The sequence below is a fragment of the Eurosta solidaginis genome, unplaced genomic scaffold, assembly GCF_040869045.1.
Source record: "Eurosta solidaginis isolate ZX-2024a unplaced genomic scaffold, ASM4086904v1 ctg00001045.1, whole genome shotgun sequence".
In the NCBI taxonomy this organism is placed as follows: domain Eukaryota; kingdom Metazoa; phylum Arthropoda; class Insecta; order Diptera; family Tephritidae; genus Eurosta; species Eurosta solidaginis.
The window spans coordinates 1123916-1196004 of NW_027136887.1; positions in this window are offsets into that span (position 1 = coordinate 1123916).

Below are 72089 nucleotides of genomic sequence, written 5' to 3' on the forward strand. Positions count from 1 at the left end.
ACTTTAACTTTAGCTTTAACTTTAACTTTAACTTTAACTTTAACTTTAACTTTAACTTTAACTTTAACTTTCGCTTTAACTTTAACATTCACTTTAACTTTAACTTTAACTTTAGCTTTAACTTTGACTTTGACTTTAACTTTAACTTTAACTTTAACTTTAACTTTAACTTTAACTTAAATTTTAACTTTAACTTTAGCTTTAACTTTGACTTTAACTTTAACTTTAACATTCACTTTATCTTTAACTTTAACTCTAACTTTAACTTTAACTTTAACTTTAACTTTAACTTTAACTTTAACTTTAACTTTAACTTTAACTTTACTTTAATTTTAACTTTAACTTTAACTTTAACTTTAACTTTAACTTTAACTTTAACTTTAACTTTAACTTTAACTTTAACTTTAACTTTAACTTTAACTTTAACTTTAACTTTAACTATAACTATAACTTTAACTTTAACTTTAAATTTAACTTTAACTTTATCTTTAACTTTCACTTTCACTTTAACTTTAACTTTAACTTTCGCTTTCGCTTTAACTTTAACTTTAACTTTCGCTTTAACTTTAACTTTAACTTTAACTTTAACTTTAACTTTAACTTTAACTTTAACTTTAACTTTAACTTTAACTTTAATTTTAACTTTAACTTTAGCTTTAACTTTGACTTTAACTTTAACTTTAACATTCACTTTATCTTTAACTTTAACTTTAACTTTAACTTTAACTTTAACTCTAACTTTAACTTTAACTTTAACTTTACTTTAATTTTAACTTTAACTTTAACTTTAACTTTAACTCTAACTTTAACTTTAACTTTAACTTTAACTTTAACTTTAACTTTACTTTAATTTTAACTTTAACTTTAACTTTAACTGTAACTTTAACTTTAACTTTAACTTTAACTTTACCTCTAACTTTAACTTTAACTTTAACTTTCGCTTTAACTTTAACATTCACTTTAACTTTAACTTTAACCTTAACTTTAACTTTAACTTTAACTCTAACTTTAACTTTAACTTTAACTTTAACTTTAACTTTAACTTTAACTTTAACTTTAAATTTAACTTTAACTTTAACTTTCGCTTTCGCTTTAACTTTAACTTTAGCTTTAACTTTAACTTTAACTTTAACTTTAACTTTCGCTTTAACTTTAACATTCACTTTAACTTTAACTTTAGCTTTAACTTTGACTTTAACTTTAACTTTAACTTTAACTTTAACTTTAACTTTAACTTTAACTTTAACTTTAACTTTAACTTTAACTTTAACTTTAACTTTAACTTTAACTTTAACTTTAACTTTAACTTTAACTTTAACTTTAACTTTAACTTTAACTTTAACTTTAACTTTAACTTTAACTTTAACTTTAACTTTAACTTTAACTTTAACTTTAACTTTAACTTTAACTTTAACTTTAACTTTAAATTTAACTTTAACTTTAACTTTAACTTTAACTTTAACTTTAACTTTAGCTTTAACTTTGACTTTAATTTTAACTTTAACATTCACTTTATCTTTAACTTTAACTTTAACTTTAACTTTAACTCTAACTTTAACTTTAACTTTAACTTTAACTTTAACTTTAACTGTAACTTTAACTTTAACTTTAACTTTCGCTTTAACTTTAACATTCACTTTAACTTTAATTTTAACTTTAATTTTAACTTTAACTTTAACTTTAACTTTAACTTTAACTTTAACTTTAACTTTAACTTTAACTTTAACTTTAACTTTAACTTTAACTTTAACTTTAACTTTAACTTTAACTTTAACTTTAACTTTAACTTTAACTCTAACTTTAAATTTTAACTTTAAATTTAACTGTAACTTTAACTTTAACCTAAACTTTAACTTTAACTCTAACTTTAACTTTAACTTTAACTTTAACTTTCGCTTTCGCTTTAACTTTAACTTTAACTTTAGCTTTAACTTTAACTTTAAATTTAACTTTAACTTTAACTTTAACTTTAACTTTAACTTTAACTTTAACTTTAACTTTCGCTTTAACTTTAACATTCACTTTAACTTTAACTTTAACTTTAATTTTAACTTTAACTTTAACTTTAGCTTTAACTTTAACTTTAACTTTAACTTTAACTTTAAATTTAACTTTAACTTTAACTTTCACTTTCACTTTAACTTTAACTTTAACTTTAACTTTCGCTTTAACTTTAACATTCACTTTAACTTTAACTTTAACTTTAATTTTAACTTTAACTTTAACTTTAACTTTAACTTTAATTTTAACTTTAACTTTAACTTTAACTTTAAGTTTAACTTTAACTTTAACTTTAACTTTAACTTTAACTTTAACTTTAACTTTAACTTTAACTTTAACTTTAACTTTAACTTTAAATTTAACTTTAACTTTAACTTTAACTTTCACTTTCACTTTAACTTTCACTTTAACTTTAACTTTAAATTTCGCTTTCGCTTTAACTTTAACTTTAACTGTAACTTTAACTTTAACTTTAACTTTAACTTTAACTTAAACTTTAACTTTAACCTTTACTTTAACTTTAACTTTAACTTTAACTTTAACTTTAACTATAACTTTAACTTTAATTTTAAATTTAACTTTAACTTTAACCTTAACTTTAACTTTAACTTTAACTTTAACTTTAACTTTAACTTTAAATTTAACTTTAACTTTAACTTTAACTTTCGCTTTAACTTTACCTTTTACTTTAATTTTAACTTTAACTTTAACTTTAACTTTAACTATAACTTTAACTTTAACTTTAAATTTAACTTTAACTTTAACTTTAACTTTCGCTTTAACTTTAGCATTCACTTTATCTTTAACTTTAACTTTAACCTTAACTTTAACTTTAACTTTACTTTAATTTTAACTTTAACTTTAACTTTAACTTTAACTTTAACTTTAACTTTAACTTTAACATTAACTTGAACTTTAACTTTAACTTTAACTTTAACTATAACTTTAACTTTAACTTTAACTTTAAATTTAACTTTAACTTTAAATTTAACTTTAACTTTAAATTTAACTTTAACTTTAACTTTAACTTTAACTTTCGCTTTCGCTTTAACTTTAACTTTAACTTTAACTTTAACTTTAGCTTTAGCTTTAACTTTAACTTTAACTTTCGCTTTAACTTGAACATTCACTTTAACTTTAACTTTAACGTTAGCTTTAACTTTGACTTTAACTTTAACTTTAACATTCACTTTATCTTTAACTATAACTTTCGCTTTCGCTTTAACTTTAACTTTAACTATAACTATAACTTTCACTTTAACCTTAACTTTAAACTTAACTTTAACTTTAACTTTCACTTTCACTTTAAATTTAACTTTAACTTTCGCTTTCGCTTTAACTTTAACTTTAACTTTAACTTTAACTTTAACTTTGACTTTAACTTTAACTTTAACATTCACTTTAACTTTAACTTTAACCTTAACTTTAACTTTAACTTTCACTTTAACTTTATTTTTAACTTTAACTTTAACTTTCGCTTTAACTTTAACTTTAACTGTAACTTTAACTTTAACTTTAACTTTAACTTTAACTTTAACTTTAACTTTAACTTTAACTTTAACTTTAACCTTAACTTTAACTTTCGCTTTAACTTTAACATTCACTTTGACTTTAACTTTAACCTTAACTTTAACTTTAAATTTAACTTTAACTTTAACTTTAACTTTAACTTTAACTTTATCTTTAACTTTAACTTTAACTTTAACTCTAACTTTAACTTTAACTTTAACTTTACTTTAATTTTAACTTTAACTTTAACTTTAACTCTAACTTTAACTTTAACTTTAACTTTAACTTTAACTTTAACTTTAACTTTACTTTAATTTTAACTTTAACTTTAACTTTAACTGTAACTTTAACTTTAACTTTAACTTTAACTTTACCTCTAACTTTAACTTTAACTTTAACTTTCGCTTTAACTTTAACATTCACTTTAACTTTAACTTTAACCTTAACTTTAACTTTAACTTTAACTCTAACTTTAACTTTAACTTTAACTTTAACTTTAACTTTAACTTTAACTTTAACTTTAACTTTAACTTTAAATTTAACTTTAACTTTAACTTTCGCTTTCGCTTTAACTTTAACTTTAGCTTTAACTTTAACTTTAACTTTAACTTTAACTTTAACTTTCGCTTTAACTTTAACATTCACTTTAACTTTAACTTTAGCTTTAACTTTGACTTTAACTTTAACTTTAACTTTAACTTTAACTTTAACGTTAACTTTAACTTTAACTTTAACTTTAACTTTAACTTTAACTTTAACTTTAACTTTAACTTTAACTTTAACTTTAACTTTAACTTTAACTTTAACTTTAACTTTAACTTTAACTTTAACTTTAACTTTAACTTTAACTTTAACTTTAACTTTAACTTTAACTTTAACTTTAACTTTAACTTTAACTTTAACTTTAACTTTAACTTTAACTTTAACTTTAACTTTAACTTTAAATTTAACTTTAACTTTAACTTTAACTTTAACTTTAACTTTAACTTTAACTTTAGCTTTAACTTTGACTTTAATTTTAACTTTAACATTCACTTTATCTTTAACTTTAACTTTAACTTTAACTTTAACTCTAACTTTAACTTTAACTTTAACTTTAACTTTAACTTTAACTTTAACTTTAACTTTAACTGTAACTTTAACTTTAACTTTAACTTTCGCTTTAACTTTAACATTCACTTTAACTTTAATTTTAACTTTAATTTTAACTTTAACTTTAACTTTAACTTTAACTTTAACTTTAACTTTAACTTTAACTTTAACTTTAACTTTAACTTTAACTTTAACTTTAACTTTAACTTTAACTTTAACTTTAACTTTAACTTTAACTTTAACTTTAACTCTAACTTTAAATTTTAACTTTAAATTTAACTGTAACTTTAACTTTAACCTAAACTTTAACTTTAACTCTAACTTTAACTTTAACTTTAACTTTAACTTTCGCTTTCGCTTTAACTTTAACTTTAACTTTAGCTTTAACTTTAACTTTAAATTTAACTTTAACTTTAACTTTAACTTTAACTTTAACTTTAACTTTAACTTTCGCTTTAACTTTAACATTCACTTTAACTTTAACTTTAACTTTAATTTTAACTTTAACTTTAACTTTAGCTTTAACTTTAACTTTAACTTTAACTTTAACTTTAACTTTAAATTTAACTTTAACTTTAACTTTCACTTTCACTTTAACTTTAACTTTAACTTTAACTTTCGCTTTAACTTTAACATTCACTTTAACTTTAACTTTAACTTTAATTTTAATTTTAACTTTAACTTTAACTTTAACTTTAACTTTAATTTTAACTTTAACTTTAACTTTAACTTTAACTTTAACTTTAACTTTAACTTTAACTTTAACTTTAACTTTAACTTTAACTTTAACTTTAACTTTAAATTTAACTTTAACTTTAACTTTAACTTTCACTTTCACTTTAACTTTCACTTTAACTTTAACTTTAACTTTCGCTTTCGCTTTAACTTTAACTTTAACTGTAACTTTAACTTTAACTTTAACTTTAACTTAAACTTTAACTTTAACCTTTACTTTAACTTTAACTTTAACTTTAACTTTAACTTTAACTTTAACTATAACTTTAACTTTAATTTTAAATTTAACTTTAACTTTAACCTTAACTTTAACTTTAACTTTAACTTTAACTTTAACTTTAAATTTAACTTTAACTTTAACTTTAACTTTCGCTTTAACTTTACCTTTTACTTTAATTTTAACTTTAACTTTAACTTTAACTTTAACTATAACTTTAACTTTAACTTTAACTTTAAATTTAACTTTAACTTTAACTTTAACTTTCGCTTTAACTTTAGCATTCACTTTATCTTTAACTTTAACTTTAACCTTAACTTTAACTTTAACTTTACTTTAATTTTAACTTTAACTTTAACTTTAACTTTAACTTTAACTTTAACTTTAACTTTAACTTTAACTTTAACTTTAACTTTAACATTAACTTGACTTTAACTTTAACTTTAACTTTAACATTAACTTGAACTTTAACTTTAACTTTAACTTTAACTATAACTTTAACTTTAACTTTAACTTTAAATTTAACTTTAACTTTAAATTTAACTTTAACTTTAACTTTAACTTTAACTTTCGCTTTCGCTTTAACTTTAACTTTAACTTTAACTTTAGCTTTAGCTTTAACTTTAACTTTAACTTTCGCTTTAACTTGAACATTCACTTTAACTTTAACTTTAACGTTAGCTTTAACTTTGACTTTAACTTTAACTTTAACATTCACTTTATCTTTAACTATAACTTTCGCTTTCGCTTTAACTTTAACTTTAACTTTAACTATAACTATAACTTTCACTTTAACCTTAACTTTAAACTTAACTTTAACTTTAACTTTCACTTTCACTTTAAATTTAACTTTAACTTTCGCTTTCGCTTTAACTTTAACTTTAACTTTAACTTTAACTTTAACTTTAACTTTAACTTTAACTTTGACTTTAACTTTAACTTTAACTTTCGCTTTAACCTTAACATTCACTTTAACTTTAACTTTAACTTTAACCTTAACTTTAACTTTAACTTTCACTTTAACTTTATTTTTAACTTTAACTTTAACTTTCGCTTTAACTTTAACTTTAACTGTAACTTTAACTTTAACTTTAACTTTAACTTTAACTTTAACTTTAACTTTAACTTTAACTTTAACCTTAACTTTAACTTTCGCTTTAACTTTAACATTCACTTTAACTTTAACTTTAACCTTAACTTTAACTTTAAATTTAACTTTAACTTTAACTTTAACTTTAACTTTAACTTTAACTTTAACTTTACTTTAACTTTAACTTTAACTTTAAATTTAACTTTAACTTTAACTTTAACTTTAACTTTAAATTTAACTTTAACTTTAACTTTCGCTTTCGCTTTAACTTTAGCTCTAACTTTAACTTTAGATTTAACTTTAACTTTAACTTTCGCTTTAACTTTAACATTCATTTTAACTTTAACTTTAACTTTAACTTTAGCTTTAACTTTGACTTTGACTTTAACTTTAACTTTAACTTTAACATTCACTTTATCTTTAACTTTAACTTTAACTTTAACTTTAAATTTAACTTTAACTGTAACTTTAACTTTAACTTTAACTTAAACTTTAACTTTAACTCTAACTTTAACTTTTACTTTAACTTTCTCTTTCGCTTTAACTTTAACTTTAACTTTAACTTTAACTTTAGCTTTAACTTTAACTTTAACTTGAAATTTAAATTTAAATTTAAATTTTAATTTAAATTTAAATTTAACTTTAACTTTAACTTTCGCTTTCGCTTTAACTTTAAATTTAACTTTAGCTTTAACTTTGACTTTAACTTTAACTTTCGCTTTAACTTTAACATTCACTTTAACTTTAACTTTAACTTTAATTTTAACTTTAACTTTAACTCTAACTTTAACTTTAACTTTAAATTTAACTTTAACTGTAACTTTAACTTTAACTTTAACTTTAACTTTAACTTTAACTTTAACTTTAACTTTAACTTTAACTTAAACTTTAACTTTAACTTTAACTTTAACTTTAACTCTAACTTTAACTTTAACTTTAACTTTAACTTTCGCTTTCGCTTTAACTTTAACTTTAACTTTAGCTTTAACTTTAACTTTAACTTTAACTTTAACTTTAACTTTAACTTTAAATTTAACTTTAACTTTAACTTTAACTTTAACTTTAACTTTAACTTTAACTTTAACTTTAACTTTAACTTTAACTTTAACTTTAACTTTCACTTTAACTTTAACTTTAACTTTAACTTTAACTTTAGCTTTAACTTTGACTTTAACTTTAACTTTAACTTTAACTTTCGCTTTAACTTTAACATTCACTTTAACTTTAACTTTAATTTTAACTTTAACTTTAACATTCACTTTATCTTTAACTTTAACTTTAACTTTCACTTTCACTTTAACTTTAACTTTAACTCTAATTTTAACTTTAACTTTAACATTAACTTTAACTGTAACTTTAACTTAAACTTTAACTTTAACCTTTACTTTAACTTTAACTTTAACTTTCACTTTAACTTTAACTTTAACTCTAATTTTAACTTTAACTTTAACATTAACTTTAACTGTAACTTTAACTTAAACTTTAACTTTAACCTTTACTATAACTTTAACTTTAACTATAAATTTAACTTTAATTTTAACTTTAACTTTAACCTTAACTTTAACTTTAACTTTAACTTTAACTCTTACTTTAACTTTAACTTTAACTTTAACTTTAACTTTACCTTTAACTTTAACTTTAACTTTAACTATAACTTTAACTTTAACTTTAACTTTAACTTTAACTTTAACTTTAACTTTAAATTTAACTTTAACTTTAACTTTAACTTTAACTTTAACTTTCGCTTTAACTTTAACATTCACTTTATCTTTAACTTTAACTTTAACCTTAACTTTAACTTTAACTTAAACTCTAACTATACTTTAACTTTAAATTTAACTTTAACTTTAATTTTACTTTAATTTTAACTTTAACTTTAACTTTAACTTTAACTTTAACTTTAACTTTAACTTTAACTTTAACTTTAACTTTAACTTTAACTTTAACTTTAACTTTAACTTTAACTTTAACTATAACTATAATTTTAACTTTAACTTTAAATTTAACTTTAACTTTAACTTTATCTTTAACTTTCACTTTCACTTTAATTTTAACTTTAACTTTCGCTTTCGCTTTAACTTTAACTTTAACTTTAACTTTCGCTTTAACTTTAGCATTCACTTTAACTTTAACTTTAACCTTAACTTTAACTTTAACTTTCACTTTAACTTTATTTTTAACTTTAACTTTAACTTTCGCTTTAACTTTAACTTTAACTTTAACTTTAACTGTAACTTTAACTTTAACTTTAACTCTAACTTTAACTTTAACTTTCGCTTTAACTTTAACATTCACTTTAACTTTAACTTTAACTTTAACTTTAACCTTAACTTTAACTTTAAATTTAACTTTAATTTTAACTTTAACTTTAACTTTAACTCTAACTTTAACTTTAACTTTAACTTTCGCTTTAACTTTAACATTCACTTTAACTTTAACTTTAACTTTAACCTTAACTTTATCTTTAAATTTAACTTTAACTTTAACTTTAACTTTAACTCTAACTTTAAGTTTAGCTTTAACTTTAACTTTAACTTTAACTTTCGCTTTAACTTTAACATTCACTTTAACTTTAACTTTAACTTTAACTTTAACTTTAGCTTTAACTTTGACTTTAACTTTAACTTTAACTTTAACTTTAACATTCACTTTATCTTTAACTTTAACTTTAACTCTAACTTTAACTTTAACTTTAACTTTAACTTTAACTTTAACTTTAACTTTAACTTTAACTTTAACTTTAACTTTAACTTTAACTTTAACTTTAACTTTAACTTTAACTTTAACTTTAACTTTAACTTTAACTTTAACTTTAACTTTCACTTTAACTTTAACTTTAACTTTAACTTTAACTTTAGCTTTAACTTTGACTTTAACTTTAACTTTAACTTTAACTTTCGCTTTAACTTTAACATTCACTTTAACTTTAACTTTAATTTTAACTTTAACTTTAACTTTAACTTTAACTTTTACTTTAACTTTAACTCTAACTTTAACTTTAACTTTAAATTTAACTTTAGCTTTAACTTTAACTGTAACTTTAACTTTAACTTTAACTTAAACTTTAACTTTAACTCTAACTTTAACTTTAACTTTAACTTTAACTTTAACTTTAACTTTAACTTTAACTTTAACTTTAACTTTAACTTTAACTTTAACTTTACCTTTCGCTTTCGCTTTCGCTTTAACTTTAACTTTAACTTTAACTTTAGCTTTAACTTTAACTTTAACTTTAAATTTAACTTTAACTTTAACTTTAACTTTCGCTTTAACTTTAACATTCACTTTAACTTAAACTTTAACTTTAATTTTAACTTTAACTTTAACTTTAAATTTAACTTTACCTTTATCTTTAACTTTAACTTTAATTTTAACAATAACTTTAACTTTAACTTTACTTTAATTTTAACTTTAACTTTAACTATAACTTTAACTTTAGCTTTAACTTTAACTTTACCTTTAACTTCAAATTTAACTTTAACTTTAACTTTAACTTTAACTTTAACTTTAACTGTAACTTTAACTTTAACTTTAACTTTAACTTTAACTATAACTTTAACTTTAATTTTAAATTTAACTTTAACTTTAACCTTAACTTTAACTTTAACTTTAACTTTAAATTTAACTTTAACTTTAACTTTAACTCTTACTTTAACTTTAACTTTAACTTTACCTTTAACTTTAACTTTAACTTTAACTATAACTTTAACTTTAACTTTAACTTTAAATTTAACTTTAACTTTAACTTTAACTTTAACTTTAACTTTAACTTTAACTTTAACTTTAACTTTCGCTTTAACTTTAACATTCACTTTATCTTTAACTTTAACTTTAACCTTAACTTTAACTTTAACTTTAACTTTACTTTAATTTTAACTTTAACTTTCACTTTAACTTTAACTTTAACCTTAACTTTAACTTTCGCTTTAACTTTAACTTTAACTTTAACCCTAACTTTAACATTAACTTTAACTTTAACTTTAACTTTGACTTTAACTTTGACTTTAACTTTGACTGTAACTTTAACTTTAACATTAACTTAAACTTTAACTTTAACTTTATTTTTAACTTTAACTTTAACTTTCGCTTTAACTTTAGCATTCACTTTAACTTTAACTTTAACTTCAACTTTAACTTTAAATTTATCTTTAACTTTAACTATAACTTTAATTTTAACTTTAACTTTAACTTCAACTTTAACTTTAACTTTAATTTTAAATTTAACTTTAACTTTAATTTTAACTTTAACTTTAACTTTAACTTTATCTTTAACTTTAACTTTAACTTTAATTTTAACTATAACTTTAACTTTACTTTAATTTTAACTTTAACTTTAACTAACACTTTAACTTTAACTGTAACTTTAACTTTAAATTTAACTTTAACTTTCACTTTCATTTTAACTTTAACTTTCGCTTTCGCTTTAACTTTAACTTTAACTTTAGCTTTAACTTTAACTTTAACTTTAACTTTAACTTTAACTTTAACTTTAACTTTAACTTTAACTTTAACTTTAACTTTAACTTTAACTTTAACTTTAACTTTAACTTTAACTTTAACTTTAACTTTAACTTTAACTTTAACTTTAACTTTAACTTTAACTTTGACTTTAACTTTAACTTTAAGTTTCGCTTTAACTTTAACATTCACTTTAACTTTAACTTTGACTTTAACTTTAACTTTAACATTCACTTTATCTTTAACTTTAACTTTAACTTTAACTTTAACTCTAACTTTAACTTTAACTTTAACTTTAACTTTAACTTTAACTTTAACTTTAACTTTAACTTTAACTGTAACTTTAACTTTAACTTTAACTTTAACTTTAACTTTAACTTTAACTTTAACTTTAACTTTAACTTTAAATTTAACTTTAACTTTAACTTTAGCTTTAACTTTAACTTTAACTTTAACTTTAACTTTAACTTTAACTTTCACTTTAACTTTAACTTTATTTTTAACTTTAACTTTAACTTTCGCTTTATCTTTAACATTCACTTTAACTTTAAATTTAACTTTAACTTTAACTTAAACTTTAACTTTAACTTTCGCTTTAACTTTAACATTCACTTTAACTTTAACTTTAACTTTAACTTTAACTTTAACTTTATTTTTAACTTTAACCTTAACTTTCGCTTTATCTTTAACATTCACTTTAACTTTAACTTTAACTTTCGCTTTAACTTTAACATTCACTTTCACTTTTACTTTAACTTTAACTTTAACTTCAACTTTAACTTTAACTTTCACTTTCACTTTAACTTTAACTTTAACTATACTTTTAACTTTAACTTTAACTTTAACTTTAACCTTAACTTTAACTTTAACTTTAACTTTAACTTTAACTTTAACTTTAACTTTAACTTTAACTTTAACTTTAACTTTAACTTTAACTTTTACTTTCACTTTAACTTTAACTTTATTTTTAACTTTAACCTTAACTTTCGCTTTATCTTTAACATTCACTTTAACTTTTATTTTAACTTTAACTTTCGCTTTAAATTTAACATTCACTTTAACTTTAACTTTAACTTTAACTTTAACTTTAACTTTAACTTTAACTTTAACTTATCTTTAACTTTAACTTTAACTTTCACTTTAACTTTAACTTTATTTTTAACTTTAATTTTAACTTTCGCTTAAACTTTAACTTTAACTTTAAATTTAACTTTAACTTTAACTTTAGCTTTAACTTTAACTTTAACTTTAAATTTAATTTTAACTTTAAATTTAACTTTAACTATAACTTTAACTTTAACTTTAAATTTAACTTTAACTTTAAATTTAACTTTAACTTTCACTTTCACTTTAACTTTAACTTTCACTTTCACTTTAACTTTAACTTTCGTTTTAACTTTGACTTTAACTTTAACTTTAACTGTAACTTTAACTTTAAATTTAACTTTAACTTTAACCTGAACTTTAACTTTAACTTTAACCTGAACTTTAACTTTAACTTTAATTTTAACTTTAACTTTAACTTTAACTTTAACTTTAACTTTAACTTTAACTTTAACTTTAACTTTAAATTTAATTTTAACTTTAACTTTAACTTTAACTTTAACCTTAACTTTAACTTTAACACTCACTTTAACTTTCGCTTTAACTTTAACATTCACTTTAAATTTAACTTTAACTTTAACTTTAACTTTCGCTTTAACTTTAGCATTCACTTTAACTTTAACTTTAACCTTAACTTTAACTTTAACTTTAACTTTAACTTTAACCTTAACTTTAACTTTAACTTTAACTTTAACTTTAACTTTAACGTTAACTTTAACCTTAACTTTAACTTTAATTTTAACTTTAACTTTAACTTTAACTTTAACTTTAAATTTAACTTTAACTTTAACCTTAACTTTAACTTTAACTTTAACTTTAACTTTAGCTTTAACTTTAAGTTTAACTTTAACTTTAACTTTTACTTCAACTTTAACTTTAACTTTAATTTTATCTTTAACTTTAACTTTATCTTTAACCTTAACTTTAACTTTAACTTTAACTTTAACCTTAACTTTAACTTTAATTTTAACTTTAACTTTAACTTTAACTTTAACTTTAACTTCAACTTTAACTTTAACTTTAACTTTAAATTTAACTTTAATTTTAACTTTAACTTTAACTTTAACTTTAACTTTAACTTTAACTTTAACTTTAACATTCACTTTAACTTTACCTTTAGCTTTAACTTTAACCTGAACTTTAACTTTAACTTTAACCTTAACTTTAATTTTAACTTTAACTTTAACTTTGACTTTAACTTTAACTTTCACTTTAACTTTATTTTTAACTTTAACTTTAACTTTCGCTTTAACTTTAACATTCACTTTAACTTTAACTTTAACTCTAACTTTAACTGTAAATTTAACTTTAGCTTTAACTTTAACTTTCACTTTAACTTTAACTTTATTTTTAACTTTAACTTTCGCTTTAACTTTAACTTTAACTTTAACTTTAACTTTAACTTTAACTTTAACTTTAACTTTAACTTTAACTTTAACTTTAACTTTAACTTTAACTTTAACTTTAACTTTAACTTTAACTTTAGCTTTAACTTTAACTTTAACTTTAACTTTACATTTAATTTTAACTTTAACTTTAACTTTAACTATAACTTTAAATTTAACTTTAACTTTAACTTTAAATTTAACTTTAACTTTAAATTTAACTTTAACTTTCACTTTCACTTTAACTTTAACTTTCACTTTAACTTTAACTTTCGCTTTAACTTTGACTTTAACTTTAACTTTAACTGTAACTTTAACTTTAACTTTCTCTTAACTTTGACTTTAACTTTAACTTTAACTTTAACTTTAACTTTCGCTTTAACTTTAACATTCACTTTAACTTTAACTTTAACTTTAACTTTAACTTTAACTTTAACCTTAACTTTAACTTTAACTGTAACTTTAACTTTAACTTTAACTTTAACTTTATTTTTAACTTTAACCTAAACTTTCGCTTTATCTTTAACATTCACTTTAACTTTAACTTTAACTTTCGCTTTAACTTTAACATTCACTTTAACTTTTACTTTAACTTTAACTTTAACTTCAACTTTAACTTTAACTTTAACTTTAACTTTAACTTTAACTTTAACTTTAACTTTAACTTTAACTTTAACTTTAACTTTAACTTTCACTTTCACTTTAACTTTAACTATACTTTTAACCTTAACTTTAACTTTAACTTTAACCTTAACTTTAACTTTAACTTTAACTTTAACTTTAACTTTAACTTTAACTTTAACTTTAACTTTAACTTTAACTTTAACTTTAACTTTAACTTTAACTTTAACTTTAACTTTAACTTTTACTTTCACTTTAACTTTAACTTTATTTTTAACTTTAACCTTAACTTTCGCTTTATCTTTAACATTCACTTTAACTTTTATTTTAACTTTAACTTTCGCTTTAACTTTAACATTCACTTTAACTTTAACTTTAACTTTAACTTTAACTTTAACTTTAACTTTAACTTTAACTTTAACTTTAACTTTAACTTCAACTTTAACTTTAACTTTAACTTTAACTTTAACTTTAACTTTAACTTTAACTTTAACTTTAACTGTAAATGTAACTTTAACTTTAACTTTAACTTTCACTTTAACTTTAACTTTATTTTTAACTTTAACTTTAACTTTCGCTTAAACTTTAACTTTAACATTAACTTTAACTTTAACTTTAAATTTAACTTTAACTTTAACTTTAACTTTAACTTTAACTTTAACTTTAACTTTAACTTTAGCTTTAGCTTTAACTTTAACTTTAACTTTAACTTTAAATTTAATTTTAACTTTAAATTTAACTTTAACTTTAACTATAACTTTAACTTTAACTTTAACTTTAAATTTAACTTTAACTTTAAATTTAACTTTAACTTTCACTTTCACTTTCACTTTAACTTTAACTTTAACTTTAACTTTCACTTTCACTTTAACTTTAACTTTCGCTTTAACTTTGACTTTAACTTTAACTTTAACTTTAACTGTAACTTTAACTTTAAATTTAACTTTAACTTTAACCTGAACTTTAACTTTAACCTGAACTTTAACTTTAACTTTAATTTTAACTTTAACTTTAACTTTAACTTTAACTTTAACTTTAACTTTAACTTTAACTTTAACTTTAACTTTAACTTTAACTTTAACTTTAACTTTAACTTTAACTTTAACTTTAACTTTAACTTTAACTTTAACTTTAACTTTAACTTTAACTTTAACTTTAACTTTAACTTTAACTTTAACTTTAACTTTAACTTTACCTTTAACTTTAACTTTAACTTTAACTTTAACTTTAACTTTAACTTTAACTTTAACTTTAACTTTAACTTTAACTTTAACTTTAACTTTAACTTTAGCTTTAACTTTGACTTTAATTTGTTGAATGTTAAAGTTAAAGTTAAAGTGAAAGTTAAAGTTAAAGTTAAAGTTTAAGGTTAAGTTAAAGTTAAAGTCAAAGTTAAAGCTAAAGTTAAAGTTAAAGCGAAAGCGAAAGTTAAAGTTAAAGTTAAAGTTAAAGTGAAAGTTAAAGTTAAAGTTAAAGTTAAAGTTAAAGTTAAAGTTAAAGTTAAAGTTAAAGTTAAAGTTAAAGTTAAAGTTAAAGTTAAAGTTAAATTTAAAGTTAAAGTTAAAGGTAAAGCTAAAGTTAAAGTTAAAGTTAAAGCGAAAGCGAAAGTTAAAGTTAAAGTTAAAGTTAAAGTTAAAGTTAGAGTTAAAGTTAAAGTTTAAGTTAACGTTAAAGTTACAGTTAAAGTTAAAGTTAAAGTTAAAGTTAAAGTTAAAGTTAAAGTTAGAGTTAAAGTTAAAGTTAAAGTTAAAGATAAAGTGAATGTTAAAGTTAAAATTAAAGTCAAAGTTAAAGCTAAAGTTAAAGTTAAAGTTAAAGTTAAAGTTAAAGTTAAAGTTAAAGTTAAAGTTAAAGTTAAAGTTAAAGTTAAAGTTAAAGTTAAAGTTAAAGTTAAAGTTAAAGTTAAAGTTAAAGTTAAAGTTAAATTTAAAGTTAAAGTCAAAGTTAAAGCTAAAGTTAAAGTTAAAGTGAATGTTAAAGTTAAAGCGAAAGTTAAAGTTACAGTTAAAGTTAAAGTTAAAGTTAAAGCGAAAGTTAAAGTTAAAGTTAAAGTCAAAGTTAAAGTTAAAGTTAAAGCGAAAGTTAAAGTTAAATTTAAAGTGAAAGTGAAAGTTAAAGTTAAAGTACTTAACTTTAACTTTACCTTAAACTTTAACTTTAACTTTAACTTTCGCTTTAACTTTAACATTCACTTTAACTTTAACTTTAATTTTAACTTTAACTTTAACTTTAACTTTAACTTTAACTTTAACTTTAACTTTAACTTTAACTTTAACTTTAACTTTAACTTTAACTTTAACTTTAACTTTAACTTTAACTTTAACTTTAACTTTAACTTTAACTTTAACTTTAACTTTAACTTTAACTCTAACTTTAACTTTAACGTTAACTTTAACTGTAACTTTAACTTTAACCTAAACTTTAACTTTAACTCTAACTTTAACTTTAACTTTAACTTTAACTTTAACTTTAACTTTCGCTTTCACTTTATCTTTAACTATAACTTTCGCTTTCGCTTTAACTTTAACTTTAACTTTAACTTTAACTATAACTATAACATTCACTTTATCTTTAACTTTAACTTTAACTTTAACTCTAACTTTAACTTTAACTTTAACTTTAACTTTAACTTTAACTTTAACTGTAACTTTAACGTTAACTTAAACTTTAACTTTAACTCTAACTTTAACTTTAACTTTAACTTTCGCTTTCGCTTTAACTTTAACTTTAACTTTAGCTTTACCTTTAACTTTAACTTTAAATTTAACTTTAACTTTAACTTTAACTTTAACTTTAACTTTAACTTTAACTTTAACTTTAACTTTGACTTTAACTTTAACTTTATCTTTAACATTCACTTTATCTTTAACTATAACTTTCGCTTTCGCTTTAACTTTAACTTTAACTTTAACTTTAACTATAACTATAACTTTCACTTTAACCTTAACTTTAAACTTAACTTTAACTTTAACTTTCACTTTCACTTTAAATTTAACTTTAACTTTCGCTTTCGCTTTAACTTTAACTTTAACTTTGACTTTAACTTTAACTTTAACTTTAACTTTAACTTTAACTTTAACTTTAACTTTAACTTTAACTTTAGCTTTAACTTTGACTTTAATTTTAACTTTAACATTCACTTTATCTTTAACTTTAACTTTAACTTTAACTCTAACTTTAACTTTAACTTTAACTTTAACTTTAACTTTAACTGTAACTTTAACGTTAACTTAAACTTTAACTTTAACTCTAACTTTAACTTTAACTTTAACTTTAACTTTCGCTTTCGCTTTAATTTTAACTTTAACTTTAGCTTTACCTTTAACTTTAACTTTAAATTTAACTTTAACTTTAACTTTAACTTTAACTTTAACTTTAACTTTAACTTTAACTTTTACTTTTACTTTAACTTTAACTTTAACTTTAACTTTAACTTTAACTTTAACTTTAACTTTAACTTTAACTTTAACTTTAACTTTAACTTTAACTTTAACTTTAACTTTAACTTTCACTTTAACTTTAACTTTAACTTTAACTTTCGCTTTCGCTTTAACTTTAACTTTAACTTTAGCTTTAACTTTGACTTTAACTTTAACTTAACCTTAAACTTTAACTTTAACTTTAACTTTCGCTTTAACTTTAACATTCACTTTAACTTTAACTTTAATTTTAACTTTAACTTTAACTTTAACTTTAACTTTAACTTTAACTTTAACTTTAACTTTAACTTTAACTTTAACTCTAACTTTAACTTTAACTTTAACTTTAACTGTAACTTTAACTTTAACCTAAACTTTAACTTTAACTCTAACTTTAACTTTAACTTTAACTTTAACTTTAACTTTAACTTTAACTTTCGCTTTCGCTTTAACTTTAACTTTAAATTTAACTTTAACTTTAACTTTAACTTTAACTTTAACTTTAACTTTCGCTTTAACTTTAACATTCACTTTAACTTTAACTTTAACTTTAATTTTAACTTTAACTTTAACTTTAACTTTAACTTTAACTTTAACTTTAACTTTAATTTTAACTTTAACTTTAACTTTAACTTTAAATTTAACTTTAACTTTAACTTTCACTTTCACTTTAACTTTAACTTTAACTTTCGCTTTAACTTTAACATTCACTTTAACTTTAACTTTAACTTTAATTTTAACTTTAACTTCAACTTTAACTTTAACTTTAACTTTAACTTTAACTTTAACTTTAACTTTAACTTTAACTTTAACTGTAAATGTAACTTTAACTTTAACTTTAACTTTAACTTTCACTTTAACTTTAACTTTATTTTTAACTTTAACTTTAACTTTCGCTTAAACTTTAACTTTAACATTAACTTTAACTTTAACTTTAAATTTAACTTTAACTTTAATTTTAACTTTAACTTTAGCTTTAGCTTTAACTTTAACTTTAACTTTAACTTTAAATTTAATTTTAACTTTAAATTTAACTTTAACTTTAACTATAACTTTAACTTTAACTTTAACTTTAAATTTAACTTTAACTTTAAATTTAACTTTAACTTTCACTTTCACTTTCACTTTAACTTTAACTTTAACTTTAACTTTCACTTTCACTTTAACTTTAACTTTCGCTTTAACTTTGACTTTAACTTTAACTTTAACTTTAACTGTAACTTTAACTTTAAATTTAACTTTAACTTTAACCTGAACTTTAACTTTAACCTGAACTTTAACTTTAACTTTAATTTTAACTTTAACTTTAACTTTAACTTTAACTTTAACTTTAACTTTAACTTTAACTTTAACTTTAACTTTAACTTTAACTTTAACTTTAACTTTAACTTTAACTTTAACTTTAACTTTAACTTTAACTTTAACTTTAACTTTAACTTTAACTTTAACTTTAACTTTAACTTTAACTTTAACTTTAACTTTAACTTTAACTTTAACTTTAACTTTAACTTTAACTTTAACTTTAACTTTAACTTTAACTTTAACTTTAACTTTAACTTTAACTTTAACTTTAACTTTAACTTTAACTTTAACTTTAACTTTAACTTTAACTTTAACTTTAACTTTAACTTTAACTTTAGCTTTAACTTTGACTTTAATTTGTTGAATGTTAAAGTTAAAGTTAAAGTGAAAGTTAAAGTTAAAGTTAAAGTTTAAGGTAAAGTTAAAGTTAAAGTCAAAGTTAAAGCTAAAGTTAAAGTTAAAGCGAAAGCGAAAGTTAAAGTTAAAGTTAAAGTTAAAGTGAAAGTTAAAGTTAAAGTTAAAGTTAAAGTTAAAGTTAAAGTTAAAGTTAAAGTTAAAGTTAAAGTTAAAGTTAAAGTTAAAGTTAAAGTTAAAGTTAAAGTTAAATTTAAAGTTAAAGTTAAAGGTAAAGCTAAAGTTAAAGTTAAAGTTAAAGCGAAAGCGAAAGTTAAAGTTAAAGTTAAAGTTAAAGTTAAAGTTAGAGTTAAAGTTAAAGTTTAAGTTAACGTTAAAGTTACAGTTAAAGTTAAAGTTAAAGTTAAAGTTAAAGTTAAAGTTAGAGTTAAAGTTAAAGTTAAAGTTAAAGATAAAGTGAATGTTAAAGTTAAAATTAAAGTCAAAGTTAAAGCTAAAGTTAAAGTTAAAGTTAAAGTTAAAGTTAAAGTTAAAGTTAAAGTTAAAGTTAAAGTTAAAGTTAAAGTTAAAGTTAAAGTTAAAGTTAAAGTTAAAGTTAAAGTTAAAGTTAAAGTTAAAGTTAAAGTTAAGTTAAATTTAAAGTTAAAGTCAAAGTTAAAGCTAAAGTTAAAGTTAAAGTGAATGTTAAAGTTAAAGCGAAAGTTAAAGTTACAGTTAAAGTTAAAGTTAAAGTTAAAGCGAAAGTTAAAGTTAAAGTTAAAGTCAAAGTTAAAGTTAAAGTTAAAGCGAAAGTTAAAGTTAAATTTAAAGTGAAAGTGAAAGTTAAAGTTAAAGTACTTAACTTTAACTTTACCTTAAACTTTAACTTTAACTTTAACTTTCGCTTTAACTTTAACATTCACTTTAACTTTAACTTTAATTTTAACTTTAACTTTAACTTTAACTTTAACTTTAATTTTAACTTTAACTTTAACTTTAACTTTAACTTTAACTTTAACTTTAACTTTAACTTTAACTTTAACTTTAACTCTAACTTTAACTTTAACGTTAACTTTAACTGTAACTTTAACTTTAACCTAAACTTTAACTTTAACTCTAACTTTAACTTTAACTTTAACTTTAACTTTAACTTTAACTTTCGCTTTCACTTTATCTTTAACTATAACTTTCGCTTTCGCTTTAACTTTAACTTTAACTTTAACTTTAACTATAACTATAACATTCACTTTATCTTTAACTTTAACTTTAACTTTAACTCTAACTTTAACTTTAACTTTAACTTTAACTTTAACTTTAACTTTAACTGTAACTTTAACGTTAACTTAAACTTTAACTTTAACTCTAACTTTAACTTTAACTTTAACTTTCGCTTTCGCTTTAACTTTAACTTTAACTTTAGCTTTACCTTTAACTTTAACTTTAAATTTAACTTTAACTTTAACTTTAACTTTAACTTTAACTTTAACTTTAACTTTAACTTTAACTTTGACTTTAACTTTAACTTTATCTTTAACATTCACTTTATCTTTAACTATAACTTTCGCTTTCGCTTTAACTTTAACTTTAACTTTAACTATAACTATAACTTTCACTTTAACCTTAACTTTAAACTTAACTTTAACTTTAACTTTCACTTTCACTTTAAATTTAACTTGAACTTTCGCTTTCGCTTTAACTTTAACTTTAACTTTAACTTTGACTTTAACTTTAACTTTAACTTTAACTTTAACTTTAACTTTAACTTTAACTTTAACTTTAACTTTAACTTTAATTTTAACTTTAGCTTTAACTTTGACTTTAATTTTAACTTTAACATTCACTTTATCTTTAACTTTAACTTTAACTTTAACTCTAACTTTAACTTTAACTTTAACTTTAACTTTAACTGTAACTTTAACGTTAACTTAAACTTTAACTTTAACTCTAACTTTAACTTTAACTTTAACTTTAACTTTAACTTTCGCTTTCGCTTTAATTTTAACTTTAACTTTAGCTTTACCTTTAACTTTAACTTTAAATTTAACTTTAACTTTAACTTTAACTTTAACTTTAACTTTAACTTTAACTTTAACTTTTACTTTTACTTTAACTTTAACTTTAACTTTAACTTTAACTTTAACTTTAACTTTAACTTTAACTTTAACTTTAACTTTAACTTTAACTTTAACTTTAACTTTAACTTTAACTTTAACTTTCACTTTAACTTTAACTTTAACTTTAACTTTCGCTTTCGCTTTAACTTTAACTTTAACTTTAGCTTTAACTTTGACTTTAACTTTAACTTAACCTTAAACTTTAACTTTAACTTTAACTTTAACTTTCGCTTTAACTTTAACATTCACTTTAACTTTAACTTTAATTTTAACTTTAACTTTAACTTTAACTTTAACTTTAACTTTAACTTTAACTCTAACTTTAACTTTAACTTTAACTTTAACTGTAACTTTAACTTTAACCTAAACTTTAACTTTAACTCTAACTTTAACTTTAACTTTAACTTTAACTTTAACTTTAACTTTCGCTTTCGCTTTAACTTTAACTTTAAATTTAACTTTAACTTTAACTTTAACTTTAACTTTAACTTTAACTTTCGCTTTAACTTTAACATTCACTTTAACTTTAACTTTAACTTTAATTTTAACTTTAACTTTAACTTTAACTTTAACTTTAACTTTAATTTTAACTTTAAATTTAACTTTAATTTTAACTTTCACTTTCACTTTAACTTTAACTTTAACTTTCGCTTTAACTTTAACATTCACTTTAACTTTAACTTTAACTTTAATTTTAACTTTAACTTTAACTTTAATTTTAACTTTAACTTTAACTTTAAGTTTATCTTTAACTTTAACTTTAACTTTAACTTTAACTTTAAATTTAAATTTAACTTTAACTTTCACTTTCACTTTCACTTTAACTTTCACTTTAACTTTAACTTTAACTTTCGCTTTCGCTTTAACTTTAACTTTAATTTTAACAATAACTTTAACTTTAACTTTAACTATAACTTTAACTTTAGCTTTAACTTTAACTTTAACTTTAACTTTAACTTTAACTTTAACTTTAACTTTAACTTTAACTTTAACTTTAAATTTAACTTTAACTTTAACTTTAACTTTCACTTTCACTTTCACTTTAACTTTAACTTTAACTTTAACTTTCGCTTTCGCTTTAACTTTAACTTTAACTTTCGCTTTAACTTTAACATTCACTTTAACTTTAACTTTAACTTTAACTTTGAATTTAACTTTAACTTTAACATTCACTTTATCTTTAACTTTAACTTTAACTCTAACTTTAACTTTAACTTTAACTTTAACTTTAACTTTAACTGTAACTTTAACTTTAACTTTAACTTTAACTTTAACTTTAACTTTAACTTTAACTTTAACTTTAACTTAAACTTTAACTTTAACCTTTACTTTAACTTTAACTTTAACTTTAACTTTAACTTTAACTTTAACTATAACTTTAACTTTAATTTTAAATTTAACTTTAACTTTAACCTTAACTTTAACTTTAACTTTAACTTTAAATTTAACTTTAACTTTAACTCTTACTTTAACTTTAACTTTACCTTTAACTTTAATTTTAACTTTAACTTTAACTTTAACTTTAACTTTAACTTTAACTTTAACTATAACTTTAACTTTAACTTTAAATTTAACTTTAACTTTAACTTTAACTTTCGCTTTAACTTTAGCATTCACTTTATCTTTAACTTTAACTTTAACCTTAACTTTAACTTTAACTTTACTTTAATTTTAACTTTAACTTTAACTTTAACTTTAACTTTAACTTTAACTTTAACTTTAACATTAACTTGAACTTTAACTTTAACTTTAACTTTAACTTTAACTTTAACTTTAACTTTAACTTTAACTATAACTTTAACTTTAACTTTAACTTTAAATTTAACTTTAACTTTAACTTTAAATTTAACTTTAACTTTAACTTTAACTTTAACTTTCGCTTTCGCTTTAACTTTAACTTTAACTTTAACTTTAACTTTAGCTTTAACTTTAACTTTAACTTTCGCTTTAACTTTAACATTCACTTTAACTTTAACTTTAACTTTAGCTTTAACTTTGACTTTAACTTTAACTTTAACATTCACTTTATCTTTAACTATAACTTTCGCTTTCGCTTTAACTTTAACTTTAACTTTAACTATAACTATAACTTTCACTTTAACCTTAACTTTAAACTTAACTTTAACTTTAACTTTCACTTTCACTTTAAATTTAACTTTAACTTTCGCTTTCGCTTTAACTTCAACTTTAACTTTAACTTTGACTTTAACTTTAACTTTAACTTTAACTTTCGCTTTAACCTTAACATTCACTTTAACTTTAACTTTAACCTTAACTTTAACTTTAACTTTAACTTTAACTTTCACTTTAACTTTATTTTTAACTTTAACTTTAACTTTCGCTTTAACTTTAACTTTAACTGTAACTTTAACTTTAACTTTAACTTTAACTTTAACTTTAACTTTAACTTTAACTTTAACTTTAACTTTAACTTTAACTTTAACTTTAACCTTAACTTTAACTTTCGCTTTAACTTTAACATTCACTTTAACTTTAACTTTAACCTTAACTTTAACTTTAAATTTAAATTTAACTTTAACTTTAACTTTAACTTTAACTTTAACTTTAACTTTAACTTTAACTTTAACTTTAACTTTAACTTTAACTTTAACTTTAACTTTAACTTTAACTTTAACTTTAACTTTAACTTTAACTTTAACTTTAACTTTAACTTTAACTTTAACTTTAACTTTAACTTTAACTTTAACTTTAACTTTAACTTTAACTTTAACTTTAACTTTAACTTTAACTATAACTTTAACTTTAACTTTAATTTTAACTGTAACTTTAACTTTAAATTTAACTTTAACTTTAACTTTAACTTTAAGTTTAACTTTAACTTTAACTTTAACTTTAACTTTCGCTTTCGCTTTAACTTTAACTTTAACTTTAACTTTAACTTTAACTTTAACTTTAACTTTAACTTTAGCTTTAACTTTAACTTTAACTTTCGCTTTAACTTTAACATTCACTTTAACTTTAACTTTAACCTTAACTTTAACTTTAACTTTAACTTTAATTTTAACTTTAACTTGAACTTTAACTTTAACTTTAACTTTAACTTTAACTTTAACTTTAACTTTAACTTTAACTTTAACTTTAACTTTAACTTTAACTTTAACTTTAACTATAACTTTAACTTTAACTTTAACTTTAACTTTAAATTTAACTTTAACTTTAACTTTAACTTTAACTTTAAATTTAACTTTAACTTTAACTTTCGCTTTCGCTTTAACTTTAACTTTAACTTTAGATTTAACTTTAACTTTAACTTTCGCTTTAACTTTAACATTCATTTTAACTTTAACTTTAACTTTACCTTTAACTTTGACTTTGACTTTAACTTTAACTTTAACTTTAACATTCACTTTATCTTTAACTTTAACTTTAACTCTAACTTTAACTTTAACTTTAACTTTAACTTTAAATTTAACTTTAACTGTAACTTTAACTTTAACTTTAACTTTAACTTAAACTTTAACTCTAACTTTAACTTTTACTTTAACTTTCTCTTTCGCTTTAACTTTAACTTTAACTTTCGCTTTCGCTTTAACTTTAAATTTAACTTTAGCTTTAACTTTGACTTTAACTTTAACTTTCGCTTTAACTTTAACATTCACTTTAACTTTAACTTTAACTTTAATTTTAACTTAACTTTAACTCTAACTTTAACTTTAACTTTAAATTTAACTTTAACTGTAACTTTAACTTTAACTTAAACTTTAACTTTAACTTTAACTTTAACTTTAACTTAAACTTTAACTTTAACTTTAACTTTAACTTTAACTTTAACTCTAACTTTAACTTTAACTTTCGCTTTCGCTTTAACTTTAACTTTAACTTTAACTTTAGCTTTAACTTTAACTTTAACTTTAACTTTAACTTTAACTTTAACTTTAACTTTAAATTTAACTTTAACTTTAACTTTAACTTTAACTTTCGCTTTAACTTCAACATTCACTTTAACTTTAACTTTGACTTTAACTTTAACTTTAACATTCACTTTATCTTTAACTTTAACTTTCACTTTCACTTTAACTTTAACTTTAACTTTAACTTTAACTCTAACTTTAACTTTAACATTAACTTTAACTGTAACTTTAACTTTAACTTAAACTTTAACTTTAACCTTTACTTTAACTTTAACTTTAACTATAAATTTAACTTTAATTTTAACTTTAACTTTAACCTTAACTTTAACTTTAACTTTAACTTTAACTTTAACTCTTACTTTAACTTTAACTTTAACTTTAACTTTACCTTTAACTTTAACTTTAACTTTAACTATAACTTTAACTTTAACTTTAACTTTAACTTTCGCTTTAACTTTAACATTCACTTTATCTTTAACTTTAACTTTAACCTTAACTTTAACTTTAACTTTAACTTAAACTCTAACTTTACTTTAACTTTAAATTTAACTTTAACTTTAACTTTACTTTAATTTTAACTTTAACTTTAACTTTAACTTTAACTTTAACTTTAACTATAACTATAATTTTAACTTTAACTTTAAATTTAACTTTAACTTTAACTTTCGCTTTAACTTTAACATTCACTTTAACTTTAACTTTAACCTTAACTTTAACTTTAACTTTCACTTTAACTTTATTTTTAACTTTAACTTTAACTTTAACTGTAACTTTAACTTTAACTTTAACTCTAACTTTAACTTTAACTTTCGCTTTAACTTTAACCTTAACTTTAACTTTAAATTTAACTTTAACTTTAACTTTAACTTTAACTTTAACTTTAACTCTAACTTTAACTTTAACTTTAACTTTCGCTTTAACTTTAACATTCACTTTAACTTTAACTTTAACTTTAACCTTAACTTTATCTTTAAATTTAACTTTAACTTTAACTTTAACTCTAACTTTAAGTTTAGCTTTAACTTTAACTTTAACTTTAACTTTAACATTCACTTTAACTTTAACTTTAACTTTAACTTTAGCTTTAACTTTGACTTTAACTTTAACTTTAACTTTAACTTTAACTTTAACTTTAACTTTAACTTTAACTTTAACTTTAACTTTAACTTTAACATTCACTTTATCTTTAACTTTAACTTTAACTTTAACTTTAACTCTAACTTTAACTTTAACTTTAACTTTAACTTTAACTTTAACTTTAACTTTAACTTTAACTTTAACTTTAACTTTAACTTTAACTTTAACTTTAACTTTAACTTTAACTGTAACTTTAACTTTAACTTAAACTTTAACTTTAACTTTAACTTTAAACTTAACTTTAACTTTAACTTTCGCTTTCGCTTTAACTATAACTTTAACTTTAACTTTAACTTTAGCTTTAACTTTAACTTTAACTTTAACTTTTACTTTAAATTTAACTTTAATTTTAACTTTAACTTTAACTTTCACTTTAACTTTAACTTTAACTTTAGCTTTAATTTTGACTTTAACTTTAACTTTAACTTTAACTTTCGCTTTAACTTTAACATTCACTTTAACTTTAACTTTAATTTTAACTTTAACTTTAACTTTAACTTTTACTTTAACTTTAACTCTAACTTTAACTTTAACTTTAAATTTAACTTTAGCTTTAACTTTAACTGTAACTTTAACTTTAACTTTAACTTAAACTTTAACTTTAACTCTAACTTTAACTTTAACTTTAACTTTAACTTTAACTTTAAGTTTAACTTTAACTTTAACTTTAACTTTACCTTTCGCTTTCGCTTTAACTTTAACTTTAACTTTAGCTTTAACTTTAACTTTAACTTTAAATTTAACTTTAACTTTCGCTTTAACTTTAACATTCACTTTAACTTAAACTTTAACTTTAATTTTAACTTTAACTTTAAATTTAACTTTATCTTTAACTTTAACTTTAATTTTAACAATAACTTTAACTTTAACTTTACTTTAATTTTAACTTTAACTTTAACTATAACTTTAACTTTAACTTTATCTTTAACTTTAACTTTAATTTTAACAATAACGTTAACTTTAACTTTACTTTAATTTTAACTTTAACTATAACTTTAACTTTAACTTTAGCTTTAACTTTAACTTTAACTTTAACTTTAACTTTAAATTTAACTTTAACTTTAACTTTCACTTTCACTTTAGCTTTAACTTTAACTTTAACTTTAAATTTAACTTTAACTTTAACTTTAACTTTCGCTTTAACTTTAACATTCACTTTAACTTAAACTTTAACTTTAATTTTAACTTTAACTTTAACTTTAACTTTAAATTTAACTTTATCTTTATCTTTAACTTTAACTTTAATTTTAACAATAACTTTAACTTTACTTTAATTTTAACTTTAACTTTAACTTTAACTATAACTTTAACTTTAACTTTAGCTTTAACTTTAACTTTAACTTTAACTTTAACTTTAAATTTAACTTTAACTTTCACTTTCACTTTAACTTTAACTTTAACTTTAACTTTAACTTTAACTTTCGCTTTAACTTTAACATTCACTTTAACTTTAACTTTAACTTTGAATTTAACTTTAACTTTAACATTCACTTTATCTTTAACTTTAACTTTAACTTTAACTATAACTTTAACTTTAACTTTAACTTTAACTTTAACTTTAACTTTAACTCTAACTTTAACTTTAACTTTAACTTTAACTTTAACTTTAACTTTAACTTTAACTTTAACTGTAACTTTAACTTTAACTTTAACTTTAACTTTAACTTTAACTTTAACTTTAACTTTCACTTTCACTTTCACTTTAACTTTAACTTTAACTTTAACTTTCGCTTTAACTTTAACTTTAACTTTCGCTTTAACTTTAACATTCACTTTAACTTTAACTTTGAATTTAACTTTAACTTTAACATTCACTTTATCTTTAACTTTAACTTTAACTCTAACTTTAACTTTAACTTTAACTTTAACTTTAACTTTAACTGTAACTTTAACTTTAACTTTAACTTTAACTTAAACTTTAACTTTAACCTTTACTTTAACTTTAACTTTAACTTTAACTTTAACTTTAACTATAACTTTAACTTTAATTTTAAATTTAACTTTAACTTTAACCTTAACTTTAACTTTAACTTTAAATTTAACTTTAACTTTAACTCTTACTTTAACTTTAACTTTAACTTTACCTTTAACTTTAATTTTAACTTTAACTTTAACTTTAACTTTAACTTTAACTTTAACTTTAACTTTAACTTTAACTATAACTTTAACTTTAACTTTAACTTTAAATTTAACTTTAACTTTAACTTTCGCTTTAACTTTAGCATTCACTTTATCTTTAACTTTAACTTTAACCTTAACTTTAACTTTAACTTTACTTTAATTTTAACTTTAACTTTAACATTAACTTGAACTTTAACTTTAACTTTAACTTTAACTTTAACTTTAACTATAACTTTAACTTTAACTTTAAATTTAACTTTAACTTTAACTTTAAATTTAACTTTAACTTTAACTTTAACTTTAACTTTCGCTTTCGCTTTAACTTTAACTTTAACTTTAACTTTAACTTTAGCTTTAACTTTAACTTTAACTTTCGCTTTAACTTTAACATTCACTTTAACTTTAACTTTAACTTTAGCTTTAACTTTGACTTTAACTTTAACTTTAACTTTAACATTCACTTTATCTTTAACTATAACTTTCGCTTTCGCTTTAACTTTAACTTTAACTTTAACTTTAACTATAACTATAACTTTCACTTTAACCTTAACTTTAAACTTAACTTAAACTTTAACTTTCACTTTCACTTTAAATTTAACTTTAACTTTCGCTTTCGCTTTAACTTTAACTTTAACTTTAACTTTGACTTTAACTTTAACTTTAACTTTAACTTTCGCTTTAACCTTAACATTCACTTTAACTTTAACTTTAACTTTAACCTTAACTTTAACTTTAACTTTAACTTTCACTTTAACTTTATTTTTAACTTTAACTTTAACTTTCGCTTTAACTTTAACTTTAACTGTAACTTTAACTTTAACTTTAACCTTAACTTTAACTTTCGCTTTAACTTTAACATTCACTTTAACTTTAACTTTAACCTTAACTTTAACTTTAAATTTAACTTTAACTTTAACTTTAACTTTAACTTTAACTTTAACTTTAACTTTAACTTTAACTTTAACTTTAACTTTAACTTTAACTTTAACTTTAACTTTAACTTTAACTTTAACTTTAACTTTAACTTTAACTTTAACTATAACTTTAACTTTAACTTTAACTGTAACTTTAACTTTAAATTTAACTTTAACTTTAACTTTAACTTTAAATTTAACTTTAACTTTAACTTTAACTTTCGCTTTCGCTTTAACTTTAACTTTAACTTTAACTTTAACATTAACTTTAGCTTTAACTTTAACTTTAACTTTAACTTTCGCTTTAAATTTAACATTCACTTTAACTTTAACTTTAACCTTAACTTTAACTTTAACTTTAACTTTAACTTGAACTTTAACTTTAACTTTAACTTTAACTTTAACTTTAACTTTAACTTTAACTTTAACTTTAACTTTAACTTTAACTATAACTTTAACTTTAACTTTAACTTTAACTTTAACTTTAAATTTAACTTTAACTTTAACTTTAACTTTAACTTTAAATTTAACTTTAACTTTAACTTTCGCTTTCGCTTTAACTTTAACTTTAACTTTAGATTTAACTTTAACTTTAACTTTCGCTTTAACTTTAACATTCATTTTAACTTTAACTTTAACTTTACCTTTAACTTTGACTTTGACTTTAACTTTAACTTTAACTTTAACATTCACTTTATCTTTAACTTTAACTTTAACTCTAACTTTAACTTTAACTTTAACTTTAACTTTAAATTTAACTTTAACTGTAACTTTAACTTTAACTTTAACTTTAACTTAAACTTTAACTCTAACTTTAACTTTTACTTTAACTTTCTCTTTCGCTTTAACTTTAACTTTAACTTTAACTTTCGCTTTCGCTTTAACTTTAAATTTAACTTTAGCTTTAACTTTGACTTTAACTTTAACTTTCGCTTTAACTTTAACATTCACTTTAACTTTAACTTTAACTTTAATTTTAACTTTAACTTTAACTTTAACTCTAACTTTAACTTTAAATTTAACTTTAACTGTAACTTTAACTTTAACTTAAACTTTAACTTTAACTTTAACTTTAACTTTAACTTAAACTTTAACTTTAACTTTAACTCTAACTTTAACTTTAACTTTCGCTTTAACATTCACTTTATCTTTAACTTTAACTTTAACTCTAACTTTAACTTTAACTTTAACTTTAAATTTAACTTTAACTGTAACTTTAACTTTAACTTTAACTTAAACTTTAACTCTAACTTTAACTTTTACTTTAACTTTCTCTTTCGCTTTAACTTTAACTTTAACTTTAACTTTCGCTTTCGCTTTAACTTTAAATTTAACTTTAGCTTTAACTTTGACTTTAACTTTAACTTTCGCTTTAACTTTAACATTCACTTTAACTTTAACTTTAACTTTAATTTTAACTTTAACTTTAACTTTAACTCTAACTTTAACTTTAAATTTAACTTTAACTGTAACTTTAACTTTAACTTAAACTTTAACTTTAACTTTAACTTTAACTTAAACTTTAACTTTAACTTTAACTTTAACTTAAACTTTAACTTTAACTTTAACTTTAACTTTAACTTTAGCTTTAACTTTAACTTTAACTTTAACTTTAACTTTAACTTTAACTTTAAATTTAACTTTAACTTTAACTTTAACTTTAACTTTAACTTTCGCTTTAACTTTAACATTCACTTTAACTTTAACTTTGACTTTAACTTTAACTTTAACATTCACTTTATCTTTAACTTTAACTTTCACTTTCACTTTAACTTTAACTTTAACTTTAACTCTAACTTTAACTTTAACTTTAACATTAACTTTAACTGTAACTTTAACTTAAACTTTAACTTTAACCTTTACTTTAACTTTAACTTTAACTATAAATTTAACTTTAATTTTAACTTTAACTTTAACCTTAACTTTAACTTTAACTTTAACTTTAACTTTAACTTTAACTCTTACTTTAACTTTAACTTTACCTTTAACTTTAACTTTAACTTTAACTATAACTTTAACTTTAACTTTAAATTTAACTTTAACTTTAACTTTAACTTTAGCTTTAACTTTCGCTTTAACTTTAACATTCACTTTATCTTTAACTTTAACTTTAACCTTAACTTTAACTTTAACTTTAACTTAAACTCTAACTTTACTTTAACTTTAAATTTAACTTTAACTTTAACTTTAACTTTACTTTAATTTTAACTTTAACTTTAACTTTAACTTTAACTTTAACTATAACTATAATTTTAACTTTAACTTTAAATTTAACTTTAACTTTAACTTTATCTTTAACTTTCACTTTCACTTTAACTTTAACTTTCGCTTTCGCTTTAACCTTAACTTTAACTTTAACTTTCGCTTTAACTTTAACATTCACTTTAACTTTAACTTTAACCTTAACTTTAACTTTCACTTTAACTTTATTTTTAACTTTAACTTTAACTTTCGCTTTAACTTTAACTTTAACTTTAACTGTAACTTTAACTTTAACTTTAACTCTAACTTTAACTTTAACTTTCGCTTTAACTTTAACATTCACTTTAACTTTAACTTTAACTTTAACCTTAACTTTAACTTTAAATTTAACTTTAACTTTAACTTTAACTTTAACTTTAACTTTAACTTTAACTTTAACTCTAACTTTAACTTTAACTTTAACTTTCGCTTTAACTTTAACATTCACTTTAACTTTAACTTTAACTTTAACCTTAACTTTATCTTTAAATTTAACTTTAACTTTAACTTTAACTCTAACTTTAAGTTTAGCTTTAACTTTAACTTTAACTTTAACTTTAACTTTAACTTTAACATTCACTTTAACTTTAACTTTAACTTTAACTTTAACTTTAGCTTTAACTTTGACTTTAACTTTAACTTTAACTTTAACTTTAACTTTAACTTTAGCTTTAACTTTGACTTTCACTTTAACTTTAACTTTAACTTTCGCTTTAACTTTAACATTCACTTTAACTTAAACTTTAACTTTAATTTTAACTTTAACTTTAACTTTAACTTTAACTTTAAATTTAACTTTATCTTTAACTTTAACTTTAATTTTAACAATAACTTTAACTTTAACTTTACTTTAATTTTAACTTTAACTTTAACTATAACTTTAACTTTAACTTTAACATTCACTTTATCTTTAACTTTAACTTTAACTTTAACTTTAACTCTAACTTTAACTTTAACTTTAACTTTAACTTTAACTTTAACTTTAACTTTAACTTTAACTTTAACTTTAACTTTAGCTTTAACTTTGACTTTCACTTTAACTTTAACTTTAACTTTCGCTTTAACTTTAACATTCACTTTAACTTAAACTTTAACTTTAATTTTAACTTTAACTTTAACTTTAACTTTAACTTTAACTTTAAATTTAACTTTATCTTTAACTTTAACTTTAATTTTAACAATAACTTTAACTTTAACTTTACTTTAATTTTAACTTTAACTTTAACTATAACTTTAACTTTAACTTTAGCTTTAACTTTAACTTTAACTTTAACTTTAACTTTAACTTTAACTTTAACTTTAACTTTAACTTTAACTTTAATTTTAAATTTAACTTTAACTTTAACTTTCACTTTCACTTTCACTTTAACTTTAACTTTAACTTTAACTTTCGCTTTCGCTTTAACTTTAACTTTAACTTTAACTTTAACTTTAGCTTTAACTTTAACTTTAACTTTAAATTTAACTTTAATTTTAACTTTAACTTTAACTTTCACTTTAACTTTAACTTTAACTTTAGCTTTAACTTTGACTTTCACTTTAACTTTAACTTTAACTTTCGCTTTAACTTTAACATTCACTTTAACTTTAACTTTAATTTTAACTTTAACTTTAACTTTAACTTTAACTTTAACTTTTACTTTAACTTTAACTCTAACTTTAACTTTAACTTTAAATTTAACTTTAGCTTTAACTTTAACTGTAACTTTAACTTTAACTTTAACTTAAACTTTAACTTTAACTCTAACTTTAACTTTAACTTTAACTTTAACTTTAACTTTAACTTTAACTTTAACTTTAACTTTAACTTTACCTTTCGCTTTCGCTTTAACTTTAACTTTAACTTTAACTTTAGCTTTAACTTTAACTTTAACTTTAAATTTAACTTTAACTTTAACTTTAACTTTAACTTTCGCTTTAACTTTAACATTCACTTTAACTTAAACTTTAACTTTAATTTTAACTTTAACTTTAACTTTAACTTTAAATTTAACTTTATCTTTAACTTTAACTTTAATTTTAACAATAACTTTAACTTTAACTTTACTTTAATTTTAACTTTAACTTTAACTATAACTTTAACTTTAACTTTAACTTTAGCTTTAACTTTAACTTTAACTTTAACTTTAACTTTAACTTTAACTTTAACTTTAACTTTAACTTTAACTTTAACTTTAACTTTAACTTTAACTTTAAATTTAACTTTAACTTTAACTTTCACTTTCACTTTCACTTTAACTTTAACTTTAACTTTAACTTTCGCTTTCGCTTTAACTTTAACTTTAACTTTAACTTTAGCTTTAACTTTAACTTTAACTTTAAATTTAACTTTAATTTTAACTTTAACTTTCGCTTTAACTTTAACATTCACTTTAACTTAAACTTTAACTTTAATTTTAACTTTAACTTTAACTTTAACTTTAAATTTAACTTTATCTTTATCTTTAACTTTAACTTTAATTTTAACAATAACTTTAACTTTAACTTTACTTTAATTTTAACTTTAACTTTAACTTTAACTTTAACTATAACTTTAACTTTAGCTTTAACTTTAACTTTAACTTTAACTTTAAATTTAACTTTAACTTTAACTTTCACTTTCACTTTAACTTTAACTTTAACTTTAACTTTCGCTTTCGCTTTAACTTTAACTTTAACTTTAGCTTTAACTTTAACTTTAACTTTAACTTTAAATTTAACTTTAACTTTAACTTTAACTTTCGCTTTAACTTTAACATTCACTTTAACTTAAACTTTAATTTTAACTTTAACTTTAACTTTAACTTTAACTTTAAATTTAACTTTATCTTTATCTTTAACTTTAACTTTAATTTTAACAATAACTTTAACTTTAACTTTATTTTAATTTTAACTTTAACTTTAACTTTAACTATAACTTTAACTTTAACTTTAGCTTTAACTTTAACTTTAACTTTAACTTTAAATTTAACTTTAACTTTAACTTTCACTTTCACTTTAACTTTAACTTTAACTTTAACTTTCGCTTTAACTTTAACATTCACTTTAACTTTAACTTTAACTTTGAATTTAACTTTAACTTTAACATTCACTTTATCTTTAACTTTAACTTTAACTTTAACTTTAACTTTAACTCTAACTTTAACTTTAACTTTAACTTTAACTTTAACTTTAACTTTAACTTTAACTTTAACTTTAACTTTAACTTTAACTTTAACTTTAACTGCAACTTTAACTTTAACTTTAACTTTAACTTTAACTTTAACTTTAACTTTCACTTTCACTTTAAATTTAACTTTAACTTTAACTTTCGCTTTCGCTTTAACTTTAACTTTAACTTTCGCTTTAACTTTAACATTCACTTTAACTTTAACTTTAACTTTAACTTTGAATTTAACTTCAACTTTAACATTCACTTTATCTTTAACTTTAACTTTAACTCTAACTTTAACTTTAACTTTAACTTTAACTTTAACTGTAACTTTAACTTTAACTTTAACTTTAACTTTAACTTTAACTTTAACTTAAACTTTAACTTTAACCTTTACTTTAACTTTAACTTTAACTTTAACTTTAACTTTAACTTTAACTTTAACTTTAACTATAACTTTAACTTTAATTTTAAATTTAACTTTAACTTTAACCTTAACTTTAACTTTAACTTTAACTTTAACTTTAAATTTAACTTTAACTTTAACTCTTACTTTAACTTTAACTTTACCTTTAACTTTAATTTTAACTTTAACTTTAGCTTTAACTTTAACTTTAACTTTAACTATAACTTTAACTTTAACTTTAACTTTAACTTTAAATTTAACTTTAACTTTAACTTTAACTTTAACTTTCGCTTTAACTTTAGCATTCACTTTATCTTTAAGTTTAACTTTAACCTTAACTTTAACTTTAACTTTACTTTAATTTTAACTTTAACTTTAACTTTAACTTTAACATTAACTTGAACTTTAACTTTAACTTTAACTTTAACTTTAACTTTAACTATAACTTTAACTTTAAATTTAACTTTAACTTTAACTTTAACTTTAAATTTAACTTTAACTTTAACTTTAACTTTAACTTTCGCTTTCGCTTTAACTTTAACTTTAACTTTAACTTTAACTTTAACTTCAACTTTAACTTTAACTTTAACTTTCGCTTTAACTTTAACATTCACTTTAACTTTAACTTTAACTTTAACTTTAGCTTTAACTTTGACTTTAACTTTAACTTTAAACTTAACTTTAACTTTAACTTTCACTTTCACTTTAAATTTAACTTTAACTTTCGCTTTCGCTTTAACTTTAACTTTAACTTTAACTTTGACTTTAACTTTAACTTTAACTTTAACTTTCGCTTTAACCTTAACATTCACTTTAACTTTAACTTTAACCTTAACTTTAACTTTAACTTTAACTTTAACTTTCACTTTAACTTTATTTTTAACTTTAACTTTAACTTTCGCTTTAACTTTAACTGTAACTTTAACTTTAACTTTAACTTTAACCTTAACTTTAACTTTCGCTTTAACTTTAACATTCACTTTAACTTTAACTTTAACCTTAACTTTAACTTTAAATTTAACTTTAACTTTAACTTTAACTTTAACTTTAACTTTAACTTTAACTTTAACTTTAACTTTAACTTTAACTTTAACTTTAACTTTAACTTTGACTTTAACTTTAACTTTAACTTTAACTTTAACTATAACTTTAACTTTAACTTTAACTGTAACTTTAACTTTAAATTTAACTTTAACTTTAACTTTAACTTTCGCTTTCGCTTTAACTTTAACTTTAACTTTAACTTTCGCTTTCGCTTTAACTTTAACTTTAACTTTAACTTTAGCTTTAACTTTAACTTTAACTTTAACTTTCGCTTTAACTTTAACATTCACTTTAACTTTAACTTTAACCTTAACTTTAACTTAACTTTAACTTTAACTTTAACTTGAACTTTAACTTTAACTTTAACTTTAACTTTAACTTTAACTATAACTTTAACTTTAACTTTAACTTTAACTTTAACTTTAAATTTAACTTTAACTTTAACTTTAACTCTAACTTTAAATTTAAACTTTAACTTTAACTTTCGCTTTCGCTTTAACTTTAACTTTAACTTTAGATTTAACTTTAACTTTAACATTCGCTTTAACTTTAACATTCATTTTAACTTTAACTTTAACTTTACCTTTAACTTTGACTTTAAATTTAAATTTAACTGTAACTTTAACTTTAACTTTAACTTAAACTTTAACTCTAACTTTAACTTTTACTTTAACTTTCTCTTTCGCTTTAACTTTAACTTTAACTTTAACTTTCGCTTTCGCTTTAACTTTAAATTTAACTTTAGCTTTAACTTTGACTTTAACTTTAACTTTCGCTTTAACTTTAACATTCACTTTAACTTTAACTTTAATTTTAACTTTAACTTTAACTTTAACTCTAACTTTAACTTTAACTTTAACATTCACTTTATCTTTAACTTTAACTTTAACTCTAACTTTAACTTTAACTTTAACTTTAACTTTAACTTTAACTTTAAATTTAACTTTAACTGTAACTTTAACTTTAACTTTAACTCTAACTTTAACTTTTACTTTAACTTTCTCTTTCGCTTTAACTTTAACTTTAACTTTAACTTTCGCTTTCGCTTTAACTTTAAATTTAACTTTAGCTTTAACTTTGACTTTAACTTTAACTTTCGCTTTAACTTTAACATTCACTTTAACTTTAACTTTAACTTTAATTTTAACTTTAACTTTAACTTTAACTCTAACTTTAACTTTAACTTTAAATTTAACTTTAACTGTAACTTTAACTTTAACTTAAACTTTAACTTTAACTTTAACTTTAACTTTAACTTAAACTTTAACTTTAACTTTAACTTTAAATTTAACTTTAACTCTAACTTTAACTTTAACTTTCGCTTTCGCTTTAACTTTAACTTTAACTTTAGCTTTAACTTTAACTTTAACTTTAACTTTAACTTTAACTTTAACTTTAACTTTAACTTTAAATTTAACTTTAACTTTAACTTTAACTTTAACTTTAACTTTAACTTTAACTTTAACTTTAACTATAACTTTAACTTTAATTTTAAATTTAACTTTAACTTTAACCTTAACTTTAACTTTAACTTTAACTTTAACTTTAAATTTAACTTTAACTTTAACTCTTACTTTAACTTTAACTTTACCTTTAACTTTAATTTTAACTTTAACTTTAGCTTTAACTTTAACTTTAACTTTAACTATAACTTTAACTTTAACTTTAACTTTAACTTTAAATTTAACTTTAACTTTAACTTTAACTTTCGCTTTAACTTTAGCATTCACTTTATCTTTAAGTTTAACTTTAACCTTAACTTTAACTTTAACTTTACTTTAATTTTAACTTTAACTTTAACTTTAACTTTAACTTTAACATTAACTTGAACTTTAACTTTAACTTTAACTTTAACTTTAACTTTAACTATAACTTTAACTTTAAATTTAACTTTAACTTTAACTTTAACTTTAAATTTAACTTTAACTTTAACTTTAACTTTAACTTTCGCTTTCGCTTTAACTTTAACTTTAACTTTAACTTTAACTTTAACTTCAACTTTAACTTTAACTTTAACTTTCGCTTTAACTTTAACATTCACTTTAACTTTAACTTTAACTTTAACTTTAGCTTTAACTTTGACTTTAACTTTAACTTTAAACTTAACTTTAACTTTAACTTTCACTTTCACTTTAAATTTAACTTTAACTTTCGCTTTCGCTTTAACTTTAACTTTAACTTTAACTTTGACTTTAACTTTAACTTTAACTTTAACTTTCGCTTTAACCTTAACATTCACTTTAACTTTAACTTTAACCTTAACTTTAACTTTAACTTTAACTTTAACTTTCACTTTAACTTTATTTTTAACTTTAACTTTAACTTTCGCTTTAACTTTAACTGTAACTTTAACTTTAACTTTAACTTTAACCTTAACTTTAACTTTCGCTTTAACTTTAACATTCACTTTAACTTTAACTTTAACCTTAACTTTAACTTTAAATTTAACTTTAACTTTAACTTTAACTTTAACTTTAACTTTAACTTTAACTTTAACTTTAACTTTAACTTTGACTTTAACTTTAACTTTAACTTTAACTTTAACTATAACTTTAACTTTAACTTTAACTTTAACTGTAACTTTAACTTTAAATTTAACTTTAACTTTAACTTTCGCTTTCGCTTTAACTTTAACTTTAACTTTAACTTTCGCTTTCGCTTTAACTTTAACTTTAACTTTAACTTTAGCTTTAACTTTAACTTTAACTTTAACTTTCGCTTTAACTTTAACATTCACTTTAACTTTAACTTTAACCTTAACTTTAACTTTAACTTTAACTTTAACTTTAACTTGAACTTTAACTTTAACTTTAACTTTAACTTTAACTTTAACTTTAACTATAACTTTAACTTTAACTTTAACTTTAACTTTAACTTTAAATTTAACTTTAACTTTAACTTTAACTCTAACTTTAAATTTAACTTTAACTTTAACTTTCGCTTTCGCTTTAACTTTAACTTTAACTTTAGATTTAACTTTAACTTTAACATTCGCTTTAACTTTAACATTCATTTTAACTTTAACTTTAACTTTACCTTTAACTTTGACTTTAAATTTAAATTTAACTGTAACTTTAACTTTAACTTTAACTTAAACTTTAACTCTAACTTTAACTTTTACTTTAACTTTCTCTTTCGCTTTAACTTTAACTTTAACTTTAACTTTCGCTTTCGCTTTAACTTTAAATTTAACTTTAGCTTTAACTTTGACTTTAACTTTAACTTTCGCTTTAACTTTAACATTCACTTTAACTTTAACTTTAATTTTAACTTTAACTTTAACTTTAACTCTAACTTTAACTTTAACTTTAACATTCACTTTATCTTTAACTTTAACTTTAACTCTAACTTTAACTTTAACTTTAACTTTAACTTTAACTTTAACTTTAAATTTCACTTTAACTGTAACTTTAACTTTAACTTTAACTCTAACTTTAACTTTTACTTTAACTTTCTCTTTCGCTTTAACTTTAACTTTAACTTTCGCTTTCGCTTTAACTTTAAATTTAACTTTAGCTTTAACTTTGACTTTAACTTTAACTTTCGCTTTAACCTTAACATTCACTTTAACTTTAACTTTAACTTTAATTTTAACTTTAACTTTAACTTTAACTCTAACTTTAACTTTAACTTTAAATTTAACTTTAACTGTAACTTTAACTTTAACTTAAACTTTAACTTTAACTTTAACTTTAACTTTAACTTAAACTTTAACTTTAACTTTAACTTTAAATTTAACTTTAACTCTAACTTTAACTTTAACTTTCGCTTTCGCTTTAACTTTAACTTTAACTTTAGCTTTAACTTTAACTTTAACTTTAACTTTAACTTTAACTTTAACTTTAACTTTAAATTTAACTTTAACTTTAACTTTAACTTTAACTTTAACTTTCGCTTTAACTTTAACATTCACTTTAACTTTAACTTTGACTTTAACTTTAACTTTAACATTCACTTTATCTTTAACTTTAACTTTCACTTTCACTTTAACTTTAACTTTAACTTTAACTCTAACTTTAACTTTAACTTTAACATTAACTTTAACTGTAACTTTAACTTTAACTTAAACTTTAACTTTAACCTTTACTTTAACTTTAACTTTAACTATAAATTTAACTTTAATTTTAACTTTAACTTTAACCTTAACTTTAACTTTAACTTTAACTTTAACTTTAACTTTAACTTTAACTCTTACTTTAACTTTAACTTTAACTTTAACTTTACCTTTAACTTTAACTTTAACTTTAACTATAACTTTAACTTTAACTTTAACTTTAAATTTAACTTTAACTTTAACTTTAACTTTCGCTTTAACTTTAACATTCACTTTATCTTTAACTTTAACTTTAACCTTAACTTTAACTTTAACTTTAACTTAAACTCTAACTTTACTTTAACTTTAAATTTAACTTTAACTTTAACTTTACTTTAATTTTAACTTTAACTTTAACTTTAACTTTAACTATAACTATAATTTTAACTTTAACTTTAAATTTAACTTTAACTTTAACTTTATCTTTAACTTTCACTTTCACTTTAACTTTAACTTTAACTTTCGCTTTCGCTTTAACTTTAACTTTAACTTTCGCTTTAACTTTAACATTCACTTTAACTTTAACTTTAACCTTAATTTTAACTTTAACTTTCACTTTAACTTTATTTTTAACTTTAACTTTAACTTTCGCTTTAACTTTAACTTTAACTTTAACTGTAACTTTAACTTTAACTTTAACTCTAACTTTAACTTTAACTTTCGCTTTAACTTTAACATTCACTTTAACTTTAACTTTAACTTTAACTTTAACTTTGACTTTAACTTTAACCTTAACTTTAACTTTAAATTTAACTTTAACTTTAACTTTAACTCTAACTTTAACTTTAACTTTAACTTTAACTTTAACATTCACTTTAACTTTAACTTTAACTTTAACTTTAACTTTAGCTTTAACTTTGACTTTAACTTTAACTTTAACTTTAACTTTAACATTCACTTTATCTTTAACTTTAACTTTAACTTTAACTTTAACTCTAACTTTAACTTTAGCTTTAACTTTAACTTTAACTTTAACTTTAACTTTAACTTTAACTTTAACTTTAACTGTAACTTTAACTTTAACTTAAACTTTAACTTTAACTTTAACTCTAACTTTAACTTTAACTTTAAACTTAACTTTAACTTTAACTTTCGCTTTCGCTTTAACTTTAACTTTAACTTTAACTTTAGCTTTAACTTTAACTTTAACTTTTACTTTAAATTTAACTTTAACTTTAATTTTAACTTTAACTTTAACTTTCACTTTAACTTTAACTTTAACTTTAGCTTTAACTTTGACTTTAACTTTAACTTTAACTTTAACTTTAACTTTCGCTTTAACTTTAACATTCACTTTAACTTTAACTTTAATTTTAACTTTAACTTTAACTTTAACTTTAACTTTAACTTTTACTTTAACTTTAACTCTAACTTTAACTTTAACTTTAAATTTAACTTTAGCTTTAACTTTAACTGTAACTTTAACTTTAACTTTAACTTAAACTTTAACTTTAACTCTAACTTTAACTTTAACTTTAACTTTAACTTTAACATTCACTTTATCTTTAACTATAACTTTCGCTTTCGCTTTAACTTTAACTTTAACTTTAACTTTAACTTTAACATTAACTATAACTATAACTTTCACTTTAACCTTAACTTTAAACTTAACTTTAACTTTAACTTTCACTTTCACTTTAAATTTAACTTCAACTTTCGCTTTCGCTTTAACTTTAACTTTAACTTTGACTTTAACTTTAACTTAACTTTAACTTTAACTTTAACTTTAACTTTAACTTTAACTTTAACTTTAACTTTAACTTTAGCTTTAACTTTGACTTTAATTTTAACTTTAACATTCACTTTATCTTTAACTTTAACTTTAACTCTAACTTTAACTTTAACTTTAACTTTAACTTTAAATTTAACTTTAACTTTAACTGTAACTTTAACGTTAACTTAAACTTTAACTTTAACTCTAACTTTAACTTTATCTTTAACTTTAACTTTCGCTTTCGCTTTAACTTTAACTTTAACTTTAGCTTTACCTTTAACTTTAACTTTAAATTTAACTTTAACTTTAACTTTAACTTTAACTTTAACTTTAACTTTAACTTTAACTTTAACTTTAACTTTAACTTTAATTTAACTTTAACTTTAACTTTAACTTTAACTTTAACTTTCACTTTAACTTTAACTTTAACTTTAACTTTCGCTTTCGCTTTAACTTTAACTTTAACTTTAGCTTTAACTTTGACTTTAACTTTAACTTTACCTTAAACTTTAACTTTAACTTTAACTTTAACTTTAACTTTCGCTTTAACTTTAACATTCACTTTAACTTTAACTTTAATTTTAACTTTAACTTTAACTTTAACTTTATCTTTAACTTTAACTTTAACTTTAACTTTAACTCTAACTTTAACTTTAACTTTAACTTTAACTGTAACTTTAACTTTAACCTAAACTTTAACTTTAACTCTAACTTTAACTTTAACTTTAACTTTAACTTTAACTTTAACTTTAACTTTCGCTTTCGCTTTAACTTTAACTTTAACTTTAGCTTTAACTTTAACTTTAAATTTAACTTTAACTTTAACTTTAACTTTAACTTTCGCTTTAACTTTAACATTCACTTTAACTTTAACTTTAACTTTAATTTTAACTTTAACTTTAACTTTAACTTTAACTTTAACTTTAACTTTAACTTTAACTTTAACTTTAATTTTAACTTTAACTTTAACTTTAACTTTAAATTTAACTTTAACTTTAACTTTCACTTTCACTTTAACTTTAACTTTAACTTTCGCTTTAACTTTAACATTCACTTTAACTTTAACTTTAACTTTAACTTTAATTTTAACTTTAACTTTAACTTTAACTTTAATTTTAACTTTAACTTTAACTTTAACTTTAAGTTTAACTTTAACTTTAACTTTAACTTTAAATTTAAATTTAACTTTAACTTTAACTTTCACTTTCACTTTCACTTTAACTTTCACTTTAACTTTAACTTTAACTTTCGCTTTCGCTTTAACTTTAACTTTAATTTTAACAATAACTTTAACTTTAACTTTAACTATAACTTTAACTTTAGCTTTAACTTTAACTTTAACTTTAACTTTAACTTTAACTTTAACTTTAACTTTAACTTTAACTTTAACTTTAACTTTAACTTTAACTTTAACTTTAACTTTAACTTTAAATTTAACTTTAACTTTAACTTTAACTTTCACTTTCACTTTAACTTTAACTTTAACTTTAACTTTCGCTTTCGCTTTAACTTTAACTTTAACTTTAACTTTCGCTTTAACTTTAACATTCACCTTAACTTTAACTTTAACTTTAACTTTGAATTTAACTTTAACTTTAACATTCACTTTATCTTTAACTTTAACTTTAACTCTAACTCTAACTTTAACTTTAACTTTAACTTTAACTTTAACTTTAACTTTAACTTTAACTTTAACTTTAACTTTAACTTTAACTTTAACTTTAACTTTAACTGTAACTTTAACTTTAACTTTAACTTTAACTTTAACTTTAACTTTAACTTTAACTTTAACTTTAACTTTAACTTTAACTTTAACTTTAACTTAAACTTTAACTTTAACCTTTACTTTAACTTTAACTTTAACTTTAACTTTAACTTTAACTTTAACTATAACTTTAACTTTAATTTTAAATTTAACTTTAACTTTAACCTTAACTTTAACTTTAACTTTAACTTTAAATTTAACTTTAACTTTAACTTTAACTTTAACTCTTACTTTAACTTTAACTTTAACTTTACCTTTAACTTTAATTTTAACTTTAACTTTAACTTTAACTTTAACTTTAACTTTAACTTTAACTTTAACTTTAACTTTAACTTTAACTTTAACTTTAACTTTAACTTTAACTTTAACTTTAACTATAACTTTAACTTTAACTTTAACTTTAAATTTAACTTTAACTTTAACTTTCGCTTTAACTTTAGCATTCACTTTATCTTTAACTTTAACTTTACCCTTAACTTTAACTTTACTTTAATTTTAACTTTAACTTTAACTTTAACTTTAACATTAACTTGAACTTTAACTTTAACTTTAACTTTAACTTTAACTATAACTTTAACTTTAACTTTAACTTTAACTTTAACTTTAACTTTAAATTTAACTTTAACTTTAACTTTAACTTTAAATTTAACTTTAACTTTAACTTTAACTTTAACTTTAACTTTAACTTTCGCTTTCGCTTTAACTTTAAATTTAACTTTAACTTTAGCTTTAACTTTAACTTTAACTTTCGCTTTAACTTTAACATTCACTTTAACTTTAACTTTAACTTTAGCTTTGACTTTGACTTTAACTTTAACTTTAACTTTAACATTCACTTTATCTTTAACTAAAACTTTCGCTTTCGCTTTAACTTTAACTTTAACTTTAACTATAACTATAACTTTCACTTTAACGTTAACTTTAAACTTAACTTTAACTTTAACTTTCACTTTCACTTTAAATTTAACTTTAACTTTCGCTTTCGCTTTAACTTTAACTTTAACTTTAACTTTAACTTTGACTTTAACTTTAACTTTAACTTTAACTTTCGCTTTAACCTTAACATTCACTTTAACTTTAACTTTAACTTTAACCTTAACTTTAACTTTAACTTTAACTTTAACTTTCACTTTAACTTTATTTTTAACTTTAAATTTAACTTTCGCTTTAACTTTAACTTTAACTGTAACTTTAACTTTAACTTTAACTATAACCTTAACTTTAACTTTCGCTTTAACTTTAACATTCACTTTAACTTTAACTTTAACCGTAACTTTAACTTTAAATTTAACTTTAACTTTAACTTTAACTTAAACTTTAACTTTAACTTTAACTTTAACTTTAACTTTAACTTTAACTTTAACTTTAACTTTAACTTTAACTTTAACTTTAACTTTAACTTTAACTTTAACTTTAACTTTAACTTTAACTTTAACTTTAACTTTAACTTTAACTTTAACTTTAACTTTAACTTTAACTTTAACTTTAACTTTAACTTTAACTTTAACTTTAACTTTAACTTTAACTTTAACTTTAACTTTAACTATAACTTTAACTTTAACTTTAACTTTAACTGTAACTTTAACTTTAAATTTAACTTTAACTTTAACTTTAAATTTAACTTTAACTTTAACTTTCGCTTTCGCTTTAACTTTAACTTTAACTTTAACTTTAGCTTTAACTTTAACTTTAACTTTAACTTTAACTTTCGCTTTAACTTTAACATTCACTTTAACTTTAACTTTAACCTTAACTTTAACTTTAACTTTAACTTGAACTTTAACTTTAACTTTAACTTTAACTTTAACTTTAACTTTAACTTTAACTTTAACTATAACTTTAACTTTAACTTTAACTTTAACTTTAACTTTAACTTTAACTTTAACTTTAAATTTAACTTTAACTTTAACTTTAACTTTAAATTTAACTTTAACTTTAACTTTCGCTTTCGCTTTAACTTTAACTTTAACTTTAGATTTAACTTTAACTTTAACTTTCGCTTTAACTTTAACATTCATTTTAACTTTAACTTTAACTTTACCTTTAACTTTGACTTTGACTTTAACATTAACTTTAACTTTAACATTCACTTTATCTTTAACTTTAAATTTAACTCTAACTTTAACTTTAACTTTAACTTTAAATTTAACTTTAACTGTAACTTTAACTTTAACTTTAACTTTAACTTTAACTTAAACTTTAACTCTAACTTTAACTTTTACTTTAACTTTCTCTTTCGCTTTAACTTTAACTTTAACTTTAACTTTCGCTTTCGCTTTAACTTTAAATTTAACTTTAGCTTTAACTTTGACTTTAACTTTAACTTTCGCTTTAACTTTAACATTCACTTTAACTTTAACTTTAACTTTAACTTTAATTTTAACTTTAACTTTAACTCTAACTTTAACTTTAATTTTAAATTTAACTTTAACTGTAACTTTAACTTTAACTTAAACTTTAACTTTAACTTTAACTTTAACTTAAACTTAAACTTTAACTTTAACTTTAACTTTAACTTTAACTTTAACTTTAACTTTCGCTTTCGCTTTAACTTTAACTTTAGCTTTAACTTTAACTTTAACTTTAACTTTAACTTTAAATTTAACTTTAACTTTAACTTTAACTTTAACTTTAACTTTCGCTTTAACTTTAACATTCACTTTAACTTTAACTTTGACTTTAACTTTAACTTTAACATTCACTTTATCTTTAACTTTCACTTTCACTTTAACTTTAACTTTAACTTTAACTCTAACTTTAACTTTAACTTTAACATTAACTTTAACTGTAACTTTAACTTTAACTTAAACTTTAACTTTAACCTTTACTTTAACTTTAACTTTAACTATAAATTTAACTTTAATTTTAACTTTAACTTTAACCTTAACTTTAACTTTAACTTTAACTTTAACTTTAACTTTAACTCTTACTTTAACTTTAACTTTAACTTTAACTTTACCTTTAACTTTAACTTTAACTTTAACTATAACTTTAACTTTAACTTTAAATTTAACTTTAACTTTAACTTTAACTTTCGCTTTAACTTTAACATTCACTTTATCTTTAACTTTAACTTTAACCTTAACTTTAACTTTAACTTTAACTTAAACTCTAACTTTACTTTAACTTTAAATTTAACTTTAACTTTAACTTTACTTTAACTTTAACTTTAACTTTAACTTTAACTTTAACTTTAACTATAACTATAATTTTAACTTTAACTTTAAATTTAACTTTAACTTTAACTTTATCTTTAACTTTCACTTTCACTTTCACTTTAACTTTAACTTTAAATTTCGCTTTCGCTTTAACTTTAACTTTAACTTTAACTTTCGCTTTAACTTTAACATTCACTTTAACTTTAACTTTAACCTTAACTTTAACTTTCACTTTAACTTTATTTTTAACTTTAACTTTAACTTTCGCTTTAACTTTAACATTAACTTTAACTTTAACTGTAACTTTAACTTTAACTTTAACTCTAACTTTAACTTTAACTTTCGCTTTAACTTTAACATTCACTTTAACTTTAACTTTAACTTTAACTTTAACTTTAACTTTAACCTTAACTTTAACTTTAAATTTAACTTTAACTTTAACTTTAACTTTAACTCTAACTTTAACTTTAACTTTCGCTTTAACTTTGACACTCACTTTAACTTTAACTTTAACCTTAACTTTATCTTTAAATTTAACTTTAACTTTAACTCTAACTTTAAGTTTAGCTTTAACTTTAACTTTAACTTTAACTTTAACATTCACTTTAACTTTAACTTTAACTTTAACTTTAACTTTAACTTTAGCTTTAACTTTGACTTTAACTTTAACTTTAACTTTAACTTTAACTTTAACTTTAACTTTAACTTTAACTTTAACTTTAACATTCACTTTATCTTTAACTTTAACTTTAACTTTAACTTTAACTTTAACTTTAACTCTAACTTTAACTTTAACTTTAACTTTAACTTTAACTTTAACTTTAACTTTAACTTTAACTTTAACTTTAACTTTAACTTTAACTTTAACTTTAACTTTAACTTTAACTTTAACTTTAACTTTAACTTTAACTTTAACTTTAACTGTAACTTTAACTTTAACTTAAACTTTAACTTTAACTTTAACTCAAACTTTAACTTTAACTTTAACTTTAAACTTAACTTTAACTTTAACTTTCGCTTTCGCTTTAACTTTAACTCTAACTTTAACTTTAGCTTTAACTTTAACTTTAACTTTTACTTTAAATTTAACTTTAACTTTAATTTTAACTTTAACTTTAACTTTCACTTTAACTTTAACTTTAACTTTAGCTTTAACTTTGACTTTAACTTTAACTTTAACTTTCGCTTTAACTTTAACATTCACTTTAACTTTAACTTTAATTTTAACTTTAACTTTAACTTTAACTTTAACTCTAACTTTAACTTTAACTTTAAATTTAACTTTAGCTTTAACTTTAACTGTAACTTTAACTTTAACTTTAACTTAAACTTTAACTTTAACGCTAACTTTAACTTTAACTTTAACTTTAACTTTAACTTTAACTTTAACTTTAACTTTAACTTTACCTTTCGCTTTCGCTTTAACTTTAACTTTAACTTTAACTTTAGCTTTAACTTTAACTTTAACTTTAACCTTAAATTTAACTTTAACTTTAACTTTAACTTTCGCTTTAACTTTAACATTCACTTTAACTTAAACTTTAACTTTAATTTTAACTTTAACTTTAACTTTAACTTTAAATTTAACTTTATCTTTAACTTTAACTTTAATTTTAACAATAACTTTAACTTTAACTTTACTTTAATTTTAACTTTAACTTTAACTATAACTTTAACTTTAGCTTTAACTTTAACTTTAACTTTAACTTTAACTTTAACTTTAAATTTAACTTTAACTTTAACTTTCACTTTCACTTTAACTTTAACTTTAACTTTAACTTTCGCTTTCGCTTTAACTTTAACTTTAACTTTAACTTTAGCTTTAACTTTAACTTTAACTTTAAATTTAACTTTAACTTTAACTTTAACTTTCGCTTTAACTTTAACATTCACTTTAACTTAAACTTTAACTTTAATTTTAACTTTAACTTTAACTTTAAATTTAACTTTATCTTTATCTTTAACTTTAACTTTAATTTTAACAATAACTTTAACTTTAACTTTACTTTAATTTTAACTTTAACTTTAACTTTAACTATAACTTTAACTTTAACTTTAGCTTTAACTTTAACTTTAACTTTAACTTTAACTTTAACTTTAAATTTAACTTTAACTTTAACTTTCACTTTCACTTTAACTTTAACTTTAACTTTAACTTTAACTTTCGCTTTAACTTTAACATTCACTTTAACTTTAACTTTAACTTTGAATTTAACTTTAACTTTAACATTCACTTTATCTTTAACTTTAACTTTAACTTTAACTTTAACTTTAACTTTAACTTTAACTTTAACTTTAACTTTAACTTTAACTCTAACTTTAACTTTAACTTTAACTTTAAATTTAACTTTAACTTTAACTTTAACTTTAACTTTAACTGTAACTTTAACTTTAACTTTAACTTTAACTTTAACTTTAACTTTAACTTTAACTTTAACTTTCACTTTCACTTTAACTTTAACTTTAACTTTAACTTTAACTTTCGCTTTCGCTTTAACTTTAACTTTAACTTTCGCTTTAACTTTAACATTCACTTTAACTTTAACTTTAACTTTAACTTTGAATTTAACTTTAACTTTAACATTCACTTTATCTTTAACTTTAACTTTAACTCTAACTTTAACTTTAACTTTAACTTTAACTTTAACTTTAACCTTAACTTTAACTTTCACTTTAACTTTAACATTCACTTTAACTTTAACTTTAACCTTAACTTTAACTTTAAATTTAACTTTAACTTTAACTTTAACTTTAACTTTAACTTTAACTTTAACTTTAACTTTAACTTTAACTTTAACTTTAACTTTAACTTTAACTTTAACTTTAACTTTAACTTTAACTTTAACTTTAACTTTAACTTTAACTTTAACTTTAACTTTAACTTTAACTTTAACTTTAACTTTAACTTTAACTTTAACTTTAACTTTAACTTTAACTATAACTTTAACTTTAACTGTAACTTTAACTTTAAATTTAACTTTAACTTTAACTTTAACTTTAAATTTAACTTTAACTTTAACTTTAACTTTCGCTTTCGCTTTAACTTTAACTTTAACTTTAACTTTAACTTTAACTTTAACTTTAGCTTTAACTTTAACTTTAACTTTAACTTTAACTTTCGCTTTAACTTTAACATTCACTTTAACTTTAACTTTAACCTTAACTTTAACTTTAACTTTAACTTTAACTTTAACTTTAACTTGAACTTTAACTTTAACTTTAACTTTAACTTTAACTATAACTTTAACTTTAACTTTAACTTTAACTTTAACTTTAAATTTAACTTTAACTTTAACTTTAAATTTAACTTTAACTTTAACTTTCGCTTTAACTTTAACTTTAACTTTAGATTTAACTTTAACTTTAACTTTCGCTTTAACTTTAACATTCATTTTAACTTTAACTTTAACTTTACCTTTAACTTTGACTTTGACTTTAACTTTAACTTTAACTTTAACATTCACTTTATCTTTAACTTTAACTTTAACTCTAACTTTAACTTTAACTTTAACTTTAACTTTAAATTTAACTTTAACTGTAACTTTAACTTTAACTTTAACTTTAACTTAAACTTTAACTCTAACTTTAACTTTTACTTTAACTTTCTCTTTCGCTTTAACTTTAACTTTAACTTTAACTTTCGCTTTCGCTTTAACTTTAAATTTAACTTTAGCTTTAACTTTGACTTTAACTTTAACTTTCGCTTTAACTTTAACATTCACTTTAACTTTAACTTTAACTTTAATTTTAACTTTAACTTTAACTTTAACTCTAACTTTAATTTTAACTTTAAATTTAACTTTAACTGTAACTGTAACTTTAACTTTAACTTAAACTTTAACTTTAACTTTAACTTTAACTTTAACTTAAACTTTAACTTTAACTTTAACTCTAACTTTAACTTTAACTTTCGCTTTCGCTTTAACTTTAACTTTAACTTTAGCTTTAACTTTAACTTTAACTTTAAATTTAACTTTAACTTTAACTTTAACTTTAACTTTAACTTTAACTTTAACTTTCGCTTTAACTTTAACATTCACTTTAACTTTAACTTTGACTTTAACTTTAACATTCACTTTATCTTTAACTTTAACTTTCACTTTCACTTTAACTTTAACTTTAACTTTAACTCTAACTTAAACTTTAACTTTAACATTAACTTTAACTGTAACTTTAACTTTAACTTAAACTTTAACTTTAACCTTTACTTTAACTTTAACTTTAACTATAAATTTAACTTTAATTTTAACTTTAACTTTAACCTTAACTTTAACTTTAACTTTAACTTTAACTCTTACTTTAACTTTAACTTTAACTTTAACTTTACCTTTAACTTTAACTTTAACTTTAACTATAACTTTAACTTTAACTTTAACTTTAAATTTAACTTTAACTTTAACTTTAACTTTAACTTTCGCTTTAACTTTAACATTCACTTTATCTTTAACTTTAACTTTAACCTTAACTTTAACTTTAACTTTAACTTAAACTCTAACTTTACTTTAACTTTAAATTTAACTTTAACTTTAACTTTAACTTTACTTTAATTTTAACTTTAACTTTAACTTTAACTTTAACTTTAACTTTAACTATAACTATAATTTTAACTTTAACTTTAAATTTAACTTTAATTTTAACTTTATCTTTAACTTTCACTTTCACTTTAACTTTAACTTTCGCTTTCGCTTTAACTTTAACTTTAACTTTCGCTTTAACTTTAACATTCACTTTAACTTTAACTTTAACCTTAACTTTAACTTTAACTTTCACTTTAACTTTATTTTTAACTTTAACTTTAACTTTCGCTTTAACTTTAACTTTAACTTTAACTGTAACTTTAACTTTAACTTTAACTCTAACTTTAACTTTAACTTTCGCTTTAACTTTAACATTCACTTTAACTTTAACTTTAACTTTAACTTTAACTTTAACTTTAACCTTAACTTTAACTTTAAATTTAACTTTAACTTTAACTTTAACTTTAACTTTAACTTTAACTTTAACTTTAACTCTAACTTTAACTTTAACTTTAACTTTCGCTTTAACTTTAACATTCACTTTAACTTTAACTTTAACTTTAACCTTAACTTTATCTTTAAATTTAACTTTAACTTTAACTTTAACTCTAACTTTAAGTTTAGCTTTAACTTTAACTTTAACATTCACTTTAACTTTAACTTTAACTTTAACTTTAACTTTAGCTTTAACTTTGACTTTAACTTTAACTTTAACTTTAACTTTAACTTTAACTTTAACTTTAACTTTAACATTCACTTTATCTTTAACTTTAACTTTAACTTTAACTCTAACTTTAACTTTAACTTTAACTTTAACTTTAACTTTAACTTTAACTTTAACTTTAACTTTAACTTAAACGTTAACTTTAACTTTAACTTTAACTTTAACTTTAACTTTAACTGTAACTTTAACTTTAACTTAAACTTTAACTTTAACTTTAACTTTAAACTTAACTTTAACTTTAACTTTCGCTTTCGCTTTAACTTTAACTTTAACTTTAGCTTTAACTTTAACTTTAACTTTTACTTTAAATTTAACTATAACTTTAATTTTAACTTTAACTTTAACTTTCACTTTAACTTTAACTTTAACTTTAGCTTTAACTTTGACTTTAACTTTAACTTTAACTTTCGCTTTAACTTTAACATTCACTTTAACTTTAACTTTAATTTTAACTTTAACTTTAACTTTAACTTTAACTTTTACTTTTACTTTAACTTTAACTCTAACTTTAACTTTAACTTTAAATTTAACTTTAGCTTTAACTTTAACTGTAACTTTAACTTTAACTTAAACTTTAACTTTAACTCTAACTTTAACTTTAACTTTAACTTTAACTTTAACTTTAACTTTAACTTTAACTTTAACTTTAACTTTAACTTTAACTTTAACTTTAACTTTAACTTTAACTTTACCTTTCGCTTTCGCTTTAACTTTAACTTTAACTTTAGCTTTAACTTTAACTTTAACTTTAAATTTAACTTTAACTTTAACTTTAACTTTCGCTTTAACTTTAACATTCACTTTAACTTAAACTTTAACTTTAATTTTAACTTTAACTTTAACTTTAAATTTAACTTTATCTTTAACTTTAACTTTAATTTTAACAATAACTTTAACTTTAACTTTACTTTAATTTTAACTTTAACTTTAACTTTAACTTTAACTTTAACTTTAGCTTTAACTTTAACTTTAACTTTAACTTTAACTTTAAATTTAACTTTAACTTTAACTTTCACTTTCACTTTAACTTTAACTTTAACTTTAACTTTAACTTTGGCTTTCGCTTTAACTTTAACTTTAACTTTAACTTTAGCTTTAACTTTAACTTTAACTTTAAATTTAACTTTAACTTTAACTTTAACTTTAACTTTCGCTTTAACTTTAACATTCACTTTAACTTAAACTTTAACTTTAATTTTAACTTTAACTTTAACTTTAACTTTAACTTTAAATTTAACTTTATCTTTAACTTTAACTTTAATTTTAACAATAACTTTAACTTTAACTTTACTTTAATTTTAACTTTCACTTTCACTTTAACTTTAACTTTAACTTTAACTCTAACTTAAACTTTAACTTTAACATTAACTTTAACTGTAACTTTAACTTTAACTTTAACTTAAACTTTAACTTTAACCTTTACTTTAATTTTAACTTTAACTATAAATTTAACTTTAATTTTAACTTTAACTTTAACCTTAACTTTAACTTTAACTTTAACTTTAACTTTAACTTTAACTCTTACTTTAACTTTAACTTTAACTTTAACTTTACCTTTAACTTTAACTTTAACTTTAACTATAACTTTAACTTTAACTTTAAATTTAACTTTAACTTTAACTTTAACTTTAACTTTAACTTTCGCTTTAACTTTAACATTCACTTTATCTTTAACTTTAACTTTAACCTTAACTTTAACTTTAACTTTAACTTAAACTCTAACTTTACTTTAACTTTAAATTTAACTTTAACTTTAACTTTAACTTTAACTTTAACTTTACTTTAATTTTAACTTTAACTTTAACTTTAACTTTAACTTTAACTTTAACTTTAACTATAACTATAATTTTAACTTTAACTTTAAATTTAACTTTAACTTTAACTTTATCTTTAACTTTCACTTTCACTTTAACTTTAACTTTCGCTTTCGCTTTAACTTTAACTTTAACTTTAACTTTCGCTTTAACTTTAACATTCACTTTAACTTTAACTTTAACCTTAACTTTAACTTTAACTTTCACTTTAACTTTATTTTTAACTTTAACTTTAACTTTAACTTTAACTTTAACTTTAACTTTAACCTTAACTTTAACTTTAAATTTAACTTTAACTTTAACTTTAACTCTAACTTTAACTTTAACTTTAACTTTCGCTTTAACTTTAACATTCACTTTAACTTTAACTTTAACTTTAACCTTAACTTTATCTTTAAATTTAACTTTAACTTTAACTTTAACTTTAACTCTAACTTTAAGTTTAGCTTTAACTTTAACTTTAACTTTAACATTCACTTTAACTTTAACTTTAACTTTAACTTTAACTTTAACTTTAACTTTAACTTTAGCTTTAACTTTGGCTTTAACTTTAACTTTAACTTTAACTTTAACTTTAACTTTAACTTTAACATTCACTTTATCTTTAACTTTAACTTTAACTTTAACTTTAACTTTAACTTTAACCTTAACTTTAACTTTAAATTTAACTTTAACTTTAACTTTAACTTTAACTTTAACTCTAACTTTAACTTTAACTTTAACTTTCGCTTTAACTTTAACATTCACTTTAACTTTAACTTTAACTTTAACCTTAACTTTATCTTTAAATTTAACTTTAACTTTAACTTTAACTCTAACTTTAAGTTTAGCTTTAACTTTAACTTTAACTTTAACTTTAACATTCACTTTAACTTTAACTTTAACTTTAACTTTAACTTTAACTTTAACTTTAACTTTAGCTTTAACTTTGACTTTAACTTTAACTTTAACTTTAACTTTAACATTCACTTTATCTTTAACTTTAACTTTAACTTTAACTCTAACTTTAACTTTAACTTTAACTTTAACTTTAACTTTAACTTTAACTTTAACTTTAACTTTAACTTTAACTTTAACTTTAACTTTAACTTTAACTTTAACTTTAACTGTAACTTTAACTTTAACTCTAACTTTAACTTTAACTTTAACTCTAACTTTAACTTTAACTTTAACATTATTATTGTTATGATAATTTTTTTCTTAATTGAAAAAATTTTTAAATTAGAATAGAAGAAAGAAAAAATTTTAGACAACTGCCAAAGCTCGTTGTATAGATCCATTTCGGGAACTGCTAAATTCCTTCATCGGCAACGTTTAGGCGCCGCTGCTATAACCATTCAGCCACCACAGCGGTTTTTTGTTTGTCTTCATTAATCCTACTTCTATTCTGGTTCGTGCCAATTGATATTCACACCACTGCGACATCTGTTGCAGAATAGCTGTGAAAATTGGACTTGTTTGTTGGCAATGCTGCCATAGTGTCATATTTTATTGACACTTGTTTTTCCCCGTGCTCTGGGATGTATTAACAATTTTTGTTGTTATATCGGCCTACTGATTTTAAGATCGCGGGTTCGAATCGAGCTCAAGGCCTAACAATAATTTTTTATCATTATTATTGTTATGATAAATTTTTTCTTAATTGAAAAAATTTTTAAATTAGAATAGAAGAAAGAAAAAATTTTAGACAACTGCCAAAGCTCGTTGTATAGATCCATTTCGGGAACTGCTAAATTCCTTCATCGGCAACGTTTAGGCGCCGCTGCTATAACCATTCAGCCACCACAGCGGTTTTTTGTTTGTCTTCATTAATCCTACTTCTATTCTGGTTCGTGCCAATTGATATTCACACCACTGCGACATCTGTTGCAGAATAGCTGTGAAAATTGGACTTGTTTGTTGGCAATGCTGCCATAGTGTCATATTTTATTGACACTTGTTTTTCCCCGTGCTCTGGGATGTATTAACAATTTTTGTTGTTATATCGGCCTACTGATTTTAAGATCGCGAATCGAATCGAGCTCAAGGCCTAACAATAATTTTTTATCATTATTATTGTTATGATAAATTTTTTCTTAATTGAAAAAATTTTTTAATTAGAATAGAAGAAAGAAAAAATTTTAGACAACTGCCAAAGCTCGTTGTATAGATCCATTTCGGGAACTGCTAAATTCCTTCATCGGCAACGTTTAGGCACCGCTGCTATAAGCATTCAGCCACCACAGCGGTTTTTTGTTTGTCTTCATTAATCCTACTTCTATTCTGGTTCGTGCCAATTGATATTCACACCACTGCGACATCTGTTGCAGAATAGCTGTGAAAATTGGACTTGTTTGTTGGCAATGCTGCCATAGTGTCATATTTTATTGACACTTGTTTTTCCCCGTGCTCTGGGATGTATTAACAATTTTTGTTGTTATATCGGCCTACTGATTTTAAGATCGCGGGTTCGAATCGAGCTCAAGGCCTAACAATAATTTTTTATCATTATTATTGTTATGATAAATTTTTTCTTAATTGAAAAAATTTTTAAATTAGAATAGAAGAAAGAAAAAATTTTAGACAACTGCCAAAGCTCGTTGTATAGATCCATTTCGGGAACTGCTAAATTCCTTCATCGGCAACGTTTAGGCGCCGCTGCTATAACCATTCAGCCACCACAGCGGTTTTTTGTTTGTCTTCATTAATCCTACTTCTATTCTGGTTCGTGCCAATTGATATTCACACCACTGCGACATCTGTTGCAGAATAGCTGTGAAAATTGGACTTGTTTGTTGGCAATGCTGCCATAGTGTCATATTTTATTGACACTTGTTTTTCCCCGTGCTCTGGGATGTATTAACAATTTTTGTTGTTATATCGGCCTACTGATTTTAAGATCGCGGGTTCGAATCGAGCTCTAATTTTAACTTTAAACTTAACTTTAACTTTAACTTTAAACTTAACTTTAACTTTAACTTTCGCTTTCGCTTTAACTTTAACTTTAACTTTAGCTTTAACTTTAACTTTAACTTTTACTTTAAATTTAACTTTAACTTTAATTTTAACTTTAACTTTAATTTTCACTTTAACTTTAACTTTAACTTTAGCTTTAACTTTGACTTTAACTTTAACTTTAACTTTCGCTTTAACTTTAACATTCACTTTAACTTTAACTTTAATTTTAACTTTAACTTTAACTTTAACTTTTACTTTAACTTTAACTCTAACTTTAACTTTAACTTTAAATTTAACTTTAGCTTTAACTTTAACTGTAACTTTAACTTTAACTTAAACTTTAACTTTAACTCTAACTTTAACTTTAACTTTAACTTTAACTTTAACTTTAACTTTAACTTTAACTTTAACTTTAACTTTAACTTTAACTTTAACTTTAACTTTAACTTTAACTTTACCTTTCGCTTTCGCTTTAACTTTAACTTTAGCTTTAACTTTAACTTTAACTTTAAATTTAACTTTAACTTTAACTTTAACTTTCGCTTTAACTTTAACATTCACTTTAACTTAAACTTTAACTTTAATTTTAACTTTAACTTTAACTTTAACTTTAAATTTAACTTTATCTTTAACTTTAACTTTAATTTTAACAATAACTTTAACTTTAACTTTACTTTAATTTTAACTTTAACTTTAACTTTAACTTTAACTTTAACTTTAGCTTTAACTTTAACTTTAACTTTAACTTTAACTTTAAATTTAACTTTAACTTTAACTTTCACTTTCACTTTAACTTTAACTTTAACTTTAACTTTAACTTTAACTTTAACTTTGCTTTCGCTTTAACTTTAACTTTAACTTTAACTTTAACTTTAGCTTTAACTTTAACTTTAACTTTAAATTTAACTTTAACTTTAACTTTCGCTTTAACTTTAACATTCACTTTAACTTAAACTTTAACTTTAATTTTAACTTTAACTTTAACTTTAACTTTAAATTTAACTTTATCTTTATCTTTAACTTTAACTTTAATTTTAACAATAACTTTAACTTTAACTTTACTTTAATTTTAACTTTAACTTTAACTTTAACTATAACTTTAACTTTAACTTTAGCTTTAACTTTAACTTTAACTTTAACTTTAACTTTAAATTTAACTTTAACTTTAACTTTCACTTTCACTTTAACTTTAACTTTAACTTTAACTTTCGCTTTCGCTTTAACCTTAGCTTTAACTTTAACTTTAGCTTTAACTTTAACTTTAACTTTAAATTTAACTTTAACTTTAACTTTAACTTTCGCTTTAACTTTAACATTCATTTTAACTTAAACTTTAACTTTAATTTTAACTTTAACTTTAACTTTAACTTTAAATTTAACTTTATCTTTATCTTTAACTTTAACTTTAATTTTAACAATAACTTTAACTTTAACTTTACTTTAATTTTAACTTTAACTTTAACTTTAACTATAACTTTAACTTTAACTTTAGCTTTAACTTTAACTTTAACTTTAACTTTAACTTTAAATTTAACTTTAACTTTAACTTTCACTTTCACTTTAACTTTAACTTTAACTTTCGCTTTAACTTTAACATTCACTTTAACTTTAACTTTAACTTTGAATTTAACTTTAACTTTAACATTCACTTTATCTTTAACTTTAACTTTAACTTTAACTTTAACTTTAACTTTAACTCTAACTTTAACTTTAACTTTAACTTTAACTTTAACTTTAACTTTAACTTTAACTTTAACTTTAACTTTAACTTTAACTGTAACTTTAACTTTAACTTTAACTTTAACTTTAACTTTAACTTTAACTTTAACTTTAACTTTCACTTTCACTTTCACTTAAATTTAACTTTAACTTTAACTTTCGCTTTCGCTTTAACTTTAACTTTAACTTTCGCTTTAACTTTAACATTCACTTTAACTTTAACTTTAACTTTGAATTTAACTTTAACTTTAACATTCACTTTATCTTTAACTTTAACTTTAACTCTAACTTTAACTTTAACTTTAACTTTAACTTTAACTTTAACTGTAACTTTAACTTTAACTTTAACTTTAACCTTAACTTTAACTTTAACTTTAACTTTAAATTTAACTTTAACTTTAACTCTTACTTTAACTTTAACTTTAACTTTACCTTTAACTTTAATTTTAACTTTAACTTTAACTTTAACTTTAACTTTAACTTTAACTTTAACTTTAACTTTAACTTTAACTTTAACTTTAACTATAACTTTAACTTTAACTTTAACTTTAAATTTAACTTTAACTTTAACTTTAACTTTCGCTTTAACTTTAGCATTCACTTTATCTTTAACTTTAACTTTGAATTTAACTTTAACTTTAACATTCACTTTATCTTTAACTTTAACTTTAACTCTAACTTTAACTTTAACTTTAACTTTAACTTTAACTTTAACTGTAACTTTAACTTTAACTTTAACTTTAACTTTAACTTTAACTTTAACTTTAACTTTAACTTTAACTTTAACTTTCACTTTCACTTTCACTTAAATTTAACTTTAACTTTAACTTTCGCTTTCGCTTTAACTTTAACTTTAACTTTCGCTTTAACTTTAACATTCACTTTAACTTTAACTTTAACTTTGAATTTAACTTTAACTTTAACATTCACTTTATCTTTAACTTTAACTTTAACTCTAACTTTAACTTTAACTTTAACTTTAACTTTAACTTTAACTGTAACTTTAACTTTAACTTTAACTTTAACCTTAACTTTAACTTTAACTTTAACTTTAAATTTAACTTTAACTTTAACTCTTACTTTAACTTTAACTTTAACTTTACCTTTAACTTTAATTTTAACTTTAACTTTAACTTTAACTTTAACTTTAACTTTAACTTTAACTTTAACTTTAACTTTAACTTTAAATTTAACTTTAACTTTAACTTTAACTTTAACTTTAACTTTCACTTTCACTTTCACTTAAATTTAACTTTAACTTTAACTTTCGCTTTCGCTTTAACTTTAACTTTAACTTTCGCTTTAACTTTAACATTCACTTTAACTTTAACTCTAACTTTAACTTTAACTTTAACTTTAACTTTAACTTTAACTGTAACTTTAACTTTAACTTTAACTTTAACCTTAACTTTAACTTTAACTTTAACTTTAAATTTAACTTTAACTTTAACTCTTACTTTAACTTTAACTTTAACTTTACCTTTAACTTTAATTTTAACTTTAACTTTAACTTTAACTTTAACTTTAACTTTAACTTTAACTTTAACTTTAAATTTAACTTTAACTTTAACTTTAACTTTAACTTTAACTTTAACTTTAACTTTAACTTTAACTTTCACTTTCACTTTCACTTAAATTTAACTTTAACTTTAACTTTCGCTTTCGCTTTAACTTTAACTTTAACTTTCGCTTTAACTTTAACATTCACTTTAACTTTAACTCTAACTTTAACTTTAACTTTAACTCTAACTTTAACTTTAACTTTAACTTTAACTTTAACTTTAACTTTAACTTTAACTTTAACTTTAACTTTAACTTTAACTTTAACTTTAACTTTACCTTTCGCTTTCGCTTTAACTTTAACTTTAGCTTTAACTTTAACTTTAACTTTAAATTTAACTTTAACTTTAACTTTAACTTTCGCTTTAACTTTAACATTCACTTTAACTTAAACTTTAACTTTAATTTTAACTTTAACTTTAACTTTAACTTTAAATTTAACTTTATCTTTAACTTTAACTTTAATTTTAACAATAACTTTAACTTTAACTTTACTTTAATTTTAACTTTAACTTTAACTTTAACTTTAACTTTAACTTTAGCTTTAACTTTAACTTTAACTTTAACTTTAACTTTAACTTTAAATTTAACTTTAACTTTAACTTTCACTTTCACTTTAACTTTAACTTTAACTTTAACTTTAACTTTAACTTTGCTTTCGCTTTAACTTTAACTTTAACTTTAACTTTAACTTTAGCTTTAACTTTAACTTTAACTTTAAATTTAACTTTAACTTTAACTTTCGCTTTAACTTTAACATTCACTTTAACTTAAACTTTAACTTTAATTTTAACTTTAACTTTAACTTTAACTTTAAATTTAACTTTATCTTTATCTTTAACTTTAACTTTAATTTTAACAATAACTTTAACTTTAACTTTACTTTAATTTTAACTTTAACTTTAACTTTAACTATAACTTTAACTTTAACTTTAGCTTTAACTTTAACTTTAACTTTAACTTTAACTTTAAATTTAACTTTAACTTTAACTTTCACTTTCACTTTAACTTTAACTTTAACTTTAACTTTCGCTTTCGCTTTAACCTTAGCTTTAACTTTAACTTTAGCTTTAACTTTAACTTTAACTTTAAATTTAACTTTAACTTTAACTTTAACTTTCGCTTTAACTTTAACATTCATTTTAACTTAAACTTTAACTTTAATTTTAACTTTAACTTTAACTTTAACTTTAAATTTAACTTTATCTTTATCTTTAACTTTAACTTTAATTTTAACAATAACTTTAACTTTAACTTTACTTTAATTTTAACTTTAACTTTAACTTTAACTATAACTTTAACTTTAACTTTAGCTTTAACTTTAACTTTAACTTTAACTTTAACTTTAAATTTAACTTTAACTTTAACTTTCACTTTCACTTTAACTTTAACTTTAACTTTCGCTTTAACTTTAACATTCACTTTAACTTTAACTTTAACTTTGAATTTAACTTTAACTTTAACATTCACTTTATCTTTAACTTTAACTTTAACTTTAACTTTAACTTTAACTTTAACTCTAACTTTAACTTTAACTTTAACTTTAACTTTAACTTTAACTTTAACTTTAACTTTAACTTTAACTTTAACTTTAACTGTAACTTTAACTTTAACTTTAACTTTAACTTTAACTTTAACTTTAACTTTAACTTTAACTTTCACTTTCACTTTCACTTAAATTTAACTTTAACTTTAACTTTCGCTTTCGCTTTAACTTTAACTTTAACTTTAACTTTCGCTTTAACTTTAACATTCACTTTAACTTTAACTTTAACTTTGAATTTAACTTTAACTTTAACATTCACTTTATCTTTAACTTTAACTTTAACTCTAACTTTAACTTTAACTTTAACTTTAACTTTAACTTTAACTGTAACTTTAACTTTAACTTTAACTTTAACCTTAACTTTAACTTTAACTTTAACTTTAAATTTAACTTTAACTTTAACTCTTACTTTAACTTTAACTTTAACTTTACCTTTAACTTTAATTTTAACTTTAACTTTAACTTTAACTTTAACTTTAACTTTAACTTTAACTTTAACTTTAACTTTAACTTTAACTTTAACTTTAACTTTAACTATAACTTTAACTTTAACTTTAACTTTAAATTTAACTTTAACTTTAACTTTAACTTTCGCTTTAACTTTAGTATTCACTTTATCTTTAACTTTAACTTTGAATTTAACTTTAACTTTAACATTCACTTTATCTTTAACTTTAACTTTAACTCTAACTTTAACTTTAACTTTAACTTTAACTTTAACTTTAACTGTAACTTTAACTTTAACTTTAACTTTAACTTTAACTTTAACTTTAACTTTAACTTTAACTTTAACTTTAACTTTCACTTTCACTTTCACTTAAATTTAACTTTAACTTTAACTTTCGCTTTCGCTTTAACTTTAACTTTAACTTTCGCTTTAACTTTAACATTCACTTTAACTTTAACTTTAACTTTGAATTTAACTTTAACTTTAACATTCACTTTATCTTTAACTTTAACTTTAACTCTAACTTTAACTTTAACTTTAACTTTAACTTTAACTTTAACTGTAACTTTAACTTTAACTTTAACTTTAACCTTAACTTTAACTTTAACTTTAACTTTAAATTTAACTTTAACTTTAACTCTTACTTTAACTTTAACTTTAACTTTACCTTTAACTTTAATTTTAACTTTAACTTTAACTTTAACTTTAACTTTAACTTTAACTTTAACTTTAACTTTAAATTTAACTTTAACTTTAACTTTAACTTTAACTTTAACTTTAACTTTAACTTTAACTTTAACTTTAACTTTCACTTTCACTTTCACTTAAATTTAACTTTAACTTTAACTTTCGCTTTCGCTTTAACTTTAACTTTAACTTTCGCTTTAACTTTAACATTCACTTTAACTTTAACTCTAACTTTAACTTTAACTTTAACTTTAACTTTAACTTTAACTGTAACTTTAACTTTAACTTTAACCTTAACTTTAACTTTAACTTTAACTTTAAATTTAACTTTAACTTTAACTCTTACTTTAACTTTAACTTTAACTTTAAATTTAACTTTAACTTTAACTCTTACTTTAACTTTAATTTTAACTTTACCTTTAACTTTAATTTTAACTTTAACTTTAACTTTAACTTTAACTTTAACTTTAACTTTAACTTTAACTTTAACTTTAAATTTAACTTTAACTTTAACTTTAACTTTAACTTTAACTTTAACTTTAACTTTCACTTTCACTTTCACTTAAATTTAACTTTAACTTTAACTTTCGCTTTCGCTTTAACTTTAACTTTAACTTTCGCTTTAACTTTAACATTCACTTTAACTTTAACTTTAACTTTGAATTTAACTTTAACTTTAACTTAAACTTTAACTTTAACCTTTACTTTAACTTTAACTTTAACTTTAACTTTAACTTTAACTATAACTTTAACTTTAATTTTAAATTTAACTTTAACTTTAACCTTAACTTTAACTTTAACTTTAACTTTAAATTTAACTTTAACTTTAACTCTTACTTTAACTTTAACTTTAACTTTACCTTTAACTTTAATTTTAACTTTAACTTTAACATTCACTTTATCTTTAACTTTAACTTTAACTCTAACTTTAACTTTAACTTTAACTTTAACTTTAACTGTAACTTTAACTTTAACTTTAACTTTAACTTTAACTTTAACTTTAACTTTAACTTTAACTTTAACTTTCACTTTCACTTTCACTTAAATTTAACTTTAACTTTAACTTTCGCTTTCGCTTTAACTTTAACTTTAACTTTCGCTTTAACTTTAACATTCACTTTAACTTTAACTCTAACTTTAACTTTAACTTTAACTTTAACTTTAACTTTAACTGTAACTTTAACTTTAACTTTAACTTTAACCTTAACTTTAACTTTAACTTTAACTTTAAATTTAACTTTAACTTTAACTCTTACTTTAACTTTAACTTTAAATTTAACTTTAACTTTAACTCTTACTTTAACTTTAACTTTAACTTTACCTTTAACTTTAATTTTAACTTTAACTTTAACTTTAACTTTAACTTTAACTTTAACTTTAACTTTAACTTTAACTTTAACTTTAAATTTAACTTTAACTTTAACTTTAACTTTAACTTTAACTTTAACTTTAACTTTCACTTTCACTTTCACTTAAATTTAACTTTAACTTTAACTTTCGCTTTCGCTTTAACTTTAACTTTAACTTTCGCTTTAACTTTAACATTCACTTTAACTTTAACTTTAACTTTGAATTTAACTTTAACTTTAACTTTAACTTAAACTTTAACTTTAACCTTTACTTTAACTTTAACTTTAACTTTAACTTTAACTTTAACTATAACTTTAACTTTAATTTTAAATTTAACTTTAACTTTAACCTTAACTTTAACTTTAACTTTAACTTTAAATTTAACTTTAACTTTAACTCTTACTTTAACTTTAACTTTAACTTTACCTTTAACTTTAATTTTAACTTTAACTTTAACTTTAACTTTAACTTTAACTTTAACTTTAACTTTAACTTTAACTTTAACTTTAACTTTAACTTTAACTATAACTTTAACTTTAACTTTAACTTTAAATTTAACTTTAACTTTAACTTTAACTTTCGCTTTAACTTTAGCATTCACTTTAACTTTAGCATTCACTTTATCTTTAACTTTAACTTTAACCTTAACTTTAACTTTAACTTTACTTTAATTTTAACTTTAACTTTAACTTTAACTTTAACTTTACCATTAACTTGAACTTTAACTTTAACTTTAACTTTAACTTTAACTTTAACTATAACTTTAACTTTAACTTTAACTTTAAATTTAACTTTAACTTTAACTTTAACTTTAAATTTAACTTTAACTTTAACTTTAACTTTAACTTTAACTTTAACTTTAACTTTCGCTTTAACTTTAACATTCACTTTAACTTTAACTTTGACTTTAACTTTAACTTTAACATTCACTTTATCTTTAACTTTAACTTTCACTTTCACTTTAACTTTAACTTTAACTTTAACTTTAACTCTAACTTTAACTTTAACTTTAACATTAACTTTAACTGTAACTTTAACTTTAACTTAAACTTTAACTTTAACCTTTACTTTAACTTTAACTTTAACTATAAATTTAACTTTAATTTTAACTTTAACTTTAACCTTAACTTTAACTTTAACTTTAACTTTAACTTTAACTTTAACTTTAACTTTAACTCTTACTTTAACTTTAACTTTAACTTTAACTTTACCTTTAACTTTAACTTTAACTATAACTTTAACTTTAACTTTAACTTTAAATTTAACTTTAACTTTAACTTTAACTTTCGCTTTAACTTTAACATTCACTTTATCTTTAACTTTAACTTTAACCTTAACTTTAACTTTAACTTTAACTTAAACTCTAACTTTACTTTAACTTTAACTTTAACTTTAACTTTAACTTTAACTTTAACTTTAACTTTAACTTTAACTTTAACTTTAACTTTAACTATAACTATAATTTTAACTTTAACTTTAAATTTAACTTTAACTTTAACTTTATCTTTAACTTTCACTTTCACTTTAACTTTAACTTTCGCTTTCGCTTTAACTTTAACTTTAACTTTCGCTTTAACTTTAACATTCACTTTAACTTTAACTTTAACCTTAACTTTAACTTTAACTTACACTTTAACTTTATTTTTAACTTTAACTTTAACTTTCGCTTTAACTTTAACTTTAACTTTAACTGTAACTTTAACTTTAACTTTAACTCTAACTTTAACTTTAACTTTCGCTTTAACTTTAACATTCACTTTAACTTTAACTTTAACTTTAACTTTAACTTTAACCTTAACTTTAACTTTAAATTTAACTTTAACTTTAACTTTAACTTTAACTCTAACTTTAACTTTAACTTTAACTTTCGCTTTAACTTTAACATTCACTTTAACTTTAACTTTAACTTTAACTTTAGCTTTAACTTTGACTTTAACTTTAGCTTTAACTTTAACTTTAACTTTAACTTTGACTTTAACTTTAACTTTAACTTTAACTTTAACTTTAACTTTAACTTTAACTTTAACTTTAACTTTAACTCTAACTTTAACTTTAACTTTAACTTTAACTTTAACTTTAACTTTAACTTTAACTTTAACTTTAACTTTAACTTTAACTTTAACTTTAACTTTAACTTTAACTTTAACTTTAACTTTAACTTTACCTTTCGCTTTCGCTTTAATTTTAACTTTAACTTTAGCTTTAACTTTAACTTTAACTTTAATTTTAACTTTAAATTTAACTTTAACTTTAACTTTAACTTTCGCTTTAACTTTAACATTCACTTTAACTTAAACTTTAACTTTAATTTTAACTTTAACTTTAACTTTAACTTTAACTTTAAATTTAACTTTATCTTTAACTTTAACTTTAATTTTAACAATAACTTTAACTTTAACTTTACCTTAATTTTAACTTTAACTTTAACTATAACTTTAACTTTAACTTTAGCTTTAACTTTAACTTTAACTTTAACTTTAACTTTAACTTTAACTTTAACTTTAACTTTAACTTTAAATTTAACTTTAACTTAAACTTTCACTTTCACTTTAACTTTAACTTTAACTTTAACTTTAACTTTCGCTTTCGCTTTAACTTTAACTTTAACTTTAACTTTAGCTTTAACTTTAACTTTAACTTTAAATTTAACTTTAACTTTAACTTTAACTTTCGCTTTAACTTTAACATTCACTTTAACTTAAACTTTAACTTTAATTTTAACTTTAACTTTAACTTTAACTTTAAATTTAACTTTATCTTTATCTTTAACTTTAACTTTAATTTTAACAATAACTTTAACTTTAACTTTACTTTAATTTTAACTTTAACTTTAACTATAACTTTAACTTTAACTTTAGCTTTAACTTTAACCTTAACTTTAACTTTAACTTTAACTTTAACTTTAAATTTAACTTTAACTTTAACTTTCACTTTCACTTTAACTTTAACTTTAACTTTCGCTTTAACTTTAACATTCACTTTAACTTTAACTTTAACTTTGAATTTAACTTTAAATTTAACATTCACTTTATCTTTAACTTTAACTTTAACTTTAACTCTAACTTTAACTTTAACTTTAACTTTAACTTTAACTTTAACTTTAACTGTAACTTTAACTTTAACTTTAACTTTAACTTTAACTTTAACTTTAACTTTAACTTTAACTTTAACTTTAACTTTAACTATAACTTTAACTTTAATTTTAAATTTAACTTTAACTTTAACTTTAACTTTAACTTTAACTTTAAATTTAACTTTAACTTTAACTCTTACTTTAACTTTAACTTTACCTTTAACTTTAACTTTAACTTTAACTATAACTTTAACTTTAACTTTAAATTTAACTTTAACTTTAACTTTAACTTTAACTTTAACTTTCGCTTTAACTTTAACATTCACTTTATCTTTAACTTTAACTTTAACCTTAACTTTAGCTTTAACTTTAACTTTAACTTTACTTTAATTTTAACTTTAACTTTCACTTTAACTTTAACTTTAACCTTAACTTTAACTTTCGCATTAACTTTAACTTTAACCCTAACTTTAACATTAACTTTAACTTTAACTTTGACTTTAACTTTGACTTTAACTTTAACTTTAACTTTAACTTTAACATTAACTTAAACTTTAACTTTAACTTTATTTTTAACTTTAACTTTAACTTTCGCTTTAACTTTAGCATTCACTTTAACTTTAACTTTAACTTTAACTTTAACTTCAACTTTAACTTTAAATTTATCTTTAACTTTAACTATAACTTTAATTTTAACTTTAACTTCAACTTTAACTTTAACTTTAATTTTAAATTTAACTTTAACTTTAATTTTAACTTTAACTTTAACTTTATCTTTAACTTTAACTTTAATTTTAACTATAACTTTAACTTTAACTTTACTTTAATTTTAACTTTAACTTTAACTATAACTTTAACTTTAACTTTGACTTTAACTTTAACTTTAAGTTTCGCTTTAACTTTAACATTCACTTTAACTTTAACTTTGACTTTAACTTTAACTTTAACATTCACTTTATCTTTAACTTTAACTTTAACTTTAACTCTAACTTTAACTTTAACTTTAACTTTAACTTTAACTTTAACTTTAACTTTAACTGTAACTTTAACTTTAATTTTAACCTTTACTATAACTTTAACTTTGACTTTAACTTTAACTTTAATTTTAACTTTAACTTTAACCTTAACTTTAACTTTAACTCTTAATTTAACTTTAACTTTAACTCTTAATTTAACTTTAACTTTAACTTTCACTTTCATTTTAACTTTAACTTTCGCTTTCGCTTTAACTTTAACTTTAACTTTAGCTTTAACTTTAACTTTAACTTTAACTTTAACTTTAACTTTAACTTTAACTTTAACTTTAACTTTACCTTTAACTTTAACTTTAACTTTAACTTTAACTTTGACTTTAACTTTAACTTTAAGTTTCGCTTTAACTTTAACATTCACTTTAACTTTAACTTTGACTTTAACTTTAACTTTAACATTCACTTTATCTTTAACTTTAACTTTAACTTTAACTTTAACTCTAACTTTAACTTTAACTTTAACTTTAACTTTAACTTTAACTGTAACTTTAACTTTAACTTTAACTTTAACCTTTACTTTAACTTTAACTTTGACTTTAACTTTAATTTTAACTTTAACTTTAACCTTAACTTTAACTTTAACTCTTAATTTAACTTTAACTTTAACTCTTAATTTAACTTTAACTTTAACTTTACCTTTAACTTTAACTATAACTTTAACTTTAACTTTAACTTTAGCTTTAACTTTAAATTTAACTTTAACTTTAACTTTCGCTTTAACTTTAACATTCACTTTATCTTTAACTTTAACTTTAACCTTAACTTTAACTTTAACTTTAAATTCAACTTTAACTTTAACTTTAACTTAACTTTAACTTTAATTTTAACTTTACTCTAACTTTAACTTTAACTTTCACTTTAACCTTAACTTTAACCTTAACTTTAACTTTCGCTTTAACTTTAACTTTAACCCTAACTTTAACTTTAACTTTAACTTTCACTTTAACTTTGACTTTAACTTTAACTTTAACTTTAACTTTAACTTTAACTTTAACTTTAACGTTAACTAAAACTTTAACTTTAACTTTACCTTTATTTTTAACTTTAACTTTAACTTTCGCTTAACTTTAGCATTCACTTTAACTTTAACTTTAACTTTAAGTTTAACTTTAACTTTAACTTTAGGTTTAACTTTAACTTTAACTTTAACTTTAACTTTAACTTTAACTTTAACTTTAGCTTTCACTTTCACTTTCATTTTAACTTTAACTTTAACTTTCGCTTTCGCTTTAACTTTAACTTTAACTTAACTTTAACTTTAACTTTAACTTTAACTTTAACTTTAACTTTAACTTTAACTTTAACTTTAATTTTAACTTTAACTTTAACTTAAACTTTAACTCTAACTTTACTTTAACTTTAATTTTAACTTTAACTTTAACTTTAACTTTAATTTTAACTTTAACTTTAACTTTAACTTTAACTTTAACTTTAACTTTAACTTTAACTTGCGCTTTAACTTTAGCATTCACTTTAATTTTAACTTTAACTTTAACTTTAAATTTAACTTTAACTTCAACTTTAGCTTTAACTTTAACTTTAACTTTAACTTTAACCTTAACTTTAACTTTAACTTTAACTTTCACTTTAACTTTAACTTTATTTTTAACTTTAACTTTAACTTTCGCTTTATCTTTAACATTCACTTTAACTTTAAATTTAACTTTAACTTTAACTTTAACTTTAACTTTAACTTTCGCTTTAACTTTAACATTCACTTTAACTTTAACTTTAACCTTAACTTTAACTTTAACTGTAACTTTAACTTTAACTTTAACTTTATTTTTAACTTTAACCTTAACTTTCGCTTTATCTTTAACATTCACTTTAACTTTAACTTTAACTTTCGCTTTAACTTTAACATTCACTTTAACTTTTACTTTAACTTTAACTTTAACTTCAACTTTAACTTTAACTTTAACTTTCACTTTCACTTTAACTTTAACTTTAACTATACTTTTAACTTTAACTTTAACTTTAGCCTTAACTTTAACTTTAACTTTAACTTTAACTTTAACTTTAACTTTAACTTTAACTTTAACTTTTACTTTCACTTTAACTTTAACTTTATTTTTAACTTTAACCTTAACTTTCGCTTTATTTTTAACATTCACTTTAACTTTTATTTTAACTTTAACTTTCGCTTTAACTTTAACATTCACTTTAACTTTAACTTTAACTTTAACTTTAACTTTAACTTTAACTTTAACTTTAACTTTAACTTTAACTTTAACTTTAACTTTAACTTTAACTTTCACTTTCACTTTAACTTTAACTTTCACTTTCACTTTAACTTTAACTTTCGCTTTAACTTTGACTTTAACTTTAACTTTAACTGTAACTTTAACTTTAACTTTCGCTTTAACTTTGACTTTAACTTTAACTTTAACTTTAACTTTAACTTTAACTTTAACTTTAACTTTAACTTTAACTTTAACTTTAACTTTAACTTTAACTTTAACTTTAACTTTCGCTTTAACTTTAACATTCACTTTAACTTTAACTTTAACTTTAACTTTAACTTTAACTTTAACTTTAACTTTAACTTTAACCTTAACTTTAACTTTAACTGTAACTTTAACTTTAACTTTAACTTTATTTTTAACTTTAACCTTAACTTTCGCTTTATCTTTAACATTCACTTTAACTTTTATTTTAACTTTAACTTTCGCTTTAACTTTAACATTCACTTTAACTTTAACTTTAACTTTAACTTTAACTTTAACTTTAACTTTAACTTTAACTTTAACTTTAACTTTAACTTTAACTTTAACTTTAACTTTAACTTTAACTTTAACTTCAACTTTAACTTTAACTTTAACTTTAACTTTAACTTTCACTTTCACTTTAACTTTAACTATACTTTTAACCTTAACTTTAACTTTAACTTTAACTTTAACCTTACCTTTAACTTTAACTTTAACTTTAACTTTTACTTTCACTTTAACTTTATTTTTAACTTTAACCTTAACTTTCGCTTTATCTTTAACATTCACTTTAACTTTTATTTTAACTTTTACTTTCGCTTTAACTTTAACATTCACTTTAATTTTAACTTTAACTTTAACTTTAACTTTTACTTTAACTTTAACTTTAACTTTAACTTTAACTTTAACTTTAACTTTAACTGTAACTGTAAATTTAACTTTAACTTTAACTTTAACTTTAACTTTCACTTTAACTTTAACTTTAACTTTAACTTTAACTTTAACTTTAACTTTAACTGTAACTGTAACTTTAACTTTAACTTTAACTTTAACTTTAACTTTAACTTTAACTTTAACTTTAACTGTAACTGTAACTTTAACTTCAACTTTAACTTTAACTTTAACTTTAACTTTAACTTTAACTTTAACTTTAACTTTAACTTTCACTTTAACTTTAACTATACTTTTAACCTTAACTTTAACTTTAACTTTAACCTTACCTTTAACTTTAACTTTAACTTTAACTTTAACTTTAACCTTAACTTTAACTTTTACTTTCACTATAACTTTAACTTTATTTTTAACTTTAACCTTAACTTTCGCTTTATCTTTAACATTCACTTTAACTTTTATTTTAACTTTAACTTTCGCTTTAACTTTAACATTCACTTTAACTTTAACTTTAACTTTCGCTTTAACTTTAACATTCACTTTAACTTTAACTTTAACTTTAACTTTAACTTTAACTTTAACTTTAACTTTAACTTTAACTTTAACTTTA